At 43.3% G+C, this 72,089-nt stretch overlaps 1 protein-coding gene and 1 non-coding gene across 2 annotated transcripts; both read right to left on the bottom strand.

Moving 5' to 3' along the window:
* Positions 1-37,508: 37,508 nt before the first annotated feature.
* TRNAG-CCC lies at positions 37,509-37,579 on the bottom strand. The gene has a single exon. It is a non-coding gene; the product is annotated as a tRNA-Gly (tRNA).
* Positions 37,580-38,930: 1,351 nt separating this feature from the next.
* On the bottom strand, positions 38,931-39,921 carry LOC123440176 (zinc finger A20 and AN1 domain-containing stress-associated protein 2-like). The gene has a single exon (XM_045116750.1). It carries the CDS (start codon positions 39,603-39,605, stop codon positions 39,198-39,200), a length of 408 nt encoding a protein of 135 aa, XP_044972685.1. The 5' UTR covers positions 39,606-39,921; the 3' UTR covers positions 38,931-39,197.
* Positions 39,922-72,089: the final 32,168 nt, after the last annotated feature.

The raw sequence follows: 72,089 nt of genomic DNA on the forward strand, positions 1-72,089 counted from the left end.
TAGTCCAATGCACGAGCACGCTTATTATTGTTCACGTCATTCGGTCGCGCACGTGAAAGGCAATAATGACGATATATGATGAAGTGACTTAGCCTGGAAAAGCTAGTATGAACTCGATCTATTTTGTTTTTGTAAATATGACTAGCTCATCATGCCTGATTCAGCTTTGTTGTGAGAGAAACATGTTTGCAATGACAACTTAGAGATCATAGTTGCTTATGCCATCCTTACTTAGCTAGGAGCTTATAATGGTTTGTCTTGGATGCCCACATGAATGTTGAGATGACTGTGTTGTAGTATGATAGGATGGTATCCTCCTTTGAATGATTCAAGTGGTTTGACTTGGTGCATGTTTACGCATTTAGTTGAAACAAAATCAACATAGCCTCTATGATGTTCATGTTCATGGTGATTTATGTCCTACTCATGCTTGCTCTCAATGTTAGTTAATCTCAATGCATTTTGATGACCGTTGTCGCTCTCTAGTTGGTCGCTTCCCAGTCTTTTGCTAGCCTTCACTTGTACTAAGCGGGAATACTGCTTGTGCATCCACTCCCATAAACCCAAAGTTGTTCCATATGAGTCCACCATACCTACCTATATGCGGTATCTACCTGCCGTTCCAAGTAAATTTGCATGTGCCACTCTCTAAACCTTCAAGAAATAATCTGTTTTGCATGCCCGAACCACTCATGTGGTGACAGGGGGCTATTGGTATCTTCCATGCTAGGCGTGTTATCCTCGATATGTGTTTATTCACTATCATTCACAAGAAAGGGGCCGGTAATTGGAATTCCCAGTTCCATGCTCAAATCGAAAAGATAATTGCAAACAAAACTCCCCCAGGATTGATGTTGGTATGGACGGTACCCGAGGATTCGGCTAGCCGTGGAGTGTGATTGATTGGTGGTGGGGGTGTCAAAACTTCACTTTTCTGTTTGGGAACCGCCTATAGCATGTGTAGCCTTGAAGATGTTGAGAACTCTTAGTCATTGCGTTGACAATGAGAGCATGCCACCCAAAATTATTATCTCTTTTTTAAAAGCTTGAGCGCGTGCACCTCTGCAAATCAATGCTTCCCTCTGCGAAGGGACTGTCTTTTTATGTTCCTGTTGAGTCATCCTCCTCTTACAAAAGCACCAATTAGAGAGCACCTCTATCGTTTTTTTGATTTGCTTTTAACTGTGTTGAGTATGACTGTGACTGGATCTTCTTTGCCATGAATTACAATGTTTAGTCAGCCCTTGGTCTTTGAAGGTGCTCTGCATTTATGTTTTGCGGTCTCAAAAAGAGCTAGCGAGATACCATCTGTTCGTACTGCTTCATGTTGTTTTGATTGAAGTGTTGACATTTGAGGCTTATTATTATTTGCTCGCTAGTTGATTGTGCCATTTATATGAGTTTACCGTGAGTCCTAGATGTCATTTGCTTATGTGGTTTGCTTGTGATCTTGCTGAAATTTTGGTTATGAGTTAGACATAGTTGCAACCACAAGATCAAACAGAGTTCGTCAAAGTTTTTCTTTTGTCTCTTTCAGTGTGTCAACTGAATTGCTTGAGGACAAGAAAGGCTTTAAGCTTGTGGGAGTTGATACGTCTCCCTCGTATCTACTTTTCCGAACTCTTTTGCCCTTGTTTTGGACTCTAATTTGCATGATTTGAATGGAACTAACCCGGACTAACGCTCTTTTCAGCAGAATTGCCATGGTGTTGTCTTTGTGCAGAAATAAAAGTTCTCGGAATGTCCTGAAAATTTACGGAGAATTTTTCTGGAATTAATGAAAAATACCTGCGCAAAGATCCACCACAGGAGGTGAGCCAGTGGGCCACAAGCCCATGGGCCGCGACCACCCCCCTGGTCGCGCCGTGAGGGCTTATGGGGCCCACGAGGCTCCACCGCCTCCAAACTTAGCTCTATATATTCCGTTTCGCCCGGAAAAAATCAGAGAGAAGGATTCATCGCGTTTTATGATACGGAGGCGCCGCCACCTCCTGTTCTTCATCTCGAGGGCAGATCTGGAGTCTGTTCCGGGCTCCAGAGAGGGGAAATCGTCGCCATCGTCATCACCAACCTTCCTCCATCGACAATTCCATGATGCTCTTCACCGTTCGTGAGTAATATCATCGTAGGCTTGCTGGACGGTGATGAGTTGGATGAGATCTATCATGTAATCAAGTTAGTTTTGATGGGGATTGATCCCTAGTATCCACTATGTAGTGAGATTGATGTTGCTACTACTTTGCCATTCTTAATGCTTCTCACTAGGGCCCGAGTGCCATGATTTCAGATCTGAACCTATTATGTTGTCGCCAATATATGTGTGTTTTAGATCCTATCTTGCAAGTTGTAGTCACCTACTATGTGTTATGACCCGGCAACCCCGGAGTGACAATAGCCGGAACCACCCCCGGAGATGACCATAGTATGAGGAGTTCATGTATTCACCACGTGTTAATGCGTTGGTCTGGTTCTTTATTAAAAGGAGAACCTTAATATCCCGTAGTTTCCATTAGGACCCCGCTGCCACGGGAGGGATGGACAATAGATGTTATGCAAGTTCTTTTCCCAAAGCACGTATGACTACATATGGAATACATGCCTACATTAGATTGACGAACGGGAGCTAGTTACTTATCTCTCCGTGTTATAGTTGTTACATGATGAATCACATCCGGCATACTCATCCATCACCGATCCACTGCCTACGAGTCTTTTACTACCGGTCCTTGCTATGTTACTTTGCTGCTACTGCTGTCACTTCTGTTACTGTTGCTCTGCTGCTACTGATGTTACTTTGCCGCTACCGCTGTTACTTGCTACTGCTGTCACTACTGCTGTTACTTGCTACTTTGTTGTTCCTTGCTGCAACACTTTACTGGCGCTATTAATACAACAAGTTAGGAATAGTCTGCCGTCAACAGACCTGTTTCTGGCACCGTTGCTATCATACCACTTTGCTACTGATACTTTGGTTGCAGACACTAATCTTTCAGGTGTGGTTGAATTGACAACTCAGCTGCTAATACTTGAGAATATTCTTTCGCTTCCCCTTGTGGCGAATCAATAAATTTGGGTTGAATACTCTACCCTCGAAAACTGTTGCGATCCCCTACACTTATGGGTTATCAAGACCTTTTTCTCGCGCCGTTGCCGAGGAGGCACAGCTATATTCTCTGAGTCACTTGGGATTGACGTCTGCTGATCACTATGAGGAATCCGAAAGATACAAGAACTGAAATCTTGCCCTCAACTACGAGGACAGGTAAGGAAGTGCCATCTAGCTCTGCACTTCATTCACCTTCAGTTTTGAGTAACATTGCGACATCGCCTCCTGCTAGAAATCTTGATATGTCGCCTGTGCTTGATACTGCTGTGCTTGATGATGCTACTTCTGCTACCCATGATGCTTATGATGATGCTATGCTTGATACTATGCCTGATGATGCTATGCTTGATACTATGCCTGATGATGCTATGCTTGATACAACTTTGCCACTAGGTGCGTTCCTTGATGCACAAATTGCTAGAGTTGGCGCTAGATGTGATGATACTTCTGAAACTGCTGATACTATTGAAGTAGAACCTGCTACTATGCCTGAATTGCCTGTTATGCCTGAGCGCTATGTTATGGAAGGAGAGATAGCTGAGGACTTTCTTGCGTGTAAGGATAGCTATGATGTTGAGAAACTACTGCTCAAGTGGAAAGAAGAATCTCTGAACGCTAGGATGAAATACAACCCGAAGTTTGCTACTTCGCCTATCTTTGTGATCGATAAGGATTATGAATTCTCTGTCGACCCTGAGTTAATCACTTTGGTCGAATATGATCCTTTTCACGGTTATGAGTCTGAAACGGTTGTAGCCCATCTTACCAAACTGCACGATATAGCCACCCTATTCACTAGTGAGGAAAAGATCCGCCACTACTATATCCCCAAGCTGTTTCCTTTCTCGCTAAAGGATGATGCAAAGACCTGGTTCACTTCTCTTGCTCCTGGTTGTGTGCGTAGCCCCCAGGATATGGTCTACTACTTCTCTGAAAAATATTTCCCTGCCCATAAGAAGCAAGCTGCCTTGCAGGAAATATACAACTTTGCTCAAGCTGAGGAAGAGAGTCTCCCACAAGCTTGGGGGAGGCTCATCCAGCTACTGAATGCTTTGCCTGATCACCCTATTGAGAAGAATGAAATACTTGATAACTTCTATAATGGACTTACCGATGCTTCCAAACACCACCTAGATAGTTGTGTCGGTTGTGTCTTTAGGGAACGAACTGTAGAACAAGGTGAGATTCTATTGAATAACAGCTTGTGCAATGAGAATGCTTGAACTATTCCCGAACCACCTCCTAAGCCAACTCCGAAGAAAAGAGGTATTCTATTCCTCAGTCCTGAAGATATGCAATAAGCCAAGAATTCTATGCGAGAGAAAGGCATTAAATCGGAAGATGTCAAAAATCTACCACCTATCGAAGAGATCCATGGTCTTGATAACCCGATACTGGTAGTAGAAGTAAATTCTCTGCGTAGGTTTGATGAGAGTGTTATTCCTTTTGATAAACCTGCTAGCTTATGCCTAGATGAATTTGATAACTTTGTTGCCAAACAACAGAGTTTCAATGATCATGTTAGCACACAATTGGAACCAAATGCTCGTATGCTTAGTCATTTAAGTGCTTGTGTGGACAGAAATGTCAATGATATTAAGCTTCTAAGTAAACATGCCTGTATGGTTACTACTCAGGTAGAACAAGTACTTAAGGGTCAGAATGACTTGCTCGATGAGTTGAATAACAATTCCATTAGAGTCGTCACTAGAGGCGGTAGAATGACCCAGGAACCTTTGTATCCTGAGGGTCATCATAAGAGAAATGAACAAGATTCTCAAGGAATTAGCACTGATGCACCTAGTCATCCTTGAAAGAAGAAGAAATATGATAGGGATCTGCACGCTAGCAACCCTGTTGCTGCTACACCTAAGAGTCAAACGATGCCTCTGTCTTTGATGCTGAAACACAATCTGGTGATGAACATGAACCTAATGATGATATCAATAGTGATGTTCATGTTGATGCTCAACCTAGCAATGATAAGGATGTGGAGATTGAACGTGTTGATCTTGATAAGCCACAACCTAAGAATAGAAGATATGATAAGAACGACTTCACTGCTGGGAAGCATGGTAAATAAAGGGAACCATGGGTTCAGAAATCCCGACTCTGTTCTCTGGTTACAAATTCTCATATGTCTTAAAAACCGTAAAGCAGTCCCGAAACAATTTTTATGCCGCCGCAAGTAGCTATTCCGATGGGAGGCCATATGAAGCTCCGTTCAGGCACCCTACCGGAGGGGGGTCAATCACGGAGGGCCTCTTCATTAACCTTGTTGCTGTCATGATGATGTGTGAATAGTTCACCACACACCTACGGGTCCATAGCTAGTACCTAGATGGAAATCTATCTCTCTCTCTCTCTCTTGATCTTCAATACAATGATCATCACATCTTCGCTTTGATCCATAGGATGTAATCCTTTTGTGTGGTGCGTTTGTTGGGATTCGATGAATTGCGGGTTTATGTTCAGATTATTCATGATAAATATTTGAGTCTTCTCTGAAAACTAATACGATTCTTATGTGCATGATTATGATAGCTTCATAATTCTCTCCAATCCATTGAAATATTTTGCCAACTAGATTGATACTTCTTCGGTGAGAGAGGTCTGTTGTGGTAGGTTCAACCTCGTGAATTTCTGTATCCCAGTGATAGAAGGGGACAAGATGCATCTTTGTCTTGCTTCTACTAAGGATAATGTGTTTATTCATATCGCTTGAGTTAACTTTGTCTACATCATGTCATTGTTCTCCATGCATTATTCTATTTTACCTAGTACTCTAGATGCATGTTGGATAGCGGTCGCTGAGTGGAGTAACAGTAATAGGTGCAGGCAGGAGTCGGCCAATTTGTTTATGCACATTATGCCTATATACACATGATCATTCTCGTGAATATCGCATAACTATCCGTTTTTCTGTCAATTGCCCAATAGTAATTTGTTTACCCATGTATGTTGTTTTCATGAGAAATACCATTAGGGAAAACTATGGCCCCCGGGTGTATTCACCACAAATTCACAAAACTTTCAATACCTTGCTGCCATTTACTTGTTTTCGTTTATTTTTGCAATTTACAATCATCTACAACACATCTCACTTGCTTGCAAATAACGAGACCAAGGGGATTGACAACCCTTTTGCCCGTGTTGGGTGCAAGTTGTTTGTCCTTTTGTGTGTAGCCGATGAATACAGTTTTTGTTGATATTCCTATTGGTTCGATAAACCTTGGTTTCATAACTAAGGGAAATACTTACCCACATTGTGTTGGGATAACCCATTCCTCTTCACGTAAAACCCAATGGAGATCACAAGTATCAACTACAACGCAAATCACAAGTATGCTTGTAATTAAGAAGAAATTAGACAATGCACTAGGTAAGTCTAATATTTAATTTTAATAAGCTTACACCCTTCTCTTATGAACTAAGATAATACTAATATGTTGTTTTATGATTGCACGTTTCTCTTATGAACTAAGACAATGCACAAGAAGTCTAGGCCCTTCAAGCCGAGCTCGACAAATCTTGAAAAGAGGGTGAGCGCTAGAAGGCCGTTACCGAGAAGGCTAGCGCGGAGCTGGACGAGGAGAAGACCGCTCGGGGAACGAAGACTGGTGGTTTTGATGGAGGAGGACCTGAAGGGTCTATCCATCGAGCACGATGGTCTTAGGAAAAATGCACACAATTTTTTTAAAACCTTAACCTGGCCTTGAAGCACGCGTAGAATCGGGCAAGGGCCGATCGCGAGGAGATTATCCATGTTAAGAAAATCACCGATGTAAGTCGTACTTAATGAAATGTGTCTTTGGCGAACGTAGGTTTGCTGAGCTGACTCAACTATGGCGTTCTTCATATGCCTTCAAGGACCCGTCGAGGAGCGCAACCCACATGAGAAGGTTCTATAGCCCCCATGAGGAGGACGTCGAGAAGCTGGGACCAATTCAAGGCACCATCTCGTCTTTGACTCCAGTGGGACCATATGAAGCACATGATGGAGATGTATTCTATGGAAATACATGCCATGGCAGACCTCTGCGTCAGGTTGTGGCCAATAGAGCTTCTACTGAGCAACTTCTTTGGGCTGACCGTTCAACTTTGGGAGACTGGTCCTCAGGTCTACCAACAAAAGGACTCAACCTGCCTCGAAGGTGCCCTCCTGGCATATTCTTGTGTGAGTACCTGGTAACTAGGCATCAAGACGTTGGAGGTGGTTGCCAGTCCCCTAGAAGACAGGAAGTAAGGCCCTGTTTGTTTCAGAAGTCCCATGATTTTTTTTAGTCTCAACTAAAAAGTCCCTAGTCCCTACCCGTTTGTTTTCATGGACTAAACAAGGACTAGAGGTCATTAAATGACATGCAAGAAGACCATGTTACCCCTGGTAATGTACTAGAAGTTATTAAATGACATGCTAAAAGTAGGGGCACTGTTGGAAAAAGTGCCAAAATTCCCAAAAGACTCTCCCATAGGGACGTCTTCCTTTAGTCCCAAATACCCCCTTTTAGCCCCTAAAAGTCCCTCCTGTTTGTTTCACATGGGACTAAAAGGGACATTTTTTTAGTCCCTATGTCAAAAAGCCCCTCAAAACAACCCCCCCTAAGTCTCCAAGTGGTATTTTGATAAGGTCATGAAAGCTTCTCGGATCACTGCAGCTAGATGTGGTAAGGATACCATCCTTGAGTAGTACTAAACTCCTCGGTATACCATGTGACATTATGTGAAAATACAAGTGTTACTTTTGGGAATTAATATCCGCTATCTTTACTGATGTTTTTAATTTTTGATTCGTCTATGACTATTTTTAATACTAAAAGTGTTTATTCCTCGGCTACTCCCCCTCGGCATAAACTGCATAGGGTGTCTTAGTAATAACACGATCCTTAGCTCACGTCTTGGTACCCGGTGGGCGGTCGTGTTTATTATAGACAAGGCAATTATACTTTTCGAATTTATAACTTTCACTTAGTCATAGGAGCTTAAATTGTGGGTGCTTGTGACTATCCCCCGAGTTAACAAAGTGTTCGCACGAGCCGAGGCCAAAATTATGAACATGTGAGTTCTTTTAAGAGAACCCTTTGTTTAATGCGGGTGAAATCACTATCGATTATGTTTGACATGGCCTTCGTATCATCGACCAGTTTACGCTTATCATGGCAGTCAATTTTCAGCTTTCTCCACTGAGGTACTTGACCGATTGAGTCAAAAGTACAATCGCAGTTGTTCTCCCTTTACACACTTAGCCAAATGAAGCGGAAATGTAAGAGGTAACCATAGGATCCGGGAACACAACTATTGACTGAAGACATGAGTCGATACTTGGTGCATATAATGCAATATCCGAGACACCGAGCAGTTTTGTGAACTAATGTCGGGATTTATAGGCGAGGTGTCAAAACTCAGCACCTGGTCAATAACTCATGTATCGTGAAGACTGTCTTAGTTCATATGGAAAATGAGAAAATACATTGACAAGGTATAATGAACAGATAAGGTAATCCCTTTATTTATATGGCCGAACCATGCAAGCCGAGCTTGCCATACACAGATACATTAAAATATGATGAATTTCTACAGAGGGATGTGGTAGTTTGTTCTATTGTCCTGGGATGGTTTTTGTCGCACATTTGCACCTCCATGCTGTTAGTACAACCTAGGCAATTCGTATCACAATAGTGTGTAAAAAATTCACATCAAAAAGAAGTTCCAGTAAAATGAAAGAAATTATTTATTAGGCGCAAAAGTTTCTGTTTTACACATGATTAATTCTACACTCGTCCAAATCATCCCAAAGGCTTTATTTGGCACAAACACTAACTAAAACATAAAAAACACAACCATTATAATAGAAATAAATATGTCGTCACACCAAAACAGAAAGTACAAGGAAAAAATGTAAGATAACTATCGGGTTGCCTCCCAAAAACCGCTATTGTTTTATGCCCCTAACTAGGTATAATGCATTGTTTCAAGTATTGCCATCCTTCATACGCAGCTCCTCAATTATGCAACCATGTTTTTTTGAGGTTTGGCAAACAAGTTTTTTATGATCACACTCCTAGAAACAAAGTTGAAAGGTTTGTTTTTAATGATAGGTTCCTTTATTATACCAATGAAATTGGGATGCACACTAATCATTTTAAGAATCATCAAACCCAGCAGGACGTAGGGTATTACTCCCGAGAGTACCGAACCTAGATAAACCCCTTGTGTGACCTCAGATCCATGTCTTCCAGCTACGCTTGGACCCGTATCAAGGGATCTTACAGGAATTTGCTCTGTCACTTGGTGCGCCAGGCACAGGTGGTGCCAACCGGAGACCGATTATGGATCGGGTCTTTATCTGCTTCCAACGACCTACCCATAGGGAAGAGCCTAAACTTTGGATCCCTTACATTTCTTGCTGGCGATGAGGGCCTGGCCGGCATAAACTTATCAGCCTACCTCGTTACCCTAGGGCTTCCCAAAGGACCTCGCCACAGTCACGTCCGACCAGGCAAACACACCACACAATCGGTCCCAACGCAACCCATGAGTTGCCTTGATACGTCTCCAACGTTTCAATAATTTTTGATAGTTCCATGCTATTATATTTTCAAACTTTGGATGTTTTGTATGCATTTATATCTTTTTTGGGACTAACTTATTAACTCAGTGCCAAGTGCCAGTTCCTGTTTTTTCCGTGTTTTTGACCCTTTTCATAGGAGGATTTTAAACGGTGTCCAAACGGAATAAAACTTCCGAAAAGATTTTTTCCGGAACAGAAGATACGCGCCAGACTTGAGAACCAAGGCAGGGGCCAGCAGGGGACCCCACAAGCCCCCTAGGCGCGGCCAGGGGGCCGTGCCTAGCAGGCTTGTGGGCCCCCTGTGGCACGTCTGCCCTACCTCTTCCGCCTATAAATTCAGAAAAATTCCAAAACTGCGCGAGAGATCCACGAAAATACTTTTCCGCTGCCGCAAGCTTCTGTCTCCGCAAGATCCCATCTGGGGCACGTTCTGGTGCCATGCCGGAGGGGGGTTTCGGATACGGAGGGCTTCTTCATCAACACCATGACCTCTCCGATGATGCGTGAGTAGTTCACCATAGACCTTCGGGTCCATAGCTAGTAGCTAGATCGCTTCTTCTCTCTCTTGGATCTTCAATACAAAGTTCTCCATTATTTTCATGGAGATCTATGCGATGTCATCTTCTTTGCAGTGTGTTTGTCGAGATCCGATGAATTGTGGATTTATGATCAGATTATCTATGAATCTTATTTGAGTTTCTTCTGATCTCTTATGCATGATTTCATATCCTTGCAATTCTCTTCGAGTTGTGGGTTTTGTTTGGCCAACTTGATCTATGATTCTTGCAATGGGAGAAGTGCTTGGTTTTGGGTTCATACCGTGCGGTGGCCTCACCGAGTGACAGAAGGGGTAGCGAGGCACGCATCGTGTTGTTGCGGTCAAGGGTAAAAAGATGGGGTTTTCAACATTGGTCTGAGTTTATCCCTCTACATCATGTCATCTTGCTTAAAGCGTTACTCTGTTTGTCATGAACTCAATACACTAGATGCATGCTGGATAGCGGTTGATGTGTGGAGTAATAGTAGTAGATGCAGAAAGTATCGGTTGACTTGTCTCGGACGTGATGCCTATATGTATGATCATTGCCTTAGATATCGTCATGACTTTGCGCGGTTCTATCAATTGCTCGAAAGTAATTTGTTCACCCACCGTATCATTTGCTATTTTGAGAGAAGCCTCTAGTGAACACTATTGGCCCCGGGTCTACTTCACACCATATTTTCAGCCTTACTCTTTTACTTCGTTGCACTTTCCGCCTTCACATCTCACTTTGCAATCAATCTTGAAGGGATTGACAACCCATTTATATTGTTGGGTGCAAGCTCTTTTGTGTTTACGTAGGTACTCTGGACTTGACGCGATTCTCCTACTGGATTGATACCTTGGTTCTCAAACTGAGGGAAATACTTACTGCTCCTGTGCTGCATCACCCTTTCCTCTTCAAGGGAAAAACCAACGCAAGCTTAAGAGGTAGCAGAAGGATTTCTGGCGTCGTTGCCGGGGAGGATCAAGTCAAGAACTCATCCAAGTAAGTGTCGCAAACTCATCTCTTGCATTTACTTCTTTGCCTCTCGTTTTCCTCTCCCCCACTTCTGAAAAACAAAAATTTACAAAAATATTTGCATTTTTCGTTTGCCCTTTTCTCTCGCTTGCTTTCTGTTCGCTTGTGTGTTTGCTTGCTTGCTGAAGTCACCATGACTGAAAACACCGACCTTTGTGACTTCTCGAATACTAAAAATAATGATTTTATTAGTACTCCGATTGCTCCCGCCACTAGTGCGGAATCATAGGAAATCAATGCTGCTTTGCTGAATCTTGTTATGAAAGAGCAATTCTTCGGCCTTCCTAGTGAAAATGCCGCATCACATCTTAATACCTTCATTGAGCTTTGCGATATGCAAAAGAAGAAAGATGTGGATAATGATGTGATTAAATTGAAGCTTTTTTCCTTTCCCGTTGCGAGATCGAGCAAAAACTTGGTTTTCGTCTTTGCCCAAAAATAGTATTGATTCTTGGAACAAGTGCAAAGATGCTTACATATCCAAGTATTTTCCATCGGCTAAGATTATCTCTCTCCGTAATGATATCATGAATTTTAAGCAAATTGATCATGAACATGTTGCACAATCTTGGGAGAGAATGAAATTAATGATTAGAAATTGCCCCGCTCATGGCTTGAGTCTTTGGATGATTATACAAATCTTTTACGCTGGCTTGAATTTCGCTTCTAGAAATATCTTGGACTCCTCCCCAGGTGGAACGTTCATGGAAATCACGTTAGGAGAAGCCACAAAACTCCTAGACAATATCATGATGAACTACTCTCAGTGGCACACTAAAAGGTCACCTACTAGTAAAAAGGTACACGCTATAGAAGAAATTAACTCGTAGAGTGCTAAGATGGACGAGTTAATGAATTTGGTTGCTAGTAGAAGTGCTCCTTTAGATTCTAGTTACATGCCCTTCTTCCTTGATTGAGAGTAGCAACGCTAGCTTGGACGTTAATTTTGTTGGTAGGAATAAGTTTGGCAACAACAATGCTTTTAGAGGAAACTATGTTCCTAGTCCTTTTCCTAGTAACCCCTCAAATAACTTTGGCAACTCCTACAACAATACTCATGGAAATTACAATAGATTATCCTCTGATCTAGAGAGTAATATCAAAGAGTTTATCAACTCACAAAAGATTTTCAATGCTTCCATAAAGGAAAAACTACTCAAAATTGATGATTTGGCTAGGAGCGTTGATAGAATGTCTAGTGATATTGATGCTTTGAAAGTTAGATGTGCTCCTCCCAAGATCAATATGGATGAAACTTTGAAAGCTATGCGTGTTTCCATGAGTGAGAGCAAAGAAAGAACCGCCCAAATTCGTGCTAGACATGAATGGCTTAAAAGGGCGTGTTCTCGTGATAAGAATCACGAAGATCTTAAAGTGCTTGGTGTGACTCCCATTGAATCTTTGTTTTCTTGTGTCAAACCTAATGATGATGGGGCTGGATATGAATCCACTTTGGTTGAAAAATGCCCCAATGATTCGGAGCCCATCTATCTTGATGCTAAAAGCATTGAAAGTGGAATAGAAGATATTAAAACCTTGAGTAGTAATGAAATTGAAATTACTACTTTGGATTTATAGGACTTCAATTATGATAGTTGCTCCTTGATTGAATGCATTTCCTTGATGCAAACCATGCTAAACTCTCCACACGCTTATAGCCAAAACAAGGCCTTTACCGATCATATCGTCGAAGCTATGATAAAATCTCTTGAAGAGACACTTGAATTGGAAGTTTCTATCCCTAGAAAGCTTCATGATGAGTGGGAACGTACTATCAAAATCAAAAACTATGAATGCAATGCTTTCTGTGATTTGGTGCTAGTGTTTCCGCGATTCCAAAGTTTTATGTGATGTTCTGGGTTTTAATGAGATTGAGGAGTGTTCTCTTAATTTGCATCTTGTGGATTCTGCTGTCAAGAAACCCATGGGAAGGATCAATGATATTCTAATTATTGCAAATAGGAACTATGTACCCGTGGATTTCATTGTGCTTGACATTGATTGCAATCCTACATGCCCTATCATTCTTGGTAGACCTTTCCTAATGACTATTGGTGCTATCATCGATATGAAGGAACGGAATATTAGATTTCAATTTCCTTTAAAGAAGGGCACGGAGCATTTTCCTAGAAAGAAAATAACATTGCCTTATGAATCTATGATGAGGGCTACTTATGGTTTGAGCACCAAAGACGACGATACGTGATTCTATCGCCTTATGCCTAGCTAAGGGCGTTAAACAATAGCGCTTGTTGGGAGGCAACCCAATGAATTTATCTTTTTCTTTCTATTTTTTTGCGTCCACACCATCATAATTCTATTATGATTGTGTCTTTTGTGTTTCTTTTTGTGTTTGAGCCAAGCAAAACCTTTATGACTAGTCTTGGTGATGGTTGTTTGATCGTGCTGGAAAAAGACAGAAATGTTTCGTTCACGAGATTATTTTTCATTTTTATTCAGAAAGAGCTTTTGGGTTGATTATTTTTGCTGCTGGTTTATATGCCTTTTTCCCAGGCAGTCGTAATGTTTCAGAATTTTTGAGGTACCAGAAGTATACGAAGTATACATATTGCTACAGATTGGTCTGATTTTGACAAATTCTGTTTTTGACAGATTCTGTTTTTGTTGTGTTGGTTGCTTGTTTTGATGAAACTATGGATAGTATAGGGGGGTACTAGCCTTTGAAAAGTGAGAATAAATTAATCTAGCACCAATATAAATAGAATTCAAGATTTCTACAGTACCTAAAGAGGTGGTAGTTTGTTTTCTTGTGCTAATGATATCACGAGTTTCTGTTTAAGTTTTGTGTTGTGAAGTTTTCAAGTTTCGGGTGATGTTCTCATGGAAAAATGGATAAAGAGTGGAAAGATATCAAGCTTGGGGATTCCCAAGGCATCCCAAGCCAAATTCAAGGACACCAAAAAGCCTAAGCTTGGGGATGCCCCGGGAAGGCATCCCCTCTTTCGTCTTCAATCCATCGGTAACATTACTTGGAGCTATATTTTTATTCACCACATGATATGAAATTTGCTAGGAGCGTCTTGTATCGTAGGAGTCTTTTCGTTTTGTTGTGTCACAATCATACTTGCTGCACACCTTTTGATAGAGACATGCACTCATCGTGGATTTGCTAGAATGCTCATCGTGCTTCACTTATGTCTTTTGAGCTAGATAATTTTGCTCTATGTGCTTCACTTAGATCTTTTAGAGCACGGCGGTGCGTGACTTGGTAGTTGGTTTGTGCTATGAAAATAGTCCCAAAGGTGATAGGTACCCAAAGAGGATACAAAAACTTCCATCTTCATGTGCATTGTGTAGAAAGAGAAGTTTGATTCCTCTCAATTAGCTTTGAGACGTGGATTTGGTAATATTAAGAGTTATGTTAGTAGGGCGTTGTGAATCTAGAAATACTTGTGTTGAAGTTAGTGATTCCTGTAACATGCATGTATGGTGAACCGCTATGTTAGGAAGTCGGAGCATAATTGATCTATTGATTGTCATCCTTTGTGTTGCAGTCGGGATCGCGCGATGGTTAACACCTACCAACCCTTCCCCTAGGACTTTGCGTTTAGCACTTTGTTTCGATTACAAATAAAAACTTTCGCAACAAGTATGTGAGTTCTTCATGACTAATGTGAGTCCATGGTATAGATGCACTTTCACCTTCCACCATTGCTAGCCTCTCTAGTACCACGCAATTTTCGCCGGTACACAAACCCACTATATGCCTTCCTCAAAACAGCCACCATACCTACCTACTACGTCATTTTCATAGCCATTCCGAGATATATTGCCATGCAACTCCCACCATTCCGTCTCATGACTCATGACGCCACTCTCATATTTCCATTGCATGATCGTAAGATAACTAGCAAGATGTTTCAACATCATACGCCAAGCTAGATCGTTGCACATCCAGGTACACTGCCGGAGGCATTTCCTATAGAGTCATCACCGTTCTAAGCTTTGAGCTGTGAGTAAATAAAAGTGTGATGATCGTCATTATTAGAGCATTGTCCCATGTGAGGAAATAAAAAAAGAGGCCAAAGAGCCCAAATAAAAAAAGAGAAGAGAGATAAAAAAAGAGGCCAAAGAGCCCAAATAAAAAAAAGAGAAAAAGAGAGAAGGGACAATGCTACTATCTTTTTCCACACTTGTGCTTCATAATAGCACCATGTTCTTCATGATTGAGAGCCTCTCATTTTGTCACCACCATATAATAGTGGGAATCTTTATTTTATAACTTGGCTTGTATATTCCAATGATGGGCTTCCTCAAAATTGCCCTAGGTCTTCGTGAGCAAGCAAGTTGGATGCACACCCACTAGTTCTCCTTTTGAGCTTTCACATACTTATAGCTTTAGTGCATCCTTTGTATGCCAATCCCTACTCATTCACATTGATATCTATTAATGGGAATCTCCATAGCCCTTTAATATGCCGAGTCAATGTGACCATGTCCTCCTTTTTGTCTCACAACCACCACCACACTCTATTCCACCTATAATGCTATATCCATGGCTCACGCTCATGTATTGCGTGATAGTTGAAAAAGGTTTGAGAAAGTAAGAGTGCTAAAACAATTACTTGGCCAATACCGGGGTTATGCATGATTTGAAATAGTTGTGTGAGGATGATGGAGCATAGCCAGACTATATGATTTTGTAGGGATAACTTTCTTTGGCCTTGTTATTTCGAAAGTTCATGATTACCTTGCTAGTTTGCTTGAAGTATTATTGTTTTCAGGTCAATAGCAAACTATTGTTTTGAATCTTATGGATCTGAACATTCATGTCACATGAAAGAAGTTACAAAGGACAACTATGCTAGGTAGAATTCCACATCAAAAATTCAGTCTTTATCACTTCCCTACTCGAGGACGAGCAGGAGTTAAGCTTGGGGATGCTTGATACGTCTCCAACGTATCTATAATTTTTGATAGTTCCATGCTATTATCTTGTCAAACTTTCGATGTTTGGTATGCCTTTTATATCTTTTTTGGGACTAACTTATTAACTCGTGCCAAGTGCCAGTTCCTGTTTTTTCCGTGTTTTTGACCCTTTTCAGAGGAGGATTTTAAACGGTGTCCAAACGGAATAAAACTTCCGAAAAGATTTTTTCCGGAACAGAAGATACACGCCAGACTTGAGAACCAATGCACGGGCCAGCAGGGAACCCCACAAGCCCCCTAGGCGCCGCCAGGGGGGCGCACCTAGCAGGGTTGTGGGCCCCCTGTGGCACGTCTGCCCTACCTCTTCCGCCTATAAATTCAGAAAAAATCCAAAACTGCGCGAGAGATCCACGAAAATACTTTTCCGCCGCCGCAAGCTTCTATCTCCGCAAGATCCCATCTGGGGCACGTTCTGGTGCCGTGCCAGAGGGGGGATTCGGATACGGAGGGCTTCTTCATCAACACCATGACCTCTCTGATGATGCGTGAGTAGTTCACCATAGACCTTCGGGTCCATAGCTAGTAGCTAGATGGCTTCTTCTCTCTCTTGGATCTTCAATACAAAGTTCTCCATGATCTTCATGGAGATCTATCCGATGTAATCTTCTTTGCGGTGTGTTTGTCGAGATCTGATGAATTGTGGATTTATGATCAGATTATCTATGAATCTTATTTGAGTTTCTTCTGATCTCTTATGCATGATTTCATATCCTTGTAATTCTCTTCGAGTTGTGGGTTTTGTTTGGCCAACTTGATCTATGATTCTTGCAATGGGAGAAGTGCTTGGTTTTGGGTTCATACCGTGCGGTGACCTCACCCAGTGACAGAAGGGGTAGCGAGGCACGCACCATGTTGTTGCCATCAATGGTAAAAAGATGGGGTTTTCATCATTGGTTTGAGTTTATCCCTCTACATCATGTCATCTTTCCTAAAGCGTTACTCTGTTTGTCATGAACTCAATACACTAGATGCATGCTGGATAGCGGTCCATGTGTGGAGTAATAGTAGTAGATGCAGAAAGTATCGATCTACTTGTCTCGGACGTGATCCCTATATGTATGATCATTGCCTTAGATATCGTCATGACTTTGCGCGGTTCTATCAATTGCTCGACAGTAATTTGTTCACCCACCGTATCATTTGCTATTTTGAGAGAAGCCTCTAGTGAACACTATGGCCCCTGGGTCTACTTCACACCATATTTTCAGCCTTACTCTTTTACTTTGTTGCACTTTCCGCCTTCACATCTCACTTTGCAATCAATCTTGAAGGGATTGACAACCCCTTTATAGCGTTGGGCGCAAGCTCTTTTGTGTTTGCGCAGGTACTCTGGACTTGACGCGATTCTCCTACTGGATTGATACCTTGGTTCTCAAACTGAGGGAAATACTTACTGCTCCTGTGCTGCATCACCCTTTCCTCTTCAAGGGAAAAACCAACGCAAGCTCAAGAGGCAGCATGCCTCCATACCACCCACATGAAGGAGGCCACAACGGTAGTCCATCTAGTCATGATGGTCTGCAGTGAGCATCACATTGGCCTCACACGAGAGGGTCGATAGACCACCAATCTACCTCACTAACAAGGACAAGAATAGTGGCCTCCAGCCCTTCCGCGAGGTGACATATGCAGACCTCTCGGAGAAGCAGGATCATCCACGGACTCAGACATTGATACCTCCTTTGATCAAGAGGCATCCGAGTTTGAGGCCCATGGGAGATCTCCTTGCACCAAGTCATGATGACAGAGCCAACCACCAAAGCGTTATACATGACAGAGGCGATTGAGCCTGCGGCCTTAGGGCCTATGATGTCGGGGCTGATACTATACACGATGCAACCACAAATCAAACATGTACTGATGCCTCAACCGCAGGTGAGTACAGGACTCCCCCTGGGTTCACCAGCAGGTCCCACCATGACTGTTGCAACCTTATGTGGCACCATGTCGGCATTGCCACCAGTGACAGGGTACACCCTGGACTACTTTACGACGGCCATCACCGTGACCGACCCCGCATCATGAATGTTGGAGGCCTTACGCGTGTCCCAGCTTAACGCACAACTCGTGCTTTAGCAAAACGTGCTGGAGATATCCGCCCATGAAGCCCAATGGAACAAGACAATGACGCGTGTGACAGGGTCCACGACCCACAGCGCGTGCGCAAGGGAGCCTGGCCTCAACCTTGACCAGGGCCACCAGGCCCAAGGAGTACTAGAGAACACTAAAGAGGCGAAGGCAATAAGCAGGTTTGCCAAGATAGAAGGTGGTGGCCGAATGGATCTGACCTACCCCTTGTGGAAACCCTAGGCCTCTCCTGACTATATAAAGGAAGGCCTATGTCCTCTTTAGGGATCCAATCTGAAACTCAACTCTCGGTACACATCTCAAACACCATTTTAATCCTCTACACAAGGTAATCCCCTCACCATGAATAACAAGACAAAGTAGGATGTAGGGTATTTTTCACACCCAAGATGCGATCCTGTCCTCAATTTGGCACGAGGGCCTCGTCAGGGATAGAAGCGCATCTCGTCGTTTCGCAAGAATGGATATCGTTACAAGTACATGTACTGAAAAGATGAGATATATGGAATTGGCTTACACTCGCCACAAGCTACATCAGAGTCACATCAGTACAATACATAATTAATAAGAAGAAGAGCAGGATCCGACTACGGACGAAAACAAACGAGAAAACAAAACGACGCCCATCCTTGCTATCCCAGGCTGCCGGCGTGGAACCCATCCTAGATCGATGAAGAAGAAGAAGAAGAAGAAGAACAATCAACGCGCTTAACCTTTACCTGTACCTGCAACTGGTGTTGTAGTAATATGTGAGCCATAGGGGACTCATCAATCTCATTTCCAAAGGTATCAAGAGTAGCAAAGCTTAATAGGAGAGGTATGGTTAAGTGGTGAGGCTGCAGCAAGCGACTAAGCATATGTGAGGTGGCTAACTTACGAGTACAAGAATAAAGAAGGGGGATGATCTACGCATAATAGATGTGACTACTGATGGTCAAATGAATGATCCTGAACATCTACTTACGTCAGACATAACCCCACCGTGTCCTCGATCGGAGAAGGAACTCACGAAAGAGACAGTCGCGGTTACGCACTCAGTTGGCATGTTTTAATTAAGTTAACTTAAAGTTATCTGGAACCAGTGTTAAACAAAGTTTCCACGTTGCCACATAACCGCGGGTACGACTTTCCGAAAGTTTTAACCCTGCAGGGGTGCTCAAACTAATCTATCACAAATTAGCACAAGCCGCATAGAAATCCTCGATCATGAAGCTCGCGATCTCGTCGGACTCCTTAGTGGAAAACCTCAACTCTGAGATTACCCAAAGCATCATCGGAATCTCGATGCACAAGACATTCGTCAAAGGTAAAACTAATCCAGCAAGGCCGCCCGGCGTGTCGACGAACCCGATAGGAGCCGCGTATCTCGTTCCAGGACATGACGGATGAGCAATACGTACGGTGGCCGGATAGAAATCCCCCAAGTTGCCCCGGGTGGCCCCACAAGTGGCTTCTGTTTTGGACGAGCACCAACAGCACTGGCCCCCTGTATTATGTTGAATTACTCCTCGGGTAGCGCTAACTCCCTATGCATTTCAGTATTAACAGAACTATTATGTTGGGCAAATGTAGAACCAATGTTGGGCCTTGCCAGACCCACTTTAATCTAAGACGAATTATCAAGGGGGTCCCCATAACAACCCCGATCGTGTTAGGAGTGCTCAATTATGGAACATAACACCGGTAGCCGAAACTAAGGCGGCAAAGGTGGAACAAAACACCAAGCTAGAAAGGTCGAGCCTTCCACCTTTTACCAAGTATATAGGTGCATTAAATTAAATAGCATTTAATAGGTTTATATAACAAGGAACCCATGCTTTCACATGGAAGCAACTGCACCTGCAACTAGCAACGCTAACACATGGTTACGCAAGCGGTAACATAGCCAATCAGTGGTTTGCTAGGTTGTGAACATGTTGAAGGTTTTCATGGCAATGTTGGGAGGCCGATATTAAACTGGTGGTAGGCAGCGAGACATAGCGACAGAAACGGTAAAACTAGCAAGGCAATGATAGTAATGGTATGGTATCTGGGGAAATGCTCATCTTGCCTGAGATCCCGCTTGGAAGAAGAATGACTCCGTGAAGCAGACGAACCGACATAGTCGAACGAGTCCTCACATTCTGACACATTTGCGGAACTCTATCGAGACGAAGGAAACCGGAAACAAGAATCAGCACACGATATTCACCACACGATGCACACCACATATGATGCATGAGCGATTGAATATATGCAAGACATGGCATGACAATTCACAACATTCAAACACTACACATTAAGTGAAGTTCAATATGCAACGAGTTGCATATTGACGAAACTCCACATACGAACTATTTAGTTCTATCCCGATTAGTTCCACGGCAATATTAATTGTTGGTTAAACATGGCAAGAGGTGAAGCGTGATTAAACTACTTATCTAGGCATTTTAAATGAGGTCGGAAATGACATATAGCACCTCCGAAACGACCTCACATGTTAATTTACAATTCTGTCCAGATCTGAACTAACACGTTTAAATGTTTATTGAACATAAAAATAGGTTCACGTGATTCTACGCGTTGTTCCAATCAATTTACACATAGAGAACATCTCCAACGGAGCTACGGATCAAAAGATACAAGCACCGCAAGATATGATGGGTTGAATGCAATATGTGTGCAAATGGCAGCCACAACATTTCAAAACATACAACCAGCAAGATAATATGAAACTACACGAGATTCTAAACAAGTTTCATATAGTACACGATCAAAATGGAGCAACGGTTCAACAACTACGAGCTAAACAAGAAATCACTACAATCTGCCAAAATCAGCCACATAGCATTTTCTACACCCTCGAACAACTAGCTACACAAAACCAAATTTCTCAAACAAGGCATGAGATGATAGAGGGCAAGATACCCTACAACATACTACTAATAACATCTAGCATGGAAGCATGGATCACTAGGAAAAGAACTCACAAAATGGTTGCTCACACGCAGTTTCAGACTTAGTGAAAATATCAGTTTCTCATAGTGCAGTTTGCGATCTGAAGGTATATTGACAGCAGCAAAACCATAAGCTACAGGACTCCAAATGGCATGAACATTTACAGCATGCTAGAGAATCTTAAAGTCTACAACTAACTGCATTGCACCAACCTCAAAAAAAGCTACATATCACGAGATAAACTCATGATAAGACAACAACAAAATATAACAGATTTCAGACTTAGAAATATTTCGGCATCTACAAATCAGCACTATTTTCTAGCAAGTTGAGAACAAGCAAACCACACCCAAACATGGATTTCTATTGCAACCAAAATTACCAGGGGCTAGCCTACACATCCAAGGGCATATCTCTAGTTGACAACTCCTTCATATCATGCACGGATGAAATCCCATAAAATAAACAAAAGGGCAACATGGCAAAATATCACGCGCACTAACTTGCTCAAAACCTAAAACTAAATGCACGGTTAAATTATATGGATTATTCTACCCCAAAAACATATATAACATGTGGGGTTGCAAAAATAAAATAACGACACACGAATATGTGAGATAATGTCCTAAACGCGATATAGCAAACTAGCGATGGAATCCTTCATGCAAAAATACAAACAACCACTCCAAAATACATGGCAAAAGGTCCCTAAAAACATGAGCATTTGATCTATGGGATTTGAGCAATCCGGACACGCACGATAATAAATACGGGACGATCCCCTATTAGGACAACATAAATTTCTAGGCAAACAGCGGGTCAAACCACATCAAACATGCAAGCAAGTTCCAAAATATTAATCTACGTGGGAAACTACACAACTTTCATATACAATACATCGCGATCCGACACACGGTTTAAAATCTACGGGCATTTTAATATCTAGCATTTTTTGAATTAATTAAATCGCAGAATATGCTAAATTAATTCACGGGCCGAACAGGGGTATGCACAACCTATTATACAGCGCCTAGGGCGGGGGATAGGCTCGGGTGCTCACCTTGGGCTGGTCGAAGGAGCTGGGCCGCCAGAGGAGCTCTCGGGTTGGCCAGCTGCGTGGGGGCGAGGCCTGGCCGTCCGAGCCGCGGGCGAGGGAAGATGGGCCGGCTTGGAGAGCTGGGCCGCGCAAGCTGGTCGAGGCTGGGCCAGGCTCGGGGCCGAGGCGGTTGGCTGCTGGGCCACTGGAGGCACTGGCCCACTCGGCAGCCGAGTGGGAGGAGCGGGCGCTCGGCCTCGCTCTCACGCGGGAGCCATGGCGGCGGCACCGGCGAGCATGGCAGGCGACAGGAGCACGAGGGAGGCCGAGAGGAGACTGGATCCACGGCGGGAGGCCGGATCCATGCCGGATATGGCAGGCGGAGCAACACGGGCGACGACGGCGGTCGCTGGGGCCGGCACGGGAGCTGCAATGGGGCGGCAAGGGAGTGTCGGCGGCGCGGAGCTGCTGCGAGGACCGAGCAGCGATGGCATGCCGGCGAGGTTGCCACGCAAGGGCGGTTGGCGACGGGTCCAACCGGAGGTCGACGGGAGGCCGCGGCGCGAGGCACCGGCGGAGCGAGGAGGCGCACGGTGGTCGGGAGCAAAGTTGGGGGCGGCGCGATCCGGGCCTCGGCGGGCCTAACCCGGGTCGGGCAGGCCCGGCGGCTCGAGGAGAGAGGAGGGCGACCAGGTGGCAGCTAGGGTTTGGGGATGGTGCGGATTTCGAGGAGGAGAGAGAGAGGGGCTAAATTAGGAAGGTGGAGGTTGTCTATTTATAAACACGGGGCTAGGGTTATCCGAATCCAGCCCCGTTTTCGCCCACGCGATCGGAATCGAACAATCTTGAACGCGGGACGGGCTAAATGGCCGTGTAGAGTAGGTCAGTCGGAGATGAGAAGGAAAACGGCACCAGGCAACGTAATTTAAAAACATCGAAAAACGTCCGACGATAGACCGAATACGGTGCCGCTACGGTCGACCGTTCGGGTACCAGACGGACTCCGATTGCGACGAAAATTGGCAGGCGGCCTACCTATAATATATAAAGACCGCACACCAAGTTCCAACCCAATCAGAGGAATTTTTATACACACTTTTAAAAACAAGATTTGAACGATGCCGCGGGCGCGTGCGTGTGTGGTCGGGCTCAGAACGGACAACGACGAGAACCGACAACTAATAACGGATGCAAGTTTTGAAAACTGGCGCCAACGGTATGCCGATACAATGCGGATGATTGATACATCTCCAACGTATCTATAATTTTTTATGGTTCCATGCTATTATCTAGTCAACTTTGGATGTTTTATCTGCATGAATATGCTATTTTATATCTTTTTTGGGACTAACCTATTAACTTAGTGCCAAGTGCCAGTTTCTGTTTTTTTCCTTGTTTTTGACCCTTTTTCAGACGGAGTCCAAATGGAATGAAACTTTACGATGATTTTTCTAGACCAAAAGAGACCCCCGAAGCTTTGGAAGAAGGCCAGAAGAGCTACGAGGGAGTCACAAGCCCATGGGGCGCGACCTACCCCCCTGGTCGCACCGTGCAGGCTTGTGACCTCCTCGTGGGACCAACTGACGCAATTCCACCGCCATAAATTCCTATAAATTCAGAAACCCCCAGAAAGAAACCTAGATGGGGAGTTCCACCGCCACAAGCCTCTGTAGCCACCAAAAACCAATCTGGAGTCCGTTCCGGCACCCTGCCGGAGGGGGAGTCCATCTCCGGTGGCCATCTTCATCATCCCGGCGATCTCCATGACGAGGAGGGAGTAGTCTTCCCTCGGGGCTGAGGGTATGTACCAGTAGCTATGTGTTTCATCTCTCTCTCGTGTTCTTGAGATGTCTTGATCTCTATGTATCGTGGGCGTTGCTACTATAGTTGGATCTTATGATGTTCTTCCCCCTCTCCCTCTTGTAATGAATTGAGTTTCCCCTTTGGAGTTATCTTATCAGATTGAGTCTTTAAGAACACTTGATGTATGTCTTGCATGTATCTATCTGTTGTGATCAACTTGCGGGTTTGTGACAATTGGGAACCTATGCATATGGGTTGGCACACGTGGATTCATGTGAGTACTCGATGTATGTTTTGGTGATCAACTTGCGGGTTCGTGACTTTGGGAACCTATGCATAGGGGTTCGCACACGTTTTGACTCTCAATTAGAAACTTTGGGGCACTCTTTGAAGTTCTATGTGTTGGTTGAATAGATGATTCAGAGATTGTGTGATGCATATCGTATACTCATGCCTACGGATACTTGAGGTGACAATGGAGTATCTAAGTGACATTAGGGTCTTGGTTGATATGTATCTTAAGGTGTTATTCTAGTACGAACTCTTGAATAGATCGATCAGAAAGAATAACTTTATGGTGGTTTCGTACCCGACAATAATCTCTTCGTTTGTTCCCCGCTATTAGTGACTTTGGAGTGACTCTTTGTTGCATGTTGAGGGCTAGTTATAGAATCCAATTATGTTATCTTTGTTGAGAGAACTTCACTAGTGAAAGTATGAACCCTAGGCCTTGTTTCCACGCATTGCAATACCGTTCGTGCTCACTTTTGTTACTAGTTACCTTTCTGTTTTTGTCATTTCAGATTACAAAAACCTATATCTACCATCCATATTGCACTTGTTTCACCATCTCTTCATCGAACTAGTGCACCTATACAACTTACCATTGTATTGGGTGTGTTGGGGACACAAGAGTCTCTTTGTTATTTGGTTACAGGGTTGCTTGAGAGAGACCATCTTCATCCTACGCCTCCCGCGGATTGATAAACCTTAGGTCACCCACTTGAGAGAAAATTGCTACTGTTCTACAAACCTCTGCACTTGGAGCCCAACAACGTCTACAAGGAGAAGGTTGCATAGTAGACATCAAGCATTTTTCTGGCGCCGTTGCCGAGGAGGTTAGCACTTGAAGGTATATCTTTAGATCTTGGAATTGAATCTTTTTGTTACTTGTTCTTTCGCTAGAAAACTACAAAAATATGGAATTGAGGATGCCTCATATGCTCCATCTTTTCGATGTCTTTCGTGAGCATGATGGGAAGGAAAATTGTGCTCAAGTGCTGAAAGAAGAATTACATAGAATGCTTGGCATAGAATACGTGAATGATGAGCATGATTGCAATGTTCTTAGCATGAATTCTTTGAATACCCATGATGCTAATGATATGCAAAGCCACAAGCTTGGGGATGCTATATTTGACGAAGATGATCTTTTTAGTTCTTCCACTTTGAATGATCAAAAACATTTTGATGAAAGCATGCCCCCTATCTATGATGATTATTGTGAGGATACTTATGCTTTGAAGAAGAGGGATGATAAAGCTTGTCATACTCTCGAGAACCCCTTTGCTAAACCTTGCTTTTTCATTGTGGATACAATTTGTAGTGCTCAAGTCTTTTACGATAATCCCACTACTATTCTTGAGAATAGATTTCCTTATGTGGAGAGTAGTAAAATTTCTATGCTTGTAGATCATGAAAAGAATGCTTTAGGTGCTGGTTATATTGTTGAATTCATTCATTATGCTACTGAAAATTACTATGAGAGAGGATCATATGCTTCTACTTATTGCAATAGTATCAAGTTTCCTCTCCATGTGTTGAAATTTTTGAAGCTATGCTTGTTTTTCCTTCCTATGCTAGTTGATACTTGCTCCAATAAATTGTTAGTTCACAAAATCCCTATGCATAGGAAGTGTGTTAGACTTAAATGTGCTAGCCATATGCTCCATGATGCTCTCCTTGTGTTTCGATCCTTACCTTTTATGTCAGCATCATTGAAATCAATGCCTAGCTAAGGGCGTTAAACGATAGCGCTTGTTGGGAGGCAACCCAATGAATTTATTTTTGCCTTTTTCTTTCTGTTTTGCTTTTTCCACACCATCATAATTCTGTTGTGATTGTGTTTTTTGAGTTTTAATTAGCGTTTGTGCCAAGTAAGGCCTTTATGATAGCTTGGGTGATAGTTGTTTGATCATGCTGGAAAAAGACAGAAACTTTCTGCTCACGAAATGATTTTTCATTTTTATTCAGAAAGAGCTTTTGCGTTGATTATTTTTGCTTCTGATAGATATTATTTTTTCCCAAGCCATCATAAGTTTTCAGATGTTTTGAGGTAATAGAAATATACGAAGTATACAGATTGCTACAGACTGGTCTGTTTTTCACAGATTCTGTTTTTGGTGAGTTGGTTGCTTGTTTTGATGAAACTATGGTTAGTATCGGGGGTACTAGCCATGGAAAAGTGAGAATACAGTATCCCAACATCAATATAGGTAGAATTCAAGTTTTCTACAGTACCAAGAGAAGTGGTAGTTTGTTTTCTTGTACTAATGTTATCACAAGTTTCTGTTTAAGTTTTGTGTTGTGAAGTTTTCAAGTTTTGGGTGATGTTCTCATGAACAAAGAGATAAGGAGTGGAAAGAGATCAAGATTGGGGATGCCCAAGGCATCCCAAGCCAAATTCAAGGACACCAAAAAGCCTAAGCTTGGGGATGCCCCGGGAAGGCATCCCCTCTTTCGTCTTCAATCCATCGGTAACATTACTTGGAGCTATATTTTTATTCACCACATGATATGTGTTTTGCTTGGAGCGTCTTGTATCTTAGGAGTCTTTTCTTTTTGTTGTGTCACAATAATCCTTGCTGCACACCTTTTTGAGAGAGAGATACATGCACTCATCGTGATTTTGCTAGATACTTTTGCTCTTGTGCTTCAGTTATATCTTTTGAGCTAGATACTTTTGCTCTTGTGCTTATCTTATATCTTTAGAGCACGGCGGTGCGTGATTTGGTAGTTGGCTTATGCTATGAAAGTAGTCCCAAATGTGATAGGTACCCAAAGAGGATACAAAAACCTCCATCTTCATGTGCATTGAATAGAAAGAGAAGTTTTGATTTCTCTCAATTAGTTTTGAGACGTCGATTCGGTAGTATTAAGAGTTATGTTAGTAGGGTGTTGTGAATCTAGAAATACTTGTGTTGAAGTTGGTGATTCCCGTAGCATGCACGTATGGTGAACCGCTATGTTAGGAAGTCAGAGCATAATTGATCTATTGATTGTCATCATTTGTGTTGAGGTCGGGATCGCGCGATGGTTAACACCTACCAACCCTTCCCCTCGGAGTATGAGTTTAGCACTTTGTTTCAATTACTAATAAAAACTTTCGCAACAAGTATGTGAGTTCTTTATGACTAATGTTGAGTCCATGGATTATATGCACTTTCACCCTTCCACCATTGCTAGCTTCTCTAGTGCCGCGCTACTCTCGCCGGTGCACAAAACCACCATATGCCTCCCTCAAAACAGCCACCATACCTACCTATTATGACATTTTCATAGCCATTCCGAGATATATTGCCATGCAACTCCCACCGTTCCGTCTCATGACTTGTGCCGTCACTCTCATATTGCCATTGCATGATCATAAGATAGATAGCGAGATGTTTCAATGTGATACGCCATGCTAGATCGTTGCACATCCCGGTACACTGCCGGAGGCATTTCCTATGGAGTCATCATCATTGTGATCTTTGAGCTGTGAGTAAATAAAAGTGTGATGATCATCATTATTAGAGATTGTCCCTTGTGAGGAAATAAAAAAAGAAGGCCAAAGACCCCAAAAACAAAAAAAAGGAGAAAAGAAAAAAGAGGCCTAAGATCCCAAATGAAAAAAAGAAAGAAAAAGATAGAAGGGACAATGCTACTATCTTTTTCCACACTATGCTTCATGATAGCACCATGTTCTTCATGATTGAGAGCTTCTTGCTTTGTCACTACCATACACTAGTGGGAATCTTCATTTTATAACTTGGCTTGTATATTCCAATGATGGGCTTCCTCAAAATTGCCCTAGGTCTTCGTGAGCAAGCAAGTTGGATGCACACCCACTAGTTTTCCTTTTGAGCTTTCACATACTTATAGCTCTCGTGCATCCTTTGTATGGAAATTCCTACTCATTCACATTGATATCTATTAATGGGCATCTCCATAGCCTTTTGATACACCGAGTCAATGTGACCATCTCCGCCTTTTTGTCTCACAACCACCACCACACTCTATTCCACCTATATATAGTGCTATATCCATGGCTCGCGCTCATGTATTGTGTGATAGTTATAAAAAGTTTGAGAAAGTAAGAGTGCAGAAACAATTACTTGGCCAATTCTGGGATTGTACATGATTTAAATTAGTTCTGTGGGGATGATGGAGCATAGCCAGACTATATGATTTTGTAGGGATAACTTTCATTGGCCTTGTTATTTTGAAAGTTCATGATTACCTTGCCAGTTTGCTTGAAGTATTAATGTTTTCATGTCAATAGAAAACTATTGTTTTGAATCTTATGGATCTGAACATTCATGTCACGTGAAAGAAGTTGCAAAGGACAACTATGCTAGGTAGCATTCCACATCAAAAATTCAATCTTTTTCATTTCCCTACTCGAGGATGAGCAGGAGTTAAGCTTGGGGATGCTTGATACGTCTCCAACGTATCTATAATTTTTGATGGTTCCATGCTATTGTCTTGTCAACTTTGGATGTTTTATATGCATGAATATGCTATTTTATATCTTTTTGGGACTAACCTATTAACTCAGTGCCAAGTGCCAGTTTCTGTTTTTTCCGTGTTTTTGACCATTTTTCAGACGGAGTCCAAATGGAATGAAACTTTACGATGATTTTTTTTGGACCAAAAGAGACCCCCGAAGCTTTGGAAGAAGGCCAAAAGAGCCACGAGGGAGTCACAAGCCCATGGGGCGCGACCTACCCCCCTAGCCGCACCGTGCAGGCTTGTGACCTCCCCGTGGGCCCAACTGACGCAATTCCACCGCCATAGATTCCTATAAATTCAGAAACCCCGAGAAAGAAACCTAGATGGGGAGTTCCGCCGCCGCAATCCTCTATAGCCACCAAAAACCAATCTGGAGCCCATTCTGGCACCCTGCCGGAGGGGGAATCCATCTCCGGTGGCCATCTTCATCATCCCGACGATCTCCATGACGAGGATGGAGTAGTTCTCCCTCGGGGCTGAGGGTATGTACCAGTAGCTATGTGTTTGACCTCTCTCTCTCTCTCTCTCTCGTGTTCTTGAGATGTCTTGATCTCTATGTACCGTGGGCTTTGCTACTATAGTTGGATCTTATGATGTTCTTCCCCCTCTCCCTCTTGTAATGAATTGAGTTTCCCCTTTGGAGTTATCTTATCGGACTGAGTCTTTGAGAACACTTGATGTATGTCTTGCACGTGTCTATCTGCTGTGATCAACTTGCGGGTTTGTGACAATTGGGAACCTATGCATATGGGTTGGCACACGTGGATTCATGTGAGTACTCGATGTATGTTTTGGTGATCAACTTGCGGGTTCGTGACATTGGGAACCTATGCATAGGGGTCGGCACACGTTTTGACTCTCCGGTAGAAACTTTGGGGCACTCTTTGAAGTTCTATGTGTTGGTTGAATAGATGATTCAGATATTGTGTGATGCATATCGTATAATCATGCCACGGATACTTTAGGTGACAATGGAGTATCTAGGTGACATTAGGGTCTTGGTTGATATGTATCTTAAGGTGTTATTCTAGTACGAACTCTTGAATAGATCGATCAGAAAGAATAACTTTATGGTGGTTTCGTACCCGACAATAATCTCTTCGTTTGTTCCCCGCTATTAGTGACTTTGGAGGGACTCTTTGTTGCATGTTGAGGGCTAGTTATAGGATCCAATTATGTTATCTTTGTTGAGTGAACTTCACTAGTGAAAGTATGAACCCTAGGCCTTGTTTCCACGCATTGCAATACCGTTCGTGCTCACTTTTGTTACTAGTTACCTTGCTGTTTTTGTAATTTCAGATTACAAAAACCTATATTTACCATCCATATTGCACTTGTTTCACCATCTCTTCACCGAACTAGTGCACCTATACAACTTACCATTGTATTGGGTGTGTTGGGGACACAAGAGACTCTTTGCTATTTGGTTGCAGGGTTGCTTGAGAAAGACCATCTTCATCCTACGCCTCCCGCGGATTGATAAACCTTAGGTCACCCACTTGAGGGAAAATTGCTACTGTTCTACAAACCTCTGCACTTGGAGGCCCAAAAACGTCTACAAGGAAAAGGTTGCGTAGTAGACATCAATGATGCGCATGATGCGATGATGATGCAACAAATAAAAATAATCACACGATGAAAACGGAATAAAAGGGGAATCTTTTGGAACGTCGGTGTCGGGCTGTCAAAGTATTATTCTTCAGAGGCCCAAACCTGGCTAAATTGTCTATGTAGACTCTGTCCCAGTTGGGATCTAACGGGATCTGCTCCATCAGGTTGCACACCACACACGGGCGACGTTGATCAGAGAACGAACCTGGCATGGGGAACCTTTAGAGGTCGTTGATCTATCGTGAGGTCATTGTCTCGCGATCGGATCTTTCAAGATGGTTGTTGTTGGATCGAGGCGATTCCTTGACGCCTCGCCATCACGCTTCGTCAAAAGCGTCTATAATAGACAAGGGAAGGCCCAAGAGGTCTACGATCAGCCCGATCACCTCGCATGAAGACGCATCGTATGCCCTCCAAGGTGCTACGAGGCCTAGGGAGACACCTCCCTGAACATGAAATTCACGATGGCACACACGTGTCAAAACCAAAAGCTTGCAAGGCATGCAATCTACACAAAATAGGCATGGATAGAGAACGGTTGATGTGGTCCCAAGAAACGATGAGCTTCAACGCTGGAGATTGTCTCGAATATGTTGTATAGCTGGGCAAGCAAGCCATGGTGCTAGATCCCATCGTCGGGGGCTCCCGCCTTTCACGCGTCCTCGTGGAGAGAGGCAGCGTCTCAACATTATATTCACCGACAACCTGGAAAATATGAAGGTCTCTTTGTCAAGAGTACGGAGGTCAGGCGTAGGGCAGATCTAACTTGAGGTCGTCTTGCGAGACGAGTCCAATTACTGATGCAAAATCATCCAGTTCGAGGTCACCCTCTTCAATATCGGCTACCATGCGATCCTAGTCAGACCCGTGTATGTAAATTCATGGCAGTTTCACCCTACACCTACCTGCAACTAAAGTTGCTTGGCCCGAAAGGTATGATCATCATACGGGGAACCACGGACAAGGCCTACAAAGCAAAAGTGACAAATATGGAGCTCGCTGAGGCCGCCCACACCTCTGTTGAGCTCGCCAAGATAAGAGAGCGGATAGGGCCATCAGAAGCCGAGCTCCCCCAAAAACCGAGGCGTGGCTCCATCTTCCAATTGGCCAGACATGCCAAAAGGTTCCAGGTTCACCGAGAAGATCCTCACAAAACAGTGACTACCGGTGGAGACCTCTCGGAGGGCCAGGAGGCAGACCCTCCTTGCTTTTCTTTGAGACAATTGGAACATATTTGCATGGAAAGCCTTCGACTTACCAGGAGTGCTGATGGAGAAGGCCAAACACTGGTGGAACGCTCGTAAGGATGCAAGGCCGGTAAAAAAAGCCTTATGGCGCTTCGTCACTTGTGATGGCGTTGGGATTTCCCCGAAGAAAAAGGGTGATGTAGTATAGTATAGAAAAGTATTTCCCTCATATTAGAACCAAGATTTATCGAACCAGTAGAAAAGCTAACCAAACAACTATCAGGAGCATCTACACACAAAAGAGCAAATACTTGACCCCAACGCGAGCAAGAAGGTTGTCAATCGCCTCGTACTCATTAGCGACAAGATTAAATCTGATAGTGATAGATTAATAAATTATAAACTAAAAAGGTAAATAAATTACAACAATATATTTTTTGTTTTGTTAATATGATTAAACTATACCCGGAGGCCATAGTTTTCACTATAGGCATTGTTGTTAATGTTGAGTTTCTGCGTCCATTTTCATTAAACAAATTTGCATATACATTTTAAATAGCAAAACCCAAAACAAAAAACTCTCTTTATGATCCACAAGTTGGGGTAGTCTAAAGGTGAAACCCATCAGATTTCTCAACCAACTCATGATTCTCACGCATGGATAGCAAGCTTTCACGCACCCGTGTCCGTTGCTAGTTCTTGATGATACTCGAGTCCTTCAGATCTCTCTTCACGAACTCCTCTTATGTCAAGTTTGGTCTGCCAAGACCTCTTTGAACATTATCATTACGTTTTACACTAGTAGAAAATAGGGCTATCATTCGGCCCTAGCCAGCCCATTAGTCCCGGTTCTTCAAGAACCGGGACCAATGGGGGGTATTAGACCCGGTTCGTGAGCCCAGGGGGCCGGCCGGGGCCTCGTGGGCATTGGTCCCGGTTCGTGTAGAACCATTTGTCCCGGTTCGAGCCACGAACCGGGACCAATGGTCCTCGTTGCTGGCCCACAACCATTGGTCCCGGTTGGTGGCATGAACCGGGACAGAAGGGGTGGTTTTAGTCCCGGTTCATGCCACGAACCGGTACAAATAAGTTGCCTATATATACCCATCGCCGCAGCAGAGCACTCTGTTTTTTTTGGCCGGCGAGGGGAGGGCATTTTGGTGCTCTAGCTCACCTCCTATGCACATGAGGTGTTCGATGAAATGCCCGAGCCACACTAGTTAAGCTTTCTCCTCTCGAAGCTCGACCTAGGAGTTTCATTTTTCCCGAGATTTGTCTAGATTTAGGGGTCCGTCAAGCCCCGTCCCCGTTTTCACCGCCGTTGATCGCCCGCGCCGATCTCGTCGCCGGCACCACCGTGGTGAGCCTCTTGTTCTTATCTTCTTTATGATACTTGTCTGATTTTCTTACTTTAGATAGATATTTGTCTGATTTTCTTAATTTTGACACACATAATTATATGTAATGCACGCAGATGAACCGGCAATGGATGTATGGTGACAGACACACCTCCAAGTACATTAAGGGCGTGCATATTTTTCTCCAAGTGGCTGAGGCAAACAAGCAAAATGGTTTTATGTGTTGTCCATGCAGTAAATGTGGGAATACGAAGTCTTACTCTCACCGGAAAATCCTTCACACCCACCTGCTTTACAAGGGTTTCTTGCCACACTATAATGTTTGGACGAGGCACGGAGAAATAGGGGTTATGATTGAAGACGGCGAAGAAGAATAGGACGATGACAACTATGTGCCCCCTGAATACGGTGATGCTGCAACGGGGGGAGCTGCTGAAGATCAAGACGAATCAGGCGATGTGCCCGATGATGCTGCAACGGGGGAAGCTGCTGAAGATCAAGAGAAACCAGACGATGTGCCCGATGATGATCTCCGCCGGGTCATTGTCGATGCAAGGATGCAATGCGAAAGTCAAAAGGAGAAGCTGAAGTTCGATCGCATGTTAGAGGATCACAAAAAAAAGTTGTACCCCAATTGTGAAGATGACAACACAAAGTTGGGTACCGTACTGGAATTGCTGCAGTGGAAGGCAGAGAATGTTGTTCCTGACAAAGGATTTGAGAAGCTACTGGAAATATTGAAGAAGAAGCTTCCAAACAAATATGTCTGTAACCGCGCTAGGCCAGAAGGAAGCATCTCCATGGGCCATCAAACAGAGGATGTCATTGGGTTTTGTGTTGACTTCATTCCTGACCTTAAGAAGATATGTCTCCCTAAATCGCGGTATGAGGGGAGACTGACTGGAAAAGGCACGCTTGGAGGGGAGACAGTAATATGCAGGGATGGATATTTTTGGTCTGAAGCACACTGCACAGTTCTACAGAACTCTACCTTGGTGACCCCTTATGTCGATGAACACAAGAACAGTCTGCGCTCCAAACACCCGGAGCAGTGCGACGACTGGATTACATGTGAACACATCAGGACTTTCAGCAGTTGGTTGGAAACACGTCTGAGAGATGAAAACACTGTTTGTGATGAGTTGTACTCGTTGTCCAGGGGACCATCTTCGACTGTTACGATTTGGAAAGGATACGAGATAAATGGGAATACATTTTACACGATCGCCCAAGATCAAAAGAGCACCAACCAAAACAGCGGTGTCCGCTTTGATGCAGCCACCGAGAGGGGAAAGGACACATATTATGGTTACATAGTGGACATATGGGAACTTGACTACGGAGTAGATTTTAAGGTCCCTTTGTTTAAGTGCAAATGGGTCAATCTGTCACGAGGCGGGGTACAGGTAGACCCACAGTACGGAATGACAACAGTGGATCTGAACAATCTTGGGTACATTGACGAATCGTTTGTCCTAGCCAATGATGTGGCACAAGTTATCTATGTGAAGGACATGTCTACCAAACCGAGAAAAAGAAAAAATAAGGACATGTTATCTATGTGAAGGACATGTCCGGGACTGGGCTCCGCCCGGCTGGTATTGGGAGGTGCTACCTTCCGGGGGGCGTAGGTTGGTGAGGAGGCAGCCCGTTGTTGACCCGATCCTTGTTTGGTGGCGGTCGCGTGGACCAGTGACGGTGCCGAGGCTTCCGGACACCGCGGAGGTGGTACGTCATCGTGTCAGCGAGGAGGACGAGCACGTCCGTCGCTACATGGTTGCATTGGAGGGCAGGTTCGACAATACCTGGCAGGTTCTTCAGGGATCTCACTGGAGCTATGATCCTGTGATGGTTCCTTCTCTTTGGGTGTCCACCACCCGCGACGATACCCGTCGGGCGCTACGGTTCTAGCTGTATTAATGATGCTTTATGTATGATAGTATTCGAGGAGTATTAATTAGTGATAATATTCGACGATGTATGGACACAAGAGATCGATGATGTAGTCTTGCTTATAATTGAATGCATGCTAATTTGAATACTACTTTATTTTACGATTTGTTTTTGCTTATTGAATGTTCAAATTGGAAAAGTACTCCTACTTTGAATGCTAAAATTAGAGAGCACTATGCGGAAATCTAGGAGCCCCCCTCCATCATCCGCGTCGTCGTCCCCGTCACCGACCCCCCTCCGACCTCGAGTCAGGGTCTATATTGTTTTATGCTATTTTACCTTAAATAGGGTATTTAATTAGGTCCTCCCAAATACTAATGATCATGTTGTTGTAAATGTTGTATGACAATGTTGTAAAGGGTAGTAATTGGTCTCTTCTGCTGCTTTTCAGAGATGGAGTTCTTCACGGTTATACTTGAGAAATCCTCCAGGCTGGTGTTGCCGCACAATTTTGTGAAGATGCTGGATGGCCATCGGCCACAGAACATGAAGCTGAGGCAGGCCGGCAACGGGCTTCGCAAGCTGTGGGACGTGGAGGTGGTGTTCGACGCCGATGGCCGCATGTACCTAGATCGTGGCTGGAAGCAGTTCGTCCGTGCCTACGACCTGGGGATCGGGTACTTCCTTGTCTTCAGGTACGACGACAACGCCACGTTCGCCGTGAAGGTGTTCGACACGACTATGTGTCGGAGGCGCTACCAGGACGATGACGATGTCGGTACGCTCCGTCTCTTCTTCCTCTCCATTAGGCTATCTCTCACACCCAGTTTTTTTAAAAAAAATTTGCATTTGGCAAGGCAATGGGAGCAGGAGCAGCGAGTACTGCGACAGGTGCTATGTCTACGGCAGCAGCGACTCTGGCAGCAAAAGTAGCAGCGACTCTGGCGACGGCAAAAGTGGCAGCGACGATGGCCTCGCGATGGATGTCCCACAGCTGGGCGACAGGGCCATGCCAATTGTGGTAGAGGAGTACATCCCACAGCCTGGCCTGGGGCTTCGCCGCTCTAAACGCATGAAGATGATGAAGGAGAAGGTGAAGAAGCAGGAGTGAATATCTTAAGAACCTGATGCCTTTAATCTTTATAGTATAAACCTTTTAAGTACGATAGTGTTGAAGTGCTACTGCACTTTTAAGTATGGTGGTGGTGTGCGTGGTGAAATTTTGTGCATGCTCATGGATGCTCCTTGTTATTATGATGTATGATGATGCATGATTAGTAGGACTTGTTATTATATATGATGATGTATGATGCGAGCATGACGAGTTATTATATATTAGCGGATGAAATGAACATAGCAGTAGCGTTGGTAAACCAAGCACGGAGATAAGAGAGGACACTTCTCTCTATTAGCTAGCTATTAACAACCTAAATTAACCCCCAAAACCCCTAAACCAGTCACTTCCAAAAAAAAACTCCGCTGCAGCCAGTTTCTGACGCGTGGATGCCTTTTGGTCCCGGTTTATGTCACCAACCGGGACCAAAGGCCCCCCTGTCTGGGCTGCCCGCAGCGGCCACGTGGATGCCCATCTGTCCCGGTTCGTGTAAGAACCGGGACTAAAGGGGGGAGGCATTAGTAACGACCTATTAGTCCCGGTTCAAGAACCGGGACTAATGGCCCTTATGAACCGGGACAAAAGGCTCTTTTTCTACTAGTGTTAGCCATCCGTTATGCACTTGACCTTTTGGAGGTCTGCGCTGAATATGTCCAAATCATCTAAGACGATGTTGGATAAGCTTCTCTTCAATCGGTGATATCTCAACTCTTTCTCGTATATCATCATTCCAAACTCGTTCCTTCCTTTTGTGGTCACACATCCATCTCAACTTGCTTATCTCTGTCACACCTAACTGCTGCATATGTTGTCTTTTAATCGACCAACACTCAGCTTCAGACAACATTGTGGATCGAACCATCATCCTACCGAATTCGTTAAACAAAAAACAAAGGGTTAATAAGGACTATTTTTCTTGATCAAAATGGCACAATAAAAGGAAAAGCACATGGAAAACAAAAATGGAAAAAATGAATGCCTTTGTATGCTACGACAAAAGATATGAAACGAAGGGAGTAATAGGTTCTTGTTTGTTCTATTTATTTCTGTTCTGATTGTTGCTATATAAAAATTATGTGATGATTTATTTAATGGAAATGGACGAAGAAACTAGTTAAATAAAATTGCAAAGGGTTAATGAGGGCTATTTTTCTTGATCAAAATGTCATATGAAAAGGAGATGCGCATGAAAAAGAGGAAACCAGAACGCCGATAGCTTTGTTCGCTGATTTTATGGTGTTCAAGTCTAGAGTTGTGATTTGCATGGACACTACGATTAGGTTGTTGCTTGTGGTTCCTTTTCATTTGTGTTTCGGTTCTTGCTTCCTACTCCTTCTGTTATTAAATACTCCCTCCGTCCCAAAATTCTTGTCTTAAATTTGTCTAGATATGAATGTATCTAGTCATGTTATAGTATTTAGATACATCCATTTCTAGACAAACTTAAGACAAGAATTTTGGGACGGAGGGAGTACAAGTTTTTTTAAAATTTCACACGTGCAAAACAGGAAGTAAAAATGTATGCGCATCCAGGGAATCGAACCCTGGTCAGTACCGTGGGAGGGTACTATGATACCACTACACCAGATGCGCTCAGTGATCTTGACGTCAAATTCCAACTATATGTTCAGAAACCAAGGACACGAGTAGCACTACAGCACACTATCGGAAACTAGTAGGAATTGTCCTTTTTTATGCGGGATTGCTAAGAATTGTCCTTGCCTGACCGGCCACAGTAACTTTAAAATTAACATCGGGTCCAACTCAATAAATTTGACTATGTGATAATGAGTCAATAAGGAAAAAAGTTAAATTGAGTAACTTATATAGTCATTGAGTCTATGAATAACATTACATATATCAAGACAAAATAAGTCTTTAACCTAATAAATAAAGCTTAAATCTATAACCTAGTAAATAATGCTTTGCATAACGTTACACATATGTTACTACTTACTATGGGACAGCGTGTAAATTACACATATGATAGCGTGTATATTACACAAATGTTACAAGGAACTTTTGGAACCTGGGTATATATATGCAAAATAAATTTAGCAATTTAATAAAAATTTAAAAAATTGAAAATATTTTTAAAATAAACTTGACCTTCCATTATATTTGTGAGAAAATGTTCACAAAAAATAATTAAATTTTCACTTTTTTCTGGAAAAAAAGACAAATTTTCGATCAAGATAGTATGAATAGTAATCTATAATACCAAATAAATTTTATCTTTTTGTCCAGTAGTAAATGTTAACTTTTTTCCTAAAAATTTATATACTGGTGCAAATAAAGTCAAGTTTAATCTAAGAATACTTTAAAACTATCTTGACTTTTTACTTAATTATTAAAATAATAATTCATATAAGATGAATATACAACCAAGAACCAAAGTGTGTTTTCTCATATGGTAACCAAAGGGTATTTTCTCATATGGTAACCAAAGTGTATTTTCTCATATGTTACTACCTACTATGAAGTTAGTAATATAGGCTAAAATAACGTGTATGTTACTAGTATAAGTTACTCTTCATTGTGACTGATCTAGGGAGAAAATTATAGACCATTCGCTTGGGAAACTGCCTGATAATTGTTGTTCTCCTATTTAGGCTTCAGACATACTAGTTTGAACTGACTGAAGAACCATCTTCAGTGATAGTACCATGCCTAGAGCGCATGATCTTGTAGAACAGTGGAGCAAGTAGCATACAGCGTGAGACGGCTAACTAACATGATGATGCATGGAATAACGAGACAGCCATGGGCCGTGGCTGGAACTGGGCATAACTCGAATGGCCCTGGAAACTACTCCCCTCCGTATCATAATATTTATTGTTGGGAAACTGGTCTAGTTTTCCCTAATAACAAATATTTAGTAACAGAGGTTTAATGTGATGAGATAGCATCCATTGCTCAAACTTACTCCAATGCAAAACAAAAAGAAGACGGGAGAAGCGCAACACACGTAGGAGTACTAGCGAAAAGAAACCACACAAAATGACAGAATCGTCCATTTGGATTCTGTATCTGGAATTCAGGAGTACAAACCATCGGACCTGAGTCCATCGCTCTGGCCGAAATCACTGTTTTAACTTTATGGGTCAACATGTTTATAAACTGAACTCCACACACGGAAGTATTTGACGATCACACCCACTACCACACCTTCGTCGATGAACTGGAGCCGAAGGAACCCAAACTTAAGAGCTCAGAACTTGTCGACCTTATCAGCCCTGACGACGGGGTTGGCCTGGGAGATGGCGTCGCGGCCGGCGCCCCTGTAGTCGTAGCAGCAGTCGTGCCGGTCCGAGTAGCGGTGCTCGCCGCAGAACACGCCGCCGCACCGGCACTCGAACCCCATCAGGCCCACCTTCCTCCCGCACGACGCGCACCTGCTCCTCGCCTTTGCCCTACTCGCCCCCTCCTCCTCCGCCTCCTTGGACGTCGCCGCCACCGACGCCTGCAGCTGGGCCTGGGCCTCGGCGCGGCGAAGGCTGTCGCGGAAGCACTTGGAGCAGAGGCCGCCGGTGTCCGGGGAGCCGAAGAAGCCGCAGCCGTTGGCGCAGGGGAGCGGGAGCTGATCGGGGCTGTCCGGGTTCTTGCCGCCCTGCTCCATCGTTTGCACGACGAATCACGCACGCGGTCGGCTTGGTGGTCGTTGGGGATTGGAGGCGAGGAGATGTGGGAGGGGAGGGGAGGGGAGGGACAGCACCGACGCAGACGCAGCTTGATGCGGGAGGCTTCCGGAAAGTGGTGGATCAGACCGATGACCGATCCGGTATCTATCAGTGTGTGACCGACGGTGCCGTACTGTCGTTTCTTTCGGCGGGGATGGGGCACCGGGACTGGAGCTCGTGTTTTACGCGGGCATGCAGACGCAGTGCAAGCGCGGCGGTGAGCGGTTCCGCGCGCTGCAGGTGAAACTCTGTTTTGTTAGCACAACCGTTCAGCCTGAGAGGATCGGACAGCGGGAGATGTTCTGTGGTCTGGGACTCAACCTTTCGTTTCTTCTTGAGAGAGAGAATCTGTTGAGCCCAAACTAGTCAAGCCGACATTAGTCCAACAAGTAGCATGGGCCCAACTAAAAAATCGGCCTAAATAAAATAATGGAGCAGTTGGCCCGGTCCGGTGCTAATTTTTGTTGAGTATACAACAATTTTCGATAAATCTAATTCAAAAGGAAATCATAAACATGGCATTAATCATGTACTTGTATCTACCATGCAAATAGCATAAACTGTAAGAGCATCTACAGCCGGAAATCACGAATATAACCCCTAAACGCCCGCGAACGCGTTCGGTCAGTGACCTGGCATGTCTCCTATTTGTCTGTCCACGCAACCATACTCTTAATTTTTTTCCCGCATATGTCCAGAAACTTTCATGTGATTGATGGAGAGAAAAAGAGAACAAGAAAAGAATGAATAAAGAAAAGAAAACGATGGTCTGGGATGGGGTCGCGTCCTATGTGACGCACTGTACCGGCGCGCTCGGACGCGTCCGCAAGCCCTTATATCCTCTCCATATTTGAGATCGATATGAGGGGTTGTGGACATTCCGGACGTATAAGGGTGATATGAGGGGTCTGGTTGGGTTACTTTTTTTTGTTCTCTCTCCTGTCCGGTCACTCACCGAGCTCGTCCGTGGACCTACGAGGGGTCAATTCAGGCGTTCGACTGTACATGCTCTAAGCAACGTAAAAAACAGTAAAGAACAAGAGAAGGAAATGAGTTATACCATCTAGGCTCTAGTTGGCCAGTACGTAGTTGCGACGACGACGGCAACTTCGTCGGCGTTCTTCTTTCTCAAGAGTGAGCTTCATGACTTCAGTGGACATTTGGTGGACATTGTGACGGTGAAGACGATGAGGACGTAGACAAATAGTAGACGTAGACGAACGGTAGCGAGCAGTCGCGTAGGAGACGCTCCCCAAAACCCTAATCATCATTTTCCCGGTGGAGGATCTCAAAGGATGGGATTTCAGAGGCCTGCCCTCACATACAGTCATCTACGCGGTGGAAGGAATGGAGTCACTGAAAAGCAGCAGCACTGAAAGGAACGACTTTGGCTAGTGCACATGGAGGCGAAGCAAGTGTGATCTGAGTTGGGCGGCAATTAGGGTTGTTGACGCCTCTAATATATGGACTCGGTCTCGTAAGGAGACGTGGATTGAACCCGCGTTCGAGTCGGCAACAACACGTGATCCGATGTCTCAGATTCATGACGCGTCCATTAATGACTCGTAATTAATTGACAATCAATTATCTCGTCTTGACCAACAAAAACTAAGCACACGCATACATATATAGGTTTGAGCTTGGCTCGGCTCGATGACGAGACACGACGCGCGTGCGCGGCGGGGGGGGGGGGGTAAGGCATGTTGAGGCGGACAACAGAGGAGGTCCGCACGGGAACAACTCCTCTTCGCAAGAACTAACAAAATATGGAAGAGGGTCCCTTTTAAAGAGGTCAAAAAGTTCCTACACTAACGGGGGTAGTAAACTTCTCACCACCTATTCATGACACCCATATCGGTCCTTAGAGATTTTTTAAAATTGTTGGATGGGCCTAAAGCCAATCTTATATTTCAACAATCCTCCAACAAATCTCAAAAGCCCATAGTGATGTTCTATGTTCCAAATATTGTTTTGATATACCATTACTTTTAATATTTTTAATGGAGACTAGTTAAGGCTCAACATCCACCTAAAGCAAAGAACTACGCCCATTTACAACTGAACAATAGAATATGCATGGAATTGTCAGTTTGGCATAAAGAAGTTTCGCCAATTGTCCTATCGGTACTAGGTCGCCAAAGGCTGATCCCTCGGTGGAGCATATTAGTCACACTCATGTCCTATTCGCCAACTTACTAGAGATCATGCTATATCTTAGACTGTGATAAGAAGATGAGCTCATATAGGTAAGTACTTCCAAAGATTGCTCTGCAGGATTGCATCTTGCTTATAAAGCCACATAACACATTAAGACAAACGTCAACATGCCATGCAGTTTCCAAGAGTACCGCATCACCAATGGGGCGGATTATTAGGTTACTCTCCTCGGTTACCCGTATCTTGTTTACGCCAAGTCCTACTACACTTGATCTTCTTTCACATAGGTTGTGATCTTCTTTCATATGCTAGATTTTTAGCCGTTTGGATATAATTCAGTGTTGTCACTCTAGAGTCTCTTTGCATATGTGGTAGATTTTAATTCCTTCTTATGTGCTTCGTGGATTGCATGTTGTTCTTTGGACACTTTCCCCTGAAAATAATTGTCTCATTGTTAAATATAGCAGGAATAGGCTTTTCAACCACTAGAAAGTCCATCAAAAACTCTCGAAGTCATTCTGCTCTGACACAAGATGTGTCTAGTGTTGTGAGTTCGGCTTTCATGCTCGACTTCGTTAAGATAGATTACTTGCAAGAATTCCATGAAACAAGGCCACCTCCAAGTGTGAACACATACCCACTTGTGACCTTTGTCTCATCAGCATCATATATCCAACTCTCATCACCATACCCTTCAAGTACCGATGGGTATATGGTATAGTGAAGTCTATAGCAAACATTATCCTTTAGGTAACGCATAACTCTTTCAAGAGCATGCCAATGTACATCTCCCGGATTGGGAAAAGAACGACTCATTTTGCTCATAGCAAACACGATGCCAGGCCTTGTAGTACAAACAAGATAGATGAGTAAAACAATAATTTGGGAGTATCTCAAGTGATCTTTAGTTGTGCATTTGAGCTTTCAAATCCGCACACTAGCATCATATGGTGTTGGAGAAGTTTTGCAATCTGAATATCTAAAATGACTCAAAATATTCTCAACATAGTAGGATTGTAGAAGTGCAATACAATCATCATTATCTTTCAATAGGTTGATGTTCAACATAACATCATGACACCAAGATCTTTCATCTCAAAGGTCCCATAGAAAAGACTTAACCTACTCAATAACTTTTAGGTTGGTTCCAAATATGAGTTTGTCATCAACATACAAATACGGTATAAATCCTTCATCACCACCATGTCGTAGTATAGACATTCATTAGCTTCACTAATAACAAAGCTAGTAGATGTCAAAGTTTTGTGAAACTTAGCATTATATTCTTATGTGCTTGTTTCAAGCTATATAAGATTTCTATAACCTACACACCTTTCCTTCATGGCCATCTCATGGTGTTACAAATTAGGGGTCACTCACCATGCCATCTCTTAGCCACGTGGGTCGGTCTATGCACCCCCATGTTGGTTAACCAGGAGGCTAATACGTCTCTAACATATCTATAATTTTTTATTGTCTCATGCTATTATTTTATAAATATTTTACACTTTATACACCATATTATATCAGTTTTGGTAACTAACCTATTAACTCGGTGCCGAGTGCCAATTGATGTTTTCTGCGTGTTTTTGGTTTTCAGAAAATTCTACCAAATGGAGTCCAAACTCGACGAAACTTTTCGTCTTTTTTTACCAAAAGAAGACCTCAAAGCTTTAGAGAGAGTCTAGACACTGCACGAGGAAGCAACAAGGTCAGGGAGCGCTCCCTCCCCCTTGGGACTCCCTCATGGGTCCTTTCTACCGCCTCTCTCTCGCCTATAAATTCTCGTATATCTCAAAAACCCTAAGGGAGCTCCCAAAACAATTTTTCCACCACTGCAAGTGGGTGTTCCCCCATGATCCCATGTGCAGGCCTTTTCTGGTACTCTGCCGGAGGGGGATTCCATCACGGAGGTCGTCGTCACGGAGTAGTTCCACCGAGAGATACAGGTCCATAGCTCTCTCTCTCTCTCTTTATCTCTCTCCCTCTCCCTCTCCCTCTCCATCTCTGTCTTTCTCTCTCTCCCTCCCTCCCTCTATGTCTCTCATATTTGATCTTCAATGCAACGATCTCTTCTGAGACCTATTTGATGTATTTTTTGCCGTGTGTTTCTTGGGATCCGATGAATTGTGAGTTTATGTTCAGATTATTCATTGAAATTAATTGATCCCATCTGAGATTTATTATGTGTGACTTCATATAGATATGTATGATTTCCGATCTATAATTTTGCTTTGGCCAAGTAGATGAGTAGATATTCAAAGGGAGTGGTGCATAGTGGTAGGTTCAATCTTGCGGTGTCCTCACTCTTTGGTAGAAGGAGTAGCGAGGCACGTATTTGTATAGCGGCTATTAAGAATAAAATAGCTAGGTCTAAACACATTATTTGGTCTTACTTTGCCTACATTGTGTCATCTTGCTCAAAGCATTACTCTGTTTGTTATGAACTTAATATCATAGATGCATGCTAAAGGATGATCGATTTGTGCAGTAATAATAGTAGGCAACAGTAAGTTTAATGGTGTAATTATCATGGACTTAATGCCTATGTATTTATCATGCCAGGATTAACAGCATAATTATTTGCTTTTCTATCAATTGCCCAATAGTAGTTTGTGCACACACTCCTAGTGTTCTCAAGAGAGAGATGTCACTAGTGAATGTTATGGCTCCCGGGTCCACTCACTTATTATATATTCAGAAAACATAGAAAAAAAATACTTGTTGTATTTTATTATATTTATGTTTGTATTATCTATCCTACACTAGTTGATTTGATCCTTACACATACCGAGTACAAGGGGCTTCACAACCATCTTCTCTATGTTGGGTGCAAGTATTTACTCTTGTGTATGCGGGTATTGTTGATCATTTATTTGTGTGGTATCATATTGGTTTGATAAAGCTTGGTTCTTAACTGAGGAAAATACTAGATGATACTTTACTACATCACCCTTCCTCTTTGGGGATTATTCCAACACCATTACAAAGTAGCAGAAGAATTTGTAGCGCCGTTGCCGGGAAAACCATCAAACAAATGGAAGGTACCTTCACAAACATTATCATTTACTTGTTCTACATTATACTTGATTTTATTTTCAGTTATATAAAAATAAAAATACCAAAAATATCGTGTGTGCTTGTTACTATGGTTTGTTCTCCTGATATGCATTTTCCTTCATATTTCGGAGATGTTTTGAAATCCTAAGTTTTAAACAATTAAGTCATGAATCTTTAAAAGCATCTTGGGATATATTACTAGAAATGCAAGCTAGGGCTACCCCTAAACCCTAAAGAATGTTTTTCTTCTTTAAACGCTTTTATGTTTTTTTTTCAGGATTAAAAGCTTTTATGTTGGTTTATCTCTCTATCATAGGCACGTTTTGGATTTAATATTTGAAGGGAATTTTGTTGAAAACAATGCTTCCGATTTCTATGAAAGAATGAAAAAACTATTTAGTCAACCAAAGATAGAAGTCACTGAACCCACCATTCTAGTTAGCTATCCATAGACGGAATTGATAAAAGACACTAAAGCTAACACAAATGCACACTTAAAGGGATTGTACAATCATTTCACCAAATTAAATGGAAATATAGTGACTCAAAATTGGAAGTATGATGTCTTAGAACAAAGATGGGAGAACTTTCACTTGCTTAAAATCGGAGTGGAAACCGTTAATGGGAAAAAATAGATCACTTAATCCAATTAATTGATGAGTGCAAGAAAGTTAAATTGGTTGTGGCTAAAGTTGGAAATATCCCTCACCCTAGTGGATTACTTAAAAGGTTGAAGGATGAAAAAACGTGAACCTTGTGTTATGCCTAGCTAAATGGCATTAAATAGTAGCGCTTGTTGGGAGGCAACCCAATAGTTATTCTTTATTTTATTTTTATTTTTATTGAGTTAACATATTTATTGCTTCTCTATTAATTATGTTTGTATTTTTTGTTTTGAGTTTTGTGTCAAGTAAACCATTTAGGATGATTTGGGTAATAGTTGAATTTATATGGTGTGGAAACAAAAACTTTTACGCCCAGTATTTGATTTTCTTTTACTAGAACAAGATAAATTGCTGAAATTTTTACACGAGATTGAGATAGAAATTGCCCATGTTGTCCTAATTTTTCAGAATTTGCAGAGTTGCAATGTTTTAGTCCAGATCATTGCGAATAGTTCTGTTTTAGACAGGTTCTGTTTTTTTTTGCATAATGTGCTTGTTTCAATGATTCTATGGATTGTATGTGGGTATAAGTCATGGAGGATTTAAAATATGGTAGGTATTATGCAAGAAGAATTATGAACTTATTTATAATAGTACTTAATGTGTTTTATTGCTTTATTGTACTAACATATCTCATATCGTTTTTGTTGATTTCTGTGTGGTGAAGTTCTTAAGTTTTGGGTAAAATCATGATGGATGAAGGTATAAGGAGCGGGAAGACCCTAAGCTTGGAGATTCCACCCCAAGATAATATCCAAGAAAGGCCCAAGCGTCTAAGCTTGGGGATGGTTCGGTTGGCATCGCCTTTTTCGTCTCCAATCTATGAGTTATTCTTGAAGCTATGTTTTATTCATCATATGATATGTGTTTTGCTTGGAGCATCGTGTTATATATTTTTTTTCTTGTTTTTTTAGTTTTTCACAATCATTGTTTGTTGCACACACCTATTATGAGAGATACATATTCATTGGAATTTATTAGATTGCCCATTATGCTCACTTATACCTTTTGAGTTAAGACAATTTATGCTCATGTGCTTCACTTAAATTTTTAGAGCATGGCGGAAATTATATTTTATAGAATTCATGTGCACTCTTGTAAGGATCGATATGGTTGACTAGATGGGGGGGGGGGGGTAAATAGGCAACTAACAAATTTTAATCTTTCCTTTAAACAAATTGGGTTTAGCAACAAATAGGTTATCTAGATATGCAACTAGGTGAGCAACCTATATGATGCTAACAACCATAATAATAAGCAATAAGTAAATACAAGTAAAGGTGAGAAATAACCACAAGTGGAACTGATGAGGACAAGGATGTGTTCCCAAAGTTCCTTCCCTTTGAGGGGAAGTACGTCTCCGTTGGAGCGGTGTGGAGGCACACTGCTCCCCAAGATGCCACTAAGGCCACTGTATTCTCCTCACGCCCTCACACAATGTGAATTGTCGTGATTACACTAAGTGTTGCCCTTGAAGGTGGCAACCGGACCTTTACAACAAGGTTGGGGCTCGCTCCACAACTCAATTGGAGGCTCCCAACAAACCATGAAGCTTCACCACAATGGAATGTGGCTCCAAGGTGACCTCTTTCGTCTAGGGTGCTGAAACACCCGAGAGTAACAAAAACCACACAAGAACTTGGGGGAATCAATTTTCCTTTGTTGGAAGTCTAGATCTAGGTCTCCTCCTTCAATCCCTAGAAAGACAACAAGTTTGGGTGGCTAGGCAGAGAGATCGAGCAGGAAAGCTTCGGTGCATCAATTGTGGAGAGAGAGAGAGAGAGGTAACAGATAAGAGGGAGGAGGAAGAAAGCCCTCCTTATATAGGCCCCTCAGATTTCTAACTGTTACAGCCATTTTGCACTGGTCGGTACAACCGGTTGCCACGGCGGTACAACCGTTGTTCCTATATTAGCAGAACGACTGGTCAACCACCGCCCAATAACCGGGACAAAACAGAAAGTTGGCCCTAAGGTTTCACCAGCCACGGCTGCTCGGCGTGGCTAAGTCCCAAGCGGTACAACCGCTTGGAGCACTAGTAGTATCGGCTATAATTAATATAGCGGTACAACGGGGCCACCATCGCTCAACAGCCGTAGTGAAACAGAGCCATGACCGGTTGTGGACCGGTGTAGGGCCGGTACAACTGCCGAGGTGTTGAGCGGTACAACCGCCCATCACAGCGGTACAACAGGTCAGTTAGAAAACCAGGGGGGCCTCTATCAATGATGTGATGGAATGAGATGGTGCAAAAGTGTGGGAGAAGAATAGATTCACCCATAGACTTCCAATGTGGATTCCCTCTTAATAGTATGGGATCCCTACGACCAAAAATAATAAACACGTAGGGAACACATATTCGATCTTTTCCGTCTGGAGGGAACACCTAACCGTCTTGTGTCTAACATATGATAACTGCATACTTGAGATCCAGTTAGATTACATAGTGAGTTGTTATCATCACCAAAACACTTCAGCTGGAGAATGCTCTTACAATCTCCCCCTTTTTGGTGGATGATGACAACAACACGATTTGCATAGATGTTCTCTAAATTAGAAGCGGAGCTCCCCCTTGCTGTGTGCCCAGATGAGAGAAAAACATGAATTGGAGCTCCCCCTTGGTTTTAGAGACCAACCACAGTGTACATAGAGGAATTAACATTAAGGAGCATATGTACGAGATATCTAGTAGAGTTGTAAATGATACGGGTAATAATAAACATAGTCTCCACTGAAACTCAAATAGTCTCCACAAGATAGGTTCAAGACCAACTAATAAGCAAACAAGAGTCCAACTTGAAATCAAAGCAAAAGATACGACGAAATGATAGCTAGAGCGCCCCCCATGCTAATCTCGTAATGATATAGCTCTCTCCCCCTTTGGCATCAGGACACCAAAAAGGAAAAGAGTGATGATATCACCCCGGTGCTCAATAGAGCTCGTCAGACACGTCAGACTCCTCGGAATCACCGCTAGCAGACTCATCATCACCATCACCATCATCACTATCAGACACATCTTGAGAAGCAGTAGCAAAGGAGGTAGCAGGCTGACCCGAGACTTCATCATCATTCCAAGAGCTATGACCAAAAATCCACTTCTCCTCAGAGGTCATGGACTTCTCTGAACAACTGTCTGCCTCAAGCTTGAGAGCCCACATAATCTGAATATGTCTACACCAAGCAAGCTTCTCGTTGACATGGGCTTCATAGAGCTTCTGCTAAATGTGAGCTTGGAGGAAGAAGGTCTTTAACTTATCTAAGAACTTGGAGCCCCAGGAGGGCTTGGCAGCCGCTGGAAGCTCAAAGTTGCTATCACTGCGAAAACATCCTCAAGTGTGTCCTCGGGGAAGCGAGGAGCAGCATGCTTCTTCTTCCGGAGTTGCTTGACCTCATGCTCAGTGAGATTCTCAAGAGAAGATAGAGGCTCGCCAGGCCTACAAAGTACCCACACAGAGTTGAGGAAGCACACAATGAATGGAGCATACTTGGAGACCAACTTGTAGAAGACCGTGGACTAGAGCTCCTCCCATAACCATTTGGAAGCATCAAATGTAGCCCCAGTGAGATCCTTCTCCCGCATGGCGACAAGCAGATCAATGAAGTAACCATGAATCTCATCTTGATTTCCTACCTTGGGCAGGAGTACATTCCGTAAAACACGGTGCAGATTATCATAAACCGGCTACATGTCCTTAGAAAAACCAGGAATGCCAAGCCTGTGGATGTACAAGGGGGCAAGCTTCACCTTATCCATAGGATGGGGCCGATTATGAGGATTAATGCCACCCTTCCGAGAGAGACCGGTATCCTCTTACCCAAGAGAATTGTAGAAGGCACGCCACGGGACCTCGAAAAGCTCATCACGACACATGAAGGTAAGGGTGCGAGCATCATCTGAGCCAAAGTGAACAGTGGCATAGAACTGGTGAATGAGCTGCACATCAAAGGGAAAATTGAGTGTCATGAACTTTAGAAAATCAAATTCGTCACACAGAGTATATGCTTCCCCAAATTAGTCCATGTTGTTCTTCCAGTGCTCAATGTCAATAGTCCGCTGCTTGGCAAACTTGTTCTTGTGATGGTCATAGAGCTCATGCACAATGCGCATCTGAAGCGCATTTCAGAACTAAGTGGTGGTCCAGGTGGGAGCAACGGGTACCTCATATGGATTCCGAAAATGAACCTGCTCCCAATCCGCTTGCTTCCATGAGTGCACTTGTAGGAGATATGCCCTAGAGGCAGTAATAACATTTACTTTGTATCTCCTGTTTTGTAATGAGTGTTTATGATCCATGCTATAACTGCAATGATTCTCGAGTCTACAATATCCACAAGGCTCGGAGGGAAACTCATCTGCACGTGTGGTATAATAAACGGTAAATTGTATTCCTAGTCATGCCTTTATGATTAGCTCAAGTATTGCATGATGATCGTGTTTTCCTCGTCATGGGCATGGATATGCTGGCAATTTTGAGGGCACAATTTTAGAAGAACATTTGTGTTGAATCGACCCGCATTGAAGTTATGCTATGAGATATACTCATCACAAGTTAATGGTTAATAACACAGAGATAGTTAGCATTTGTATAATTCCTTAGACCATGAGAGTATCGAGTTCCTTCGTACCTGCTTCGTAAACTTTGGGGTTTGCTAAACGTCATACGTACAAGGGTGGTTATTATGGAGGCTTACGGGTTCACAGAAAAGTATGAAAAGTAACTTGGTAGCTCAAGGTTGGGATTTGCTCCTCCAATGATGGAGATATATTCTTGGGCCCTCTAGGTGTCACGGTATCCATAATTGTCTGGCCAAACACAATGTGATTTGATCACATGGATGCCGAAACATGGAAACGAGTAAGGAGAACAAGACCGGTATCGAGGTAACTGGCATAGTGGACAAGTTGTTGATCCATGGGGATTTCGACAAGTCTAACCTCGGTTATTTGTATCATATCGCACAACAACGGGAATAGCACACGACAAACTAATGGTTCACTCGAATATTTATTCGTGTGGGTATAGGGGTCAATATGGGTGTCCACAGCTTCGATGTTGATCATTGATCGGAGAGTGTTCCGCTCATGTCTATACTTCACCAAACCTATAGGGTGACACGCTTAAGGGTCATCTATCTATTGAATACTAGACAGGGAGTATGAGAGAAAATCACCAAAAAAGTTTTGGGGACAATGAAAGAGTTCCGGAGAGAGAACACCGGAAGAGTTTCAGTAAAACCAAAAAGTTGTTTCGGAGTAAACCATTAAGTAAAATTGGTTGTGGCACACGCCGAGAAATTGTTGGAGGGTACCAAAATTGTTCTAGTAACTTGTGAGATTTTTCAAAGACAAAAAACAGAAATGTTCTGGACTGTCAGAACCGCTTTGCTTGCTTTTCACATATGAAAATCGCTGATCTGAAAATGTTTTGAAACATGTCCATAATTGTTTTAGTGGATACTAGAATTATTCTAGGACCCATAGAAATATTTTCGGATTTACCGGTCACGAAAAATTGGTTCCGTGAATAGTGAAAATGCATTTACGGTTATGGTTGGAAGTTGACCTTCCACAAAATATCTTGAGGGGATGACATGGAAGGATAAGGGCACCCATTTGGGGAGTCCTAGGAGGTGTGGCCAGCTGATACGTCTCCAACGTATCTATAATTTTTGATGGTTCCATGCTATTATCTTGTCAACTTTGGATGTTTTATATGCATGAATATGGCATTTTATATCATTTTTGGGACTAACCTATTAACTCAGTGCCTAGTGCGAGTTTCTGTTTTTTCCGAGTTTTTGACCTTTTTCAGAACGGAGTCCAAATGGAATAAAACTTTCACGATGATTTTTTTTGGACCAAAAGAGACCCCCGAAGCTTTGGAAGAAGGCCAGAAGAGCCACGAGGGAGTCACAAGCCCAGGAGGCGCCCCTAGGCCGCACCTACCAGGCTTGTGACCTCCTCGTCGGCCCAACCGACGTAATTCCACCGCCATAAATTCCTATAAATACAGAAACCCCCAAAAATAAACCTAGATCGAGAGTTCCGCCGCCGCAAGCCTCTGTAGCCACCAAAAACCAACCTGGAGCCCGTTCCGGCACCCTGCCGGAGGGGGAATCCATCTTCGGTGGCCATCTTCATCATCCCGGCTATCTCCATGACGAGGAGGGAGTAGTTCACCCTCGGGGCTGAGGGTATGTACCAGTAGCTATGTGTTTGATCTGTCTCTCTCGTGTTCTTGAGATGTCATGATCTCGATGTACCGCGGGCTTTTCTACTATAGTTGGATCCTATGATGTTCTTCCCCCTCTCCCTTCTTGTAATGAATTGAGTTTCCCCTTTGAAGTTATCTTATCGGATTGAGTCTTTAAGAACACTTGATGTAGGTCTTGCACGTGTCTATCTGTGGTGACAATGGGATATTCATGTGAGTACTTGATGTATGTTTTGGTGATCAACTTGCGGGTTTCGTGACCTCGGGAACCTATGCATATGGGTTGGCACACGTTTTGACTCTCCGGTAGAAACTTCGGGGAACTCTTTGAAGTTCTATGTGTTGGTTGAATAGATGATTCTGAGATTGTGTGATGCATATCGTATAATCATGCCCACAGATACTTGAGGTGACAATGGAGTATCTTGGTGACATTAGGGTCTTGGTTGATATGTGTCTTAAGGTGTTATTCTAGTACGCACTCTAGGATAGATTGAACGGAAAGAATAGCTTCGTGTTATTTTACTACGGACTCTTGAATAGATCGATAAGAAAGAATAACTTTGTGGTGGTTTCGTACCCGACAATAATCTCTTCGTTTGTTCTCCGCTATTAGTGACTTTGGATGACTCTTTGTTGCATGTTGAGGGATAGTTATATGATCCAATTATGTTATCATTTTTGAGAGAACTTCACTAGTGAAAGTATGAACACTAGGCCTTGTTTCCACGCATTGCAATACTGTTCGTGCTCACTTTTACTATTAGTTACCTTGCTGTTTTTGTAATTTCAGATTACAAAAAACTATATCCACCATCCATATTGCACTTGTATCACCATCTCTTCACCGAACTAGTGCACCTATACAATTTACCATTGTATTGGGTGTGTTGGGGACACAAGAGACTCTTTGTTATTTGGTTGCAGGGTTGCTTGAGAGAGACCATCTTCATCCTACGCCTCCCACGGATTGATAAACCTTATGTCGGGGGGATAACCCCGGGGTAGGCTCATCGAGCCTGTTCCTTCATTCCCGGCCCAATGGGCATGAAGGCGTGGAGATTCTCAAGGCCCAAGTCTTCTGACCGGCTAGGCATCCCCTGCCGGCTGGAAGACGAGGCGGCCAACTTTCTCGCCGGCCAGGAAACCCCTGCCGGCTAGAATCCAGGCGGCCTCCCCTTCGGACCCGGCCTGGTCCCGCCAGCCGGACTAAGGAGGAGGCGGCCACCCTCAAGCCGGCTGACCAGGCAGGCTAGCCGGCCGAGGATTACCAGTCACATCAGATCGTAGGTCAGGAAAGGACCTCACGATTAAAGGTAGCTACGCGTCAGCAAAGGTACTGAATCAGGGCGCCCGGCAGGTACGAGCGTCGGCGGCCACGCCGCTGACTTACCCCGGCTCTGATCCATCACCTAGCCTGATGTCGGACCGTCACACTCCCACTCCATTACTGCACTCGGCGTGGGGAACAGTGGAGGCGGTCGTAATGCCTGCCCGTGAAGAATCTCGCAGGGCGACGCTCGACGTACAGCGCGTGCTCTGCGTCAACCTTACACGGGAGCCCCATTGGCCAGCCGGCGGGTCCCACAGCAATCAAGACCATGCAGCTGGCGGGCCCCTCGTCGACAAGACAAGACCCTGGTGGGCCCCTGGACAGCCGGCGAAGCAGCCAGCCGGGTCCCACTGTGTACCCTTTATCCATATTGTAGGCCGGCGGGTTCGTCTATAAAACCCCCCGGCCGCCCCCCATGCAAAGGGGCCAATCACTTGCCAGTCATTCAACACTACACACTCACCAACCAACAGAGAGCGAGGTAGAGACGAGCCGGCTGCTCCCCTCTTCCTCCTCCCAACACAGCTCCAGGAGCAACATTGTACTCTATTCCCATACATCAAACACACAAGCAGGATTAGGGGTATTATCTCTACGGAGAGCCCTGAACCTAGGTACATCATGCGTCCCATGCGTGTACCAACCTCGTTCCCAGCGCCCACCTTTGTCCCTTCGGTTCTCACCGACTTTAGCCTACCTATGGCATATGTTGTGAGTATTCGCGGACACCTTAGGTCACCCACTTGAGGGAAAATTGCTACTGTCCTACAAAACTCTACACTTGGAGGCCCAACAATGTCTACAAGGAGAAGGTTGCATAGTAGACATCACCGGCCAAGGTGGGGTCCACCATGGAGCCTCACTTGCCCCACTTGCTTTCCCTTTATGCCCTTGTGAAGGACCACTTTCATGGGGTTTTGGAGTATTTCAAGTGCCACCCCACCCCTTGAGTTCTCTTATAAATGGAGGTGGAGATGCACTCTCCACACTCACTCTTTCTCAGCATACAAATGCCATGCATGATCTAGCCTTCTCTCCCCCTCCCAGCGAAATAGTTTCGTAGAGCTGAAAGGATGTCTAGATTCCGGCATGAACTAGTTCTGGATGGTGAAGCCCTGCTCGATAGCTGACACCGTATGTGTGCAACCCTCTAGAGAGGTTGTAGTTTTGATCTTTTACCCGAGGGGCTATTCGAGGGTACTCCCGGAGGGATGTCCGATTTTCCGATTGAGCTTCGAGGGTCTTCCCGGAGGGTTGTCCGTGACATCGTACGATGGAATGTCCGACCGCCTCCCGAAGGGCTGTCCGACGAGGGAGAACATCCTCGCGGTTGGGAGGTTGTAAATTCTAACTGCGGGGATATGCACCACCTATCTTCATCGACTCTACTTCCATTGCGCTACGAGTCGGTAATGATCAGATCAAACCTTGTATGCATCTCCTTAGTGATCCTGGGCGTGCTTGCAGTATCAAATTTTTTTGTTTTCTGTCACGTTCCCCAACATTGGTATCAGAGCCAAGCTATGCGTAGATGCAGGTTACGATCTAGAATACGTGAGATGTATGGGTATAGCATAGTATAATTTTGTAGTAGATGAGATCTATTGTTGAAAATTATTTGTGCGTCTAGTAGATGAAATCTATTACCCAATATTCGCGTTGCTTCCCGTGGAGCCGCGTAGTCCTGATCCTGACGGCATGGTAGAATCTAACAAAGTTCTGGCAAGCCGCGATCCTTTCATGTTGCTCCTAAGTATGATGATTGACAGATCAACAAAGTGCTTCAGTGTGTCTTTGGGTTCCACCATAGTTGAGAAAGATGGATATTTCACAGACAAAAGGGCAATGCAGATATGATCTGCACGGGCGTCATGCGTATGACGAAGTTTAGTATGGGGCTCGAGATTTTATTATCTCGTGTTTCATACACCCTGGCAAGTTAATCTAGCAACTTGAATTATCATACGTGATGATGAACGTTTGTAGCTACGGTTTAAGTCAAAACCTTATAAGCCACATAAAATAAAATTTTGGATTAACCGATTCGAGGCGTCTAACTTGGTTTTGCGGGATGTGCATGAGATGTGGTATAGCAATGCTCATATTCAATTTGATTATGTATGAGATGACTATATAATGTAAACTAACATGACCTGCGTGTCATGATTCGTCATGACGGCTGGAGCCATATGATTGTCACTTTAATGACCAGCGTGTCAACCTTAAGTAATGCATTTATTTTATCCGCTATGGAGATAGCAATATTATCTGATGCATGGACAAGGTGGTGGCAATCTTCGTGAACGTGAACACCGACGCGAATGCCGAAGACAAAGAAATACTTGACTTCTCCGTGAGAAGGGGCCATACCATATCATGCTATTATGAATTGCCTAATGCGCGCTAGTCGCTTTTTATTAGGGTGATCTATCACTTAAAATATCAAGTGGTTAGTGTTCTCCTATGTGTAGCACCATGACGGCACCTATCTCTTCAGGGCATCACAGGATCTCCATGGGTGCGAACGATTAGAGAAGTGTGAGGCGGGTGAGTTGAGACCTCGTGGCAAGATATCTTGGTTGACTTGACGTTTTGGCAGGACTGTCCTGAGCTCGGAACACACACATCGAAAGATGAACAAGAATCACATAGATATGTGATCGGCAAGTTTGCCTACCGATTGAAGTTCATGCCATTTGAGTTCATCTCGAACCGTGACATTGAATTGAAATATGGGGCTTGAATCACTTACAATCAATTATGAGAGATATTGATTTAAGTGGGAGCGCACTTTAGAATAAATTGTTTATTCACTTAGTGCAAATTAAATATGAACAAAGTCTAAAGTGAATTTTGTGTTTACTGTTGTAGATCACATGGCTCGCAATGCACCGTTCAACTTAGGCCCGATGTTAGACAAAGAGAAGTTAGCTGCAAATGGAAACAACTATGCGGACTGGGTCCGTACCCTAAGGATTGTCTTGAGGAGTGCTAAGAAAGTGTACGTGCTTGACGGACCTCTACCACCTAAACCGATTGCAATTGCCCCGCCAGATGAAAAAAATGTCTGGGGCACTAAGGATGACGATTTCAACTTTCTGCAGTGCCTCATGTTGTCTTGCATGAGTTCAGAACTTCAAAAACATTTTGAATTCCATAACTCCTTTGATATGATCAAGGAACTGGATGCTCTCTACAAGTTTAATGCACGATATGAATGTTTTGATATCATGAAAATGATGACAAAGACCAAGATGGCTGAGGGCGGTTCAGTTGGCGAGCACATAATCAATATGATTGGCTACGCTGAAAGGCTTAAAACCCTGGAATTTCCACTTCCACCAGAGCATGTTATGCACATGTTGCTCGGTTCACTCCCCTGTCTTACGACAGTTTTATCATGAACTACAACATGAATGGATGGACAAAACACCTAATGAGGTGCTTGCCATGCTGAAAACTGCTGAAGGGCGACTGAAGAAAAATCACAAGCAAGTGTTGCTTGTGAATAAAACCGCCATTTTCAGAAAGAAAGGCAAGTCTAAGAAGGGCAAGGGCTTCGGTTAGACCGGATCCCAAAGGAGCTCTAAGGGCGGAGCCAAGGCTGAAACTGAGTGCTTCTACTGTAAAGGCACGGGACACTGGAAGAGAAACTACAAGAAGTACCTGGCTGATAAGAAGAAAGGTATAACTGTTATACAAGTTAGTGTCATTCATGTTTCGCTTGCTACAAAAAATTCTAAGTCTTGGTTATTTGACACCGGATCGGTTGCTCACATTTGCAACTCGATACAGGAGCTTCAGGAGGTGTGCAAGCTGGCAAAGAATGAAGTCGTGATGCGTGTCGGGAACGGTGCTGGGATCACCCCTCAAGCCGTCGGTGTTATGCCTCTACGTCTCCCTTCAGGATTTACCTTAGAACTAAGTAACTTTTATTTTGTGCCGACATTGTGTAGAAACATAATATTTGAATCATGTTTAGTGCACGATGGCTACTCCTACAAGTCTGAGAACAATGGTTGTTCACTTTATTGTAAGGATATGTTTTACGGATTTTCACCCATTGTTGGTGCCTTTTCGTACTAAATCTTGAATGTGAAAATAATGTCCTTAACTTGAATGCTAAATGCCTTAAGAAGGCTGATACCACTACCACTTACTTGTGGCATTTTCATCTTGGCCACATCCGAAAGAAACACATGCAAAGACTACATAAAGATGGAGTTTTACCGTCCTTTGATTTTGAATCATTTGACATATGTGAGGCTTGCTTGATGGAAAAAATGACCAAGACGTCGTTCACGGGTCATCCTGAACGGGTGGATGAATTATTTGAAATAATACATAGTCATGTATGTGGTCCAATGAACACGGCTGCACGGGGTGGGTATTTTTACTTCGTGACTTTTATTGATGACTTAAGTCGGTATGGCTATATCTACTTGATGAAGCATAAGTCGGAAAGCTTTGAAAAGTTCAAAGAATTTCAGAATGAGGTAGAAAATCATCCTAACAAAAAGATTGAGTTTCTACAATCAGATCGTGGGGTCGAATATCTTAGTCATGAGTTTAGCCAACATCTCCATGACCGTGGAATCGTTTCATAGCTTACGCCTCCCGGAACTCCACAGCAAAACGGAGTGTAGGAACAACGTAACCGAACCATGCTAGACATGGTAAGGTTGATGATGTCTCTTACAGATCTTCCAATATCTGTTTGGGGTAACGCACTACTCACTGTCGCTTATACATTAAATACAGCACTGTCTAAGTCTGTTGGGACGACGCCATTTGAATTATGGTATGGGAAGAAACCAAATATGTCGTATCTCAGGGTTTGGGGTTGTGAAGCTTATGCAAAACATTTACAACCAAGCAAACTCGATCCCAGATCAGACAAATGTTACTTTGGAGGTTATCCCAAAGGCACCATTGGGTATTCCTTCTACAACGAGTCCGAGGGCAAAGTGTGTGTCGCAAGATTTGGACACTTTCTCGAGAAAGAATTTCTCGCCGAAGAATTAAGTGGGAGGACAGTACAACTTAATGAGATTAGTGAATCTTCACCGACCGTTGATATGGCTAAGGAACCTGAAGAAATTCCGCAAGTTATCCATACAACCGAACCAGAAGTCGTCGCATATCATGTAGTAACTTCAGACAAGGTTGTAACTGAACCACGCAAATCAGGTAGGGTTGTCCAGCCACCTGAGTGGTTTCATAATGAAATCTTCATTCTTGAAGACGATGAACCTGTGCACTACAAGTAAGCAATGGCGGGGCCCACCTCAAGGGAATGGCACAAAGCCATTAAATCCCTGTACAAAAACCAAGTTTGGAACTTGGAAGAACTTCCAGAAGGCGTAAAACCCATTGGTTGTAAATGGATTTTCAAAATAAAGACACACACGGATGGTAACATTACAATTGACAAAGCTAGAGTTGTCGCGAAAGGGGTCATGCAAGTTCCAGGAGAGGACAACGATGAGACTTTCTCGCCCGTAGCTATGCTTAGGTCAGTTCGGATATTACTAGCAATTGGTGCTTATCTCGATTATGAAATATGGAAGATGGACGTCAAAACGGCTTTCCTAAATGGAAATCTCAAAGAAGATGTATACATGATATAGCCTGAAGGTTTTGTCGTTCATAAGGATGCTGGAAAGGTATGCAATCTTCATAGGGCCATTTATGGTCTGAAGCAAGCAGTAAGGAACTGGAACATTCGTTTTGATGAAGTGATCAAACAGTTTGGCTTCATCACGAATGACAAAGAATCTTGTGTTTACAAGAAGTTTAGTGGGAGCGCAAAAGCATTTCTAATATTGTATGTGGATGACATATTGTTGATTGGAAATGACGCGAATTTCCTTAGCGAAATAAAAGACTCATTGAAAAGGGGGGTTTCAATGAAGGACTAAGGTGAAGTGACATACGTATTGGGTATCGGGGTCTATAGGGATAAATCAAAACGCCGAATAGTGCTTAGCCAAAGCATGTACATTGACAAGGTGTTGAAAAGATCCAACATGGAGAACTCCAAGAAAAGCCTACTCCCAATGTCACCTGGCACAACACTGAGTAAGAATCAGAGTCCTCGGACTCTCGATGAGTGAGTACAAATGAATGATGTTCCATATGCTTCGGCAGTTGGTTCTATTATGTACGCCATGTTATGTAAAGGACCAGATGTTTCCTATGCGCTAAGTGTTAGCAGCAGGTACCAAGGTGGTCGAGGATTGGAACACTGGGCCACTGTCAAAAATATTATTAAGTACCTCAGAAGGACCAAGGATTTACTCCTTGTGTACGGAGGTGACGAAGAGCTCATTGTAAGTGGTTACACTGATGCAGGTTTCATGACTGACCCATATGACTTCAAATCTCAATCAGGCTATGTTTTCATATTGAACGGTGGCGCAGTTGACTGGGAAAGTTCCAAACAAAAGACTGGGCGGATTCTACGATGGAGGTGGAATATGTTGCTGCTTCAGAAGCCTCCAAGCAGGCTGTTGGGATCAAGCAATTTCTTGAAGACCTTGGTGTGGTTCCAAGTGCTCTGGACCCGGTGGAGATCTATTGTGATAATAGTGGCATCGTGTCTAGGGAAAGGGAGCCAAGTTCACACCATAAGACAAGACATATTGAATGCAAATATAAACTCATTCGACATCATGTCGAAGCTGGTTTAGTGAAAGTACGCAAATTCACACGAATCTGAATGTGTCATACCCGATGACGAAGCCTCTAACACGAGCAAAGCATGAGAAGCACCGGATAACCATTGGTATTAAGGAAGTCATGTAACTAGATTATGACTCTAGTGCAAGTGGGAGTCTGTAGGAGATATGCCCTAGAGGCAGTAATAAGAGTTACTTTATATCTCCTGTTTTATAATGAATGTTTATGATCCATGCTATAAGTGCAATGATTCTCGAGTCTACAATATCCATGAGGCTCGGAGGGAAACTCATCTTCACGTGTGGTATAATAAATGGTAAATTGTATTCCTAGTCATGCCTCTACGATTAGCTAAAGTATCGCATGATGATCCTGTTTTTCTCGTCATGGGCATGGCTATGCGGGCAATTTTGAGGGCACAATGTTAGAAGAACATTTGTGTTGAATCGACTTGCATTGATGTTATGTTATGAGATACATTGATCACAAGTTAATGGTTAATAACACAGAGATAGTTAACATTTGCACAATTCCTTAGACCATGAGAGTATCGAGTTCCTTCGTACTTGCTTCGTGAACTTTGAGGTTTGTTAAACGTCATTTGTACAAGGGTGGCTATTACGGAGGCTTACGGGTTTCCGGAAAAGTATGTCAAGTAACTTGGTAGCTCAAGGTTGGGATTTTCTCGTCCGATGATGGAGGGGTGTTCTTGGGCCCTCTCGGTGTTAGGTATCTATAATCGTTTGGCCAGACACAATGTGATTTGATCACGGGGATGCGAAAACACGGAAACGAGTAAGGAGAACAAAACCAGTAACGAGGTAACTGGCATAGTGGACAAGTTATTGATCCATGGCTATGCCGACAAGTCTCACCTCGGGTATTTGTATCATATTGCGAAGCAACTGGAATAGCACATGACAAACTAATGGTTCACTCCAATATTTATTTGTGTGGGTATAGGGGTCAATATTGGTGTCCCCGGCTCCGATGTTGATCATTGATCGGAAAGTGCTCCTCTCATATCTATACTTCACCGAACTTATAGGGTCACACGCTTAAGGGTCATCTATCTATTGAATACTAGACACGGAGTATGAGAGAAAATCACCAAAAAAGTTTCGGGGACAACGAAAGAGTTCCGGAGAGAGAACACCGGAAGAGTTTCGGTAAATCCAAAAAGTTGTTTCGGAGTAAACCATGAATTCAAATTGGTTGTGGTACGTGCCTCGAAATTGTTGGAGGGTACCAGAATTGTTCTGGTAACTTTTGAGATTTTTCAAAGACAAAAACTGGAAATGTTCCACACTGTCGGAACCGCTTTGGTTGCTTTCAAGAGATGAAAATAGCTGATCTAAAAATGTTTCGGAACATGTCCAAAATTGTTATAGTGGGTACTAGAATTATTCTAGGACCCATAAAATATTTTCGGATTTATCGGTCGCGAAAAATTGGTTTCGTGAATAGTGAAAATGCATTTATGGTTATGGTTGGAAGTTAACCTTCCACACAATACCTTGAGGGGATGACATGGAAGGATAAGGGCACCCATTTGGGGAGCCCTGGGAGGGGTGGCTGGCCAAGGTGGGATCCACCATGGAGCCTCACTTTCCCCACTTGCTTTCCCTTTATGCCCTTGTGAAGGAGCACTTTCATGGGACTTTTGGGTATTCCAAGTGCCACCCCACCCCTTGAGTTTTCCTAAAAATAGAGGTGGAGATGCACTCCCCACACTCACTCTTTCTCAACATACAAATGCCATGCATGATCTCGCCTTCTCTCTTCCTCCCCGCGAAATAGTTTCTAGAGCAGAATGGCTGTCTGGGTTCCGATAGGAACTAGTTGTGGACGGTGAAGCCGTGCCGGATAGCTGTCATTGTATGTGTGCAACCCTGTAGAGAGGTCATAGTTTCATTGTTTTACCCGAGGGGCTGTTCGAGGGTCCTCCCGGAGGGCTGTCCGAGTTTCCGTTCGAGCTTCGAAGGTCTTCCCGAAGGGCTGTCTGTGACATCGTCCGAGGGAATGTCCGACCGCCTCCCGAAGGGCTGTTCAACGAGGTAGAACGTCATCCCGGTTGGGAGGTTGTAAATCCTAGCTGCGGGGATCTGCACAACCGATCTTCATCGACTCTACTTCCGCTGCACTACAAGTCGGTAATGATCAGTTCAAACCTTGTATGCATATCTTTAGTGATCCTGGGCGTGCTCGCCATACCTATTTTTTTTGTCACGTTCCCCAACAGCACTGCCTTGGCAGATTTCTGCTTGGCGGTCAAGGCTTTTGCACGGCGAGAGGGATTGGTGGGGATCACAGCTTCCTCGTGCTCAGAGTCATCCGCGAGCCTACACCTGCGAGCACGCTTATTTGTGTTCTTGCGAGGAGCACAGAGAGAACCAGATCCTCCTATAGACACACACCAGAAAACACACAGAAAGAAACACAGAAATGATGAGAGGGTTGTACGCAAAAACAAGAATATATCAGGCGTGCATGGTAGAACAAAGAAGTTGTAGCGTAGGAACCAGGAAGGCCGGTTATACTGGTCACCGAAGTGGTTGTACCACAGATGCAAGCGGTTGAACCGCTGTTTTAGAGAGTCTGGTACATCCGGATCTGAGACCTATGCTAGTGATTCTAGGTACTACAGCATAACTAATAGGAATCATATATAGAACCTCCTCCTATCAATAGTTTGTCCAAAAACGCGGGATCCTAGCAATGCCCTACGAAAAAATGGATCCAAGGAAGAGGATCTGAAACCAAGAAGGAAGAAGGGCATTACCAGCGTCCATTGGAGGAGATAAGGGGAGGAAGGGTTGATACGTCTTCATCGTATCTACTTTTACAAACTCTTTTGCCCTTGTTTTGGACTCTAATTTGCATGATTTGAATGGAACTAACCAGGACTGACGCTATTTTCAGCAGAATTGCCATGGTGTTGTTTTTGTGCAGAAATAAAAGTTCTCAGAATGACCTGGAAGTTTACGAGGATTTTTGTGGAATATTTAAAAAATATTGGCGCAAGAATCACCTGGAGACGTGGAGCCAGGAGCCCACAAGCCCAGGAGGCGACCCCGTGGCCGCGCCTGGCAGGCTTGTGAGGCCCTCGTGGCTCCGCCGCCTCCAACTCCAGCTCTATTTAGTCTCTCTCGCCCAGAAAAAATTAAGAGAGAAGAGTTCATCGCATTTTATGATACGGAGGCGCCGCCACCACCTGTTCTTCCTCTGGAGGGCAGATCTGGAGTCCGTGCTGGGCTCCGGAGAGGGGAAATCGTCGTCGTCGTCATCACCAACCTTCCTTCATCGCCAATTCCATGATGCTCTTCACCATTCGTGAGTAATCTCATCGTAGGCTTGTTGGATGGTGATGGGTTGGATGAGATCTATCATGTAATCGAGTTACTTTTGATGGGGATTGATCCCTAGTATCCACTATGTTCTGAGATTGATGTTGTTACTACTTTGCTATGCTTAATGCTTGTCACTAGGGCCCGAGTGCCATGATTTCAGATCTGAACCTACTATGTTTCCATCAATATATGTGTGTTCTTGATCCTATCTTGCAGGTTGTAGTCACCTACTATGTGTTATGACCAGGCAACCCTGGAGTGACAATAGCCGGAACCACTCTCGGAGATGACCATAGTATGAGGAGTTCATGTATTCACTATGTGCTAATGCTTTGTTCTGGTTCTCTATTAAAAGGAGACCTTAATATCCCTTAGTTTCCATTAGGACCCCACTGCCACGGGAGGGATGGACAATAGATATCATCTAAGTTCTTTTCCTTAAGCACGTATGACTATATACGGAATGCATGCCTACATTACATTGACGAACTGGAGCTAGTTACATATCTCCCCATGTTATAACTGTTACATGATGAATGTCATCCGACATAATTATCCATCATCTATCCAATGCCTACGAGTCTTTTCCTACTGGTCCTTGCTATGTTACTTTACCGCTTTTGCTGTCACTCCTGCTATTGTTACCGCTACTGCTGTCACTACTACTGCTGTTACCGCTGCTACTATTACTATCACGCTACTTTGCCACTGAAACTTTGCTGCAGATACCAAGTCTTTCAGGTGTGGTTGAATTGACAACTCAACTGCTAATACTCGAGAATATTCTTTTGCTTCCCCTTGTGTCGAATCAACAAATTTTGGTTGAATACTCTACCCTCGAAAACTATTGGGATGACCTATACTTGTGGGTTATCAAGACTATTTTCTGGCGCCGTTGCCGGGGAGGCCTAGCTCTATTCTCTGAGTCACTTGGGATTTACGTATGTTGATCACTATGAGGAATCCGAGAGATCAGAAAACTAAAGTCTTGCCCTCAACTACGAGGACAGGTAAGGATCCATCTAGCTCTGCACTTGATTCACCTTCAGTTATGAGTAAGTTTGCGACACCACCACCTGCTAGAAATTCTGATATGTTGTGTGTGCTTGATGATGCTACTTCTACTATCCATGATGCTTGTGATGATGCTTTGCTTGATACTGCTTTGCCACTAGGTGCATTCCTTGATACACAAATTGCTAGAGTTGCTGCTGAATGCGATGATACTTCTGAAACTGCTGAAATCATTGAAGTAGAACCTGTTGTTTCACCTGTTAGAACTAGCTCTCCTAGATATGAATTTCCTGATATACCTGAGGGTTATGTTATGGAGGGAGAGGTAGCTGAGGAATTTCTTGCTTGTAAGGATAGCTATGATCTTGAGAACTTATTGCGCAAGTGGAAAGAAAAATCTCTAAATGCTAGAATGAAATACGATCCTAAGTTTGCTACTTCACCCATCTTTGTGACTGATAAGGATTATGAATTCTCTGTCATTCCTAAGTTAATCACTTCGGTCGAATCTGATCCTTTTCATGGTTATGAGTCTGAAACGGTTGTAGCACATCTTACTAAGATGAATGATATAGCCACCCTATTCACGAGTGGGGAAAAGATTCGCCATTACTATATCCTTAAGTTGTTTCCTTTCTCACTAAAGGGTGATGCTAAGACTTGGTTTACTTCTCTTGTTCCTCGTTGTGTGCGTAGTCCCCAGGATATGATCTACTACTTCTCTGAGAAATATTTTTCTGCCCATAAGAAACAAGCTGCCTTGCAGGATATATATAACTTTGTGCAAGTTGAAGAAGAGACTCTCCCACAAGCTTGGGGGAGGCTTGTACAGATACTGAATGCTTTGCCTGGTCACCCTCTTGAGAAGAATGAAATACTTGATTTCTTTTATAATGGACTAACCGATGCTTCTAGGGACCACCTAGATAGTTGTGATGGTTGTGTTTTCAGGGAACGAACTGTGGAACAAGCTGAAATTCTATTGAATAATATCTTGAGCAATGATAATGCTTGGACTATTCCCGAACCACATCCGAAACCAACTCCAAAGAAAAGAGGTATTCTATTCCTCAGTCCTGAAGATATGCAAGAAGCCAAGAAATCTATGCAAGAGAAAGGCATTAAATCTGAAGATGTTAAGAATCTACCACCTATCGAAGAGATCCATGGTCTTGATAACCCGACACGGGTAGTAGAGGTAAATTCTCTTCGTAGATTCAATAATAGTGACATTCCTTATGATAAACCTGCTAGCTTATGCTTAGATGAATTTGATAACTTTGTTGCCAAACAACAACGTTTCAATGATTTTGTTAGCAGACAATTGGAACAAAATACTCGTATGCTTAGTCATTTAAGTGCTTGTGTGGATAGAAATGTCAATGATCTTAAGCTTTTGAGTAAACATGCCTCTATGGTCACTACCCAAGTAGAACAAGTACTTAAGGCTCAAAATGACTTGCTCAATGAGTTGAATGACAATTCCGTTAGAGTCTTCACTAGAGGTGGTAGAATGAGTCAGGAACCTTTGTATCCTGAAGGCCATCCTAAGAGAATTGAACAAGATTCTCAAGGAGTTAGAACTGATGCACCTAGTCATCCTAGTAATAGGAAGAAATAGAAAGATCATAGGAACTTGCATGCTAGCAAACCTGCTGCTGCTACACCTGAGAATCCAAATGATATCTCCGTTTCTGATGTTGAACCACAATCTGGTGATGAAGATGAGCCTAATGATAATATCGATAGTGGTGTTCATGATGATGCTCAACCTAGTAATGATAAGGATGTGGAGATTGAACCTAGTGTTGATCTTGATCAAGGTTGTCAGAATCGCGATTCTGAATCGGATCAGAACTCCATTGGTAGGATCGTGAATCGTAGAATCATAACTACCAGGATCGTAGAAACTTAGATTCTATGAGCAAAATCGTAGAATCGGAGGGGCTAGTTTGGATCGTAAAGTCGTAAGATTCTAAGACTTGAGTCGCGATTCTGACAACCGTGATATTGATAACCCACAACCTAAGAACAAGAGATACGATAAGAATGCCTTTATTGCTAGGAAGCATGGTAAAGAAAGAGAACCATGGGTTCAGAAACCCATGCCCTTTCCTCCCAAACCATACAAGAAAAAGGATGATGAGGATTTTGAGCGCTTTGTTGAAATGATTAGACCTGTCTTTCTGCAAATGTGTTTGACAGATATGCTCAAAATGTCTCCTTATGCTAAGTACATGAAGAATATTGTGACTAATAAAAGGAAGATACCTGAGGTTGAGATTTCCACCATGCATGCCAATTACACCTTCAAGGGTGGGACTCCTGATAAAATAGGTGATCCCGGAGTGCCCACTATACCTTGCTCCATTAAAGGAAATTATGTTAGAACCGCTTTATGCGATCTTGGAGTTGGTGTTAGTGTTATGCCTCTCTCTTTATAGTAGACTTGAATTTCATAAGTTAACACCCACTGAAATGTCTTTGCAAATGGCCGAAAAATCAACTGCTTTTCCTATCGGCATTTCCGAGGATGTGCCTGTTGTGGTTGCTAATGTTACTATCTTAACGGACTTTGTTATTCTGGATATTCCCGAGGATGATGCCATGGCGGTCATCCTTGGAAGACCCTTTTTAAACACTGCATGGGCTGTTATTGATTGCAACAAAGGCAATGTCACTTTCCATGTTAATGGTAATGAGCACACGGTGCACTTTCCGAAGAAACAATATCGAGTACAATGCATCAATGCTATTGAAAGAACTTCATCAATTCTTATTGGGAGCTTTGAATGCCATATACCTACTGTCAAGATGAAGTGTGATTTACTTGTTGGGGATATGCACATCCCATTGAGGTAACCTAGTGATTATTCAAAAATTCCCCGGTTTCATGCGAGTCAAAAAAGGTTTGTCAAGGAGACTTGATCAACCTCATTGACGGATTTCTTTTGATGACCATGAGATGGATGAATCTAGGAGTCACAGCCCTCTCTTCCGAACTTTTACTTTCTGTTGTTTAGAAGGAAAATGATAAATTTAGCTTTATTTTCCTGTTTTCTGCTTTTTGCGTCCCTTAGAAAGGTGTCCTGAAAATAAAAGTTCTTCAAATGCCGTGAAAATCAAGTATGATTTTTTCTGGAATTTTTGAAAAATTCTGAGATAGAGAGCTAGTCAGGGGGATGCACCAGTGGGCCACAAGCCCAGGAGGCGAGGCCACCCCCTGGTCGTGCCTGGCAGGCTTGTGGGCCCCACGTGCCCCCCCTCCACTTATTCCAGCTCCCATATCCTTATCCTACCTCTAGAAAAAATCATTCCACGGCTCAAACCCATGTTCTTGCTCTTCTTGCTCCATTTTTCGATCTCCTTGTGCAAAGCCCCATTCACCAAACTGTTTTGGGGGAATTGTTCCTTGGTATGTGACTCCACCATTGGTCAAATTAGTTTTGATCTAGTGCTTTATTTGTTGCATATTTTTGCTGCCTTGGTGACCCTGTTCTTGAGCTTTGCATGTTAATTTTAGTTGGTCCCAAGTAGTTTAGATGCATGATATGGCCTCTAGGAACTTGAAGGAGTAGTTGCTATGAGTTTTGTTGAGCCTTGCTCACTTTTCTTTTGAGTCACTAAAAATTTCAGAGAAAGAAAAAGGAAAAGATGAGGAGGTTCCTAAGAGGCTCTTCAAGCCGTGACCCCAAGGAAGATGACAATGAGAAGAAGAAACCCAAGTATTCGGTCCCCCGAGTTGCAGAAGTTCGAGCATGCGAGTGGCCAAGCGATGTGTTCTTACGTGCCGCCGGTCTTTATGAGGATTTTTATTACTTGGTGGAGAATGCAGGCCTTACCGCATTTGTTGAAGATAAGTGTACACAATACCTCCTCCTCACTAATATTTTCGTGCAAAGCTTTAATTTCTATCCAAGGAAGAGCCCTCCTATGGTTGAGTTCAAGTTATATGATATTCCCCAATGCATGTCACTTCAGGATTTTTGCAATGTTCGCAAATTACCTTATGTTGGGGATATTCATGAACCTCGTCCACAGGACTTGGAGGCTTTCATTGATACTATTGCTGTAGGAGAGGAGAGAGGAGTGTCTTTCGCTAGAGTTGCTAGTATACATTTTCCCGTGCTTCGGTATTTCTCTTTATTCGTGGGAAAATGTTTGATTGGCCGTGGAAAAGCTAGGGCTCTTAGCTCCCCAGATCTTGCGGTTTTGCGTGAAGCTCTTTGTAATGATAAAACTTATAGCTTGGGCGCTATAGTGGCTCAACGGTTGAACATGAACCGTACTAAAGGTGTTGTTTATGGAGGTATCTATGCTACCCGTCTTGCTAAACATTTTGAGATACCTATTAGACTGTACGAGGAAGAAGAGATGTTTCTTCCTGAGAGATATCTAGATTATGATAGCATGGTTCGCCATGACTTTCTTGATAAAGATATAAATAAGAGGATGATTTATAACCTGGTATTTAGCCAGGGTACTCATGAGACTATTACTTTGCCTGCTCCTTCTTTGTTCAATCTTCACCTAGGCAGGTACATTATTATGCCCTCAGACATCTACATATTGGTGCATAGCGCCACCACAGGCGCCCGTGCCCGAGCTACCAGTCGAGTACCAGACGCCAGTTTATCAATGGGAGCCAGAGGAGCTCACCCAGTACACTCCGGTGTACTCCGGAGACGGTTATTTCCCTCCATGGGAGTAGACCAACTTAGGCCAAAATCCATCGAGTACCAGACGCCAGTGGCACCCTCAGTACACTCCGGAGTACCCCGGAGACGGTTATTTCCCTCCATGGGAGTAGACCAACTTAGGCCAAAATCCTAAGCTTGGGGGAGTACGTGTTTCTTACCGACTTTATATTCATGCTGACACTTTCACTTTGATAGTCGGTGTTCACACCTTGCCATTGTATCACCCATGCTAGTTTATTTCTTTTTCTCGCTTTCTTCTCGTGTGTTTGTTTAGATTGAGAAAAACAAAAAAATAGTTGTAAGTTTACTTTCTAGCTTGCTTAGTGGTGTTTAGAGAGAAAACCCAAAAATATTTCCCGTTCTTCTTTTGCTTGTTGGGAGCTTTCCCGTGTAAATAGTTTTCTTTTTCTTTAGGTCAGGGTAGAAGACCATGGTTAAATGTTTAGTGGCTCTCACATGCATATCTGTTTATCCGTCAAAGAGCCATATTACTTTGTCTTCTGCTCTGAGTTTTGCTTGCAGATTCCAGCTTATTCCAATGCACGAGCACTCTCATTATTGTTCACATCATTCGGTCGTGCAAGTGAAAGGCAATAATGACGATATATGATGAAGTGACTGAGCCTGGAAAAGCTGGTATGAACTCGATCTATTTTGTTTTTGTAGATATGACTAGCTCATTGTTCCTAATTCAGCTTTGTTATGAGAGAAACATGTTTGCAATGACAACTTAGAGATCATAGTTTCTGATGCCATGCTTCATTAGCTAGGAGCTTATAATGGTCTGTCTTGGATGCCAACATGAATTTCAAGATGATTATGATGTAGTATGATAGGATGGTATCCTCCTTTGAATGATTCAAGTGGCTTGACTTGGCACATGTTCACGCATGTACTTGAAACAAAATCAACATAGCCTCTATGATATTCATCTTTATGGTGATTTCTGTCCTACTCACGCTTGCACTGAATGTTGGTTAATTTCAATGCATATTGATGACCGTTGTCGCTCTCTAGTTGGTCGCTTCCCAGTCTTTTGCTAGCCTTCACTTGTACTAAGCGGGAATACTGCTTGTGCATCCACTTCCATAAACCCAAAGTTGTTCCATATGAGTCCACCATACCTACCTATATGCGGTATCTACCTGCTGTTCCAAGTAAATTTGCCTTTGCCACTCTCTAAAACTTCAAGTAATAATCTGTTTTGCATGCCCGAACCGCTCATGTGGTGACAAGATGCGGTCGAGTATCTTCCATGCTAGGCGTGTTATCCTCGATATGTGTTTATTCACTATCACTCACGAGAAAGGGGACGGTAATTGGAATGCCCAGTTCCATGCTCAAATCGAAAAGATAATTGCAAACAAAACTCCCCCTGGATTGTTGTTTGTATGGACGGCACCCGAGGATTCGGCTAGTCGTGGAGTGTGGTTTATTGGTGGTGGGGGAGTCAAAACTTTACTTTTCTGTTTGGGAACCGCCTATAATGTGTGTAGCATGGAATATGGTGAAAACTCTTGGTCATCGCGTTGACAATGAAAGCATGCCACCCAAAATTATTTATCTGTGTCTTCAAAGCTTGAGCTCTGGCACCTGTGCAAATCAATGCTTCCCTCTGCGAAGGGTCTATCTATTTATGTTTCTGTTGAGTCATCCTCTCCTTATAAAAGCACCAATTAGAGAGCACCTCCGTCATTTTTATGCTTTGCTATTAATTGATATTGAGTATGACTGTGACTGGATCTTCTTTCCCATGAATTACAATGTTCAGTCAGCCCTTGCTCTTTGAAGGTGGTGTGCATTTATGTTTTGCGGTCTCAGAAAGAGCTAGCGAGATACCACCTGTTCATATTGTGTTATGATTGTTTTGATTGAAGTGTTGACGTTTGAAACTCATCATTATTGCTCGCTAGTTGATTATGCCATTGATATGAGTTTACCATGAGACCTAAATGTCATTGCTTATGTGGTTAGCTTATGATCTTGCTGAAAATCTGAATATGAGTTAGACATAATTACAACAACAAGATCAAACAGAGTTCGCAAAAGTTTTTCTTTTGTCTCTTTCAGTTTGTCAACTAAATTGCTTGAGGACAAGCAAGACTTTAAGCTTGGGGGAGTTGATACGTCTTCATCGTATCTACTTTTCCAAACTCTTTTGCCCTTGTTTTGGACTCTAGTTTGCATGATTTGAATGGAACTAACCCGGACTGACGTTGTTTTCAGCAGAATTGCCATGGTGTTGTTTTTGCGTAGAAATAAAAGTTCTCGGAATGACCTGGAAATTTACGAGGATTTTTCAAGGAATATATAAAAAATACTGGCGCAAGAATCACCTGGAGACGTGGAGCCAGGAGCCCACAAGCCCAGGAGGCGCACCCCCTGGCCGCGTGTGGCAGGCTTGTGAGGCCCTCGTGGCTCCGCCGCCTCCAACTCCAGCTCTATTTAGTCTCTCTCTCCCAGAAAAAAATTAAGAGAGAAGAGTTCATCACGTTTTACGATACAAAGGCGCCACCACCACCTGTTCTTCCTCTGGAGGGCAGATCCGGAGTCCGTTCTGGGCTCCGGAGAGGGGAAATCATCGCCGTCGTCATCACCAACCTTCCTTCATCGCCAATTCCATGATGCTCTTCACTGTTCGTGAGTAATCTCATCGTAGGCTTGCTGGACGGTGATGGCTTGGATGAGATCTATCATGTAATCGAGTTAGTTTTGATGGGGATTGATCTCTAGTATCCACTTTATTCTGAGATTGATGTTGCTACTACTTTGCTATGCTTAATGCTTGTCACTAGGGCCCGAGTGCCATGATTTCAGATCTGAACCTATTATGTTTCCATCAATATATGTGTGTTCTTGATCCTATCTTGCAAGTTGTAGTCACCTACTATGTGTTATGACCCGGCAACCCCGGAGTGACAATAGTTGGAACCACTCCCGGAGATGACCATAGTATGAGGAGTTCATGTATTCACGATGTGCTAATGCTTTGTTCCGGTTCTCTATTAAAAGGAGACCTTAATATCCCTTAGTTTCCATTAGGACCCCGCTGCCACGGGAGGGATGGACAATAGATGTCATGCAAGTTCTTTTCCTTAAGCACGTATGACTATATACGGAATGCATGCCTACATTACATTGACGAACTGGAGCTAGTTACATATTTCCCCATGTTATAACTGTTACATGATGAATGTCATCCTACATAATTATCCATCACCGATCCAATGCCTACGAGTCTTTTC

This window comes from Hordeum vulgare, chromosome 3H (genome assembly GCF_904849725.1).
Source record: "Hordeum vulgare subsp. vulgare chromosome 3H, MorexV3_pseudomolecules_assembly, whole genome shotgun sequence".
NCBI lineage: Eukaryota > Viridiplantae > Streptophyta > Magnoliopsida > Poales > Poaceae > Hordeum > Hordeum vulgare.

What these genes read in the sequence shown, in the direction of transcription:
- LOC123440176 (XM_045116750.1), bottom strand. Translation starts at nt 39,605, where the DNA reads ATGGAGCAGGGCGGCAAGAACCCGGACAGCCCCGATCAGCTCCCGCTC.